At 41.8% G+C, this 72,089-nt stretch overlaps 1 protein-coding gene across 2 annotated transcripts; it reads right to left on the bottom strand.

Annotated features, from left to right (window-relative positions):
• Positions 1–16,866: 16,866 nt before the first annotated feature.
• LOC148012045 (aquaporin NIP1-1-like) lies at positions 16,867–20,765 on the bottom strand. 2 transcript variants are annotated; one of them, XM_087669323.1, is made up of 6 exons: positions 19,842–20,738; positions 19,299–19,520; positions 18,420–18,614; positions 18,259–18,320; positions 17,598–17,701; positions 16,867–17,153 (listed from the first exon to the last, which is right to left on the bottom strand). In XM_087669323.1, exons 1-6 carry the CDS (start codon positions 20,094–20,096, stop codon positions 17,017–17,019), a joined length of 975 nt encoding a protein of 324 aa, XP_087525449.1. In that variant the 5' UTR covers positions 20,097–20,738; the 3' UTR covers positions 16,867–17,016. The 2 variants fall into 2 exon arrangements, with proteins under 2 accessions (XP_087525449.1, XP_087525448.1); XM_087669322.1 differs by having other exon boundaries at positions 18,259–18,614; positions 19,842–20,765.
• Between the last annotated feature and the right edge of the window lie 51,324 nt (positions 20,766–72,089).

The raw sequence follows: 72,089 nt of genomic DNA, 5'->3' as shown, positions 1-72,089 counted from the left end.
AGAGCGGCAGTCCTCGTACTCCTCATCATCAGAGTCTTGCCCCTCTGACTGCTCATCATCCCCCAGGCTTTCCTCTCCAATCTCCTTTTCTTCAGTGACAAGCCCAATTGTATAATAGGTTAAGATCGTAAATTTTGGTCCATTTCCACTCAGGCTTAGCCAAAATATCACTTTGGGGTTTTAGATTGGTAGCCATGTTGCCCTTCAGTTTATCGGTCAGGTACTCTATGATCTCCTGAAGCTGAAGCTTGTTGGTGGGGATATGGAACGCGACCGGTTTCCCTAGGTTACGTGAGCTTCCTACCATCATGCAAAGTGGCATGATGGGCTCCCTTGCTGGCATGCTTGGGGATTTAGCAGCTTGCCTATATAGCTCTTCCTCATCTGAGAACGGTAGGTCAATGGTTGCCAAGACGTGCATCCAATCCCGCTCATCCTCAGGGCCAGGGATGTATTTGGTCAATGACCCATAGGGTTTGCTTGCCTGTGCATCACCTTTTAGCATGGTTGAGATAGCATCAAGGTCGGCTGGGGTAGTCTTCCAGGTATCCATCTCAACCCTTACCGCTTCTGTTTTATTCCCCAAGAAGATCAGATTGTTACCCCAATCTTCAATAACTTGAGCATTCCTCATCCAGGGTCGGCCTAGTAGTATGTCGTAGTCCACTCCCTTCATGACAATGAAGTTCATGGAAAACTGCACCCCTGTGACCTTCACTAGCCAGCTCTTTAGGACCGCGAATGGTCTGACCTTCATTCCGTTGGCCAATGTGGCATTGAACCTAGCCGTTTCCAAGGGTGGGTTTCCCCAGGCCTATAGAACTGTGTGGCTCAAGACACTGACACCGGCGCCTGTGTCTATGATTCCTTTTCGCGTTACATCCCCCAAGGCTAAGATAGGTAAGACTGCATGCATCTCAGTGTCTTCCCATAAAGCATTGACGTGCAGTAACCTTGGAACTGAGTGTAGTGTTAGGCTTGGAATCTACCTGACTGCGTCCTGCTCTTGCAAGTTAGCGGCAGTGTGCTCCTCTTTTCCCTCCACCCGGTTATTTAATTCTTGCCATAAGGAAGGGTGATGCCGAAGCAGATCTCCTAGGCTCAAGGTTACTGGCGTGGTTACTAAAGTGTAAGGAGGTTGCTAGGTGGTTTCCTTCCTCCTTGGTCAGCACTCTTTGGCAATATGTCTTGGTTAGCTTGCTGGCATGCTTCTTCCTAGTCTTGCCTCTGTGGCATCTCATGTGGTGCGGGTGCGTTCCTCGATTGAGGTCGCGATGGTGAAACGGGTGTACTCACACTAGAGAGGTCTTCAATTTGGTCTTCCAATACTTACACTAGAGAGGTCTTCAATTTGTCTTCCAGTATGGGCTCTATGTCCTTAAGGTGTTCCTGGGAGCCCTTGACCCACTCCTTGACTTTGGCTATAGCCTCGAGTTGCCATTTGGGGTGGGGGTATTCCCCTACCTTGGCACTCCCTAGTTCTACTGTCTTGGGAGCTGAGGTCTCTGCCTCTGCATCAGTGACCCTCTTTCTTGTCACTAGCATTGTAGCTTCCTCAGTATTAAGGGTAATCTTTGTGTTTGTTCTCTTTCTCCTTCTCCTCTGGCTTTTCTTTCCCAATGAGGCTGCATCCAGGTTACTTGGCCCAGGCAATAAGATGCCTGCCTATTTTGTATGTGCTAATGTCATGACATGTAGTGGGATGGGCGTATCCTCACTATCAAAGGTTTCCACACCGAACAGCCCCAAGGATACTGAGGGCACGTTGGCAGAACTAGTTGATGGCTTCCATCTAGGACAGTCAAGAAATAGGTGTGTGATTCCACACTCGGTGTATTGAAGGTCAGCTTTGTCCTTGTTTGCCTGTTCCCTTTCCAGGCAGCGTGATGAAATATGGCCTGGATGACCGCAAGTCCAGCATGAGATTGGATCTTGGCTTGGTCCTCCAAAGCCTCTACCTCTTCCTCTACCTAGTGCCATCACCGGTATTGGTCGGTAGTCCATCAGGACTGGATTGCCTTCCTCATCATAGGATATGTATGGGTTTACGTAGATCTTCTCTTCACTAGGTTCTTCCACATGGTGAACGGGAGCATCACTTAGTGGATGGGTTATATAGGGCCCTGGTGGTCTGGGTATGCCTATTGGGTTCATCTCTAGCCTAGGAATGGCCGGCGGTCTTGCATCATTTGGTGTTGGAAGCGCCAACTGGGCTCCCCTGCCAAAGAGGTTAGGTGGCCTATTGCCTAAGTATGGAGGGTTGTATTGCTGCGCATATGGGAATCTCCTTGGCAGTCTGCAATGTAATGCGTCATGACCGAACCTACCGCAGTTCGAGCACGGCCTAGATCTAGGATCTTGGCACTCGACTAGAAGGTGGTTACCGCCACAATGTATACACTGCACATGCGACCACACAGGTTTCCTCATTTGGTCTTGCAATCGTGCAAGCTCTATTCTCACCTCATCCAGCTCCTGGCCTTGGTTAACACTCTTTCCCTTATCCTAATGCTAGAGTTCTCTCTCTCTCCTGAAACTGTTGACCACTCTGGAGCTCTCTGACTTGTACTGTCCCGACTGGTGTTCCTCATGCTTCGCTCCCTAAGCTGATCGTCCACCCTTATTGCCTCTTCAAAGACTCTAGCTAACATGTCTCGGTCTAGAGTGGAGTTACTAGCCAAAGCCTTGTAGAGCTCCTTGCTTCGAATTCCATTTATAAATACGGTAGACACAGCCTTCTCGTTAGGTTGCTCATTTGCAGGGATCCTCTTGAAGAGACTATGCACATGAGTGACATAGTCCCTTACGTCTTCTTTTTCCCTCTGACTGACATTCATCAACCAAATGATGAGATTGTCAGAGTACCCTGCCTCAGAGAATCTCTTGATAAAGTGGTCCTTAAGATGGGCAAAGTTCATGCGCTCAGCTGCATCTAGACTAGTGTACCAAATTCTCCCCTTATCACCTAAGCACAGACCGAAAGCTTGAGAGCGTTGTGCAAGGTCCGTGAGACCGTTTGCTTTGCAAAATTGTTCAAATTTCTCCACAAAGCTATATGGGTCATTGCTAGGTTCATAATTGTCTAGCTGCTTTGCTACAATAGTGATTCTAGATTGCCCCTTTGCCCCTTTCGTGACCCCTAATCCCGAGAATAATGCGGTGGCTAAGGCTGTTGCGCTCTACTCAGCGGACGTATTGTCCATGATCCGCTTAGCTACGAGTTCACTCAACGATAAGTCGGCCTCTGCTGCTTGTTCTCTCCCTGCATTTGACCCTTCTTTGGCTGCACCAGCCAAGGCTAGCACACACCGGGCCTCGTACATGTCTACATCTTGTTGGAGTTTCCTAGCCTTCTGCTCGTGGTTATAGGCAATTATGCTCTCTAGAGCCTTTCTAATCACCTTTATTTCCTCTTCTAGGCTTGCTACCACTTCCTCTACTGGTCTACTCTGAACTATTGTCCTAGTCAACAAGTCATACTCATTGACTAACTCCTACACTAAGACTAGGAATTCTCCCAAGTCCAGTCGGTCCTCTCCTTGTCCGCCTCGTGATCCTGACATTGCTTCCACTTCCATCTCCATAAGGTCGTCGATCAATTTGAGTAGCTCCGACAGCGTTCGATCCTCTATGTTGTCGCCTTCTGGATCTTCGTGTCCTCTTAAGGTCCTACTGATGGGGCTCTCAGGCACCCAACTATGTTTTGGGATCTTCTCCTAATAGTGGGTTCCTTGATGTTATTATATCTCCTGATGAGTTCCTTGTTATTGAAAGCATTTGTCAATCTTATTCACAAGTTGTGCTTCGTGCTTTCTAGTGCTCAGTGCGAAAACAGGCTTTTTCTTTTCTTGTAGTGCACCTTTGGTGATAAAATCAAAAGTGAGATGCAGATGCAGGAAATGCTCAATGCAAACTCCACTCTTCCCCTCACATTCGTAGCCTGATATGGCTCTAAGCACAGGTTCTGGCTAATCTAAGGTCTTACTGAAAGTCCATGCTACGTTCTCTATTCTGCTTCAGGGTTGGTTGGTTGGTTGGTTATCGAAAGTCAAGTCAAGTTCTAAATTCGGTCCGCTCAGTGTCTAACTATTTGGGGTGAATTCTCGGTTATCCTGTCTGGTCTCTAGCTTCTAAGGGCTAAATTGGGTTTCCAGGGGGGGTCAGAGATGTGAACAGGGTGGCCAGGACTATCACGCATGTTCAAAAACCCTCTATTTTAAGTTCTAGTGAAGTGGTCCGATTCTGGGAATCGGACGGACTGGTCCGATTTTGAGACTCGGATAGGGTGGTCCGATTTTGGCACTCGGACAGGGTGGTCCATTGTGGGACTCGGATAGGGTGGTCTGATTTTGGCACTAGGTTCGACTGCTGGAATTGGATCAAACAGGGTGGTCCGATTCTCGCAGTCGGATGGTCTGACTCCAGAATTCGGATGGTTCGATTCTGGGAATCGGACCCAAATAACTTGGTCCAACTGCGCAGACAACAGCCCGCGAGTTGCGTGCAATGACTCAAGCTCAGCGCCTACTCCATGGAATCATCCAGTGCCTTCCAGATAGGTGCAAAACACTACAAGGAAATGCCAAACATACCTAGAATCAATGTGGTGCTCAAATCGAATGGCACTCCAGAATTTGTGTCCCTATTTCCCTGTTTCCAGCAGCAGCAGAACCCTTTCTGTTTTCCTTCTTTTTTCTATCATAATCTTAACCTAATGCAACAAAAATAAAAAACAGAGATGGAGATGGATGGTCCTACTCTAATATTCAACAACAAATCAAAATACTTGCTCCAAGGATTAAAACCTCCTAAATCTCCTAACTATCTCAAGCACCGGTTCAGGCTGCAAACCCTACTTCTATGCTCGATTCAATGTGCACGATGCTCGAGGCTCGATTCCGTCTGTCCCGGCAACAAAACCAAAATGAAGGGGAGCTACGGAGCTCTATCCCGAGACCTACGGACCGCTTATTGATCAAGCGTTTCAAGCCGAGCAGCCATGGCTACCTCTCACATAACCGATGCGCAATGCCTACCTTACGAGTGTAGTGAGCTTACCTTGATGCTCGATTGAGTTCCCTCCTCTCTCTTGCACTCCGGTAGCTCCACGATCCTTGCGGCAAGCTCAAGAAACCTCAAGCCCTCTCTGTCAAGCTCCATCCTCCATAGTCGCACGAGAAAAGAGAATAGAAGAGAAGAAGAGAAGATGAAGAGAGAAGATGGGGAGCTTCTTCTCAACGATCCCTCAATCTCACACACTCACTCCCTCACACTCCCTCAATCCCTCACTCAAGCACAAGCTAGAAGGAAAGAAACAAGAGAAGAAGAAGAAGAAGCTTTGGCCACACACAAGAATGATCTTCTCATTCACTTTTGAACTTTAGATACATGCCCTACTTTTTGGGTGGTCATCCCCACTTTTTACATGCCCGGCCATTAGCCTAGGCCCTCTTTTCCTATTTCCCACCGTTCTAACTTATCCCATTCCCAACTAGTGCATAAAATTCGCACACGAGTAATCCTGGCACTCTTTTACAAGGATTCAGAAGCGCTTTCACAATTAATGGTGCACTTTTACTCTTTTCTTTTCTCGAGGCGACATTGAGGCCTTCTGAAGAGGTCGTCATTCAAATTTTTCAGGGTCTGACTTCCATCTGGGGTGCCTTTTCCTTCCTTTTTCCTTTGCCCTTTTGGTTATCTCCTTTTTCCATTTTTCCACTCCTCTGCTCCATTTTCCCACTCCTCTATGCTGCGATAAATAGTAAGTCTAAAAACTGATTCAAATCTATGCCAAGATCAACCCAAAAAAGACTTCAAGCTAATGTCACATGACCTCCAAGACATCCAACATCCACTGGGATCCAATAGCTATTATATGAGTATGGCATGTGAGCATCAAACCCATAAAGATGTTTGCTGCCCTGTGTATACATCCAGTAAAATTGTATATTCCCTGCTCTTAACTGAATGTATTAGCCTCAATAGCAATGGCCAATTTCAATGCTCAAGGTCTATGTTAAGCATCCAAATATGTTAGAGTTGCCCAAATATGTCCACTAGAGTGCAAAGCCCTTGAGGATCTGCCTGTCAATGCCAGCCTGCAACAAGCGCAAATCAGCGTGAGCTATCCTAAAGACATGCTTGAGATGTTGAAGGTGAGGAGGCTCAAGGGGGGACACCAATGGTCCCCAAGGAAGGCCCAAACAATGTCCATAGAAGCCTAGATAGGCTATAGACAAAATAGGAAAGAGAAGCTCCATTGTGTTGTTGAGCTATGGCTGCCCACAACCTATGACATTTCTCATAGACTTGTTCTACCTATTCCCAAGCTTATGCTTCACAATGCCTAGCTCTAGCTCCCGAGTCCTACACTCTGATACCACTTTGTTGTATGCATAGATCAGTGGAGTGAAGTTGTTGATGCATGTTGAGAGAGATGAGAGATAGAGGCATAGTCTTTTGGTGGTATTGAATTGTACCTCAATAATGTTTTAGATAGGTATATAAGTCATGTACAAGTCAGCCCTTAAGGGCACGGGCACAGGCATTGCATTGGGCATTGCCCTTTATCCCAACAGGAGGGAGAGAAAGCGAGAGCTCAAAGTGCTTGAGAAGGTCTCCTTAAAGCTAGTTTATGATGGATCAGCCTTGGTCTTCTATGGTAACTTCTTAATCTCACTTACACTACATACATGTATGCCTCTTTTCAAATTTGTTCATCACCTTGTTAGAGGGAGAAAAACTAAGAGCTCAAAGTGCTTGAGGAGGTACCCTTAAAGCCATGTTCCTTCACTATTGGCATGCTTTGAAGTTTACACCTCTATTTTATTATATAGATTCCAGTGTCCATTGAGATCTTGTGTTGTTTGTCATCTATTGTTGCATTCTCACCTCTTATCCTTACTTCTTCTAATTTGCTCAGTGCACATTCTCGCATAGTATCAGACCTACAATTCTCACACGTGTCCTAATTCAATGTGTTCCAAGAAATTATCTGTGCTAATATTGCATTTTTAGAGATCATCCAGCTAGTTGTTTATCACTACCAATTATTCTCTTATAGTTAGCATGTGCATCAACTTATGCATCATTGTCCTTGACTTTGCATTCTTACTAGTGTGATGGCTACTAGCATGTTGCTGTGTCTTTGTCGAGATGACCCATGCATTGGGATTGATGAGATGCATATGGTTTCTTTGAAATGCTTGTTCATGTGGGTTTCTTTTCAATTGTTCCTGCAATGTAGTAGAAAGCCAACATGAAAGACCAAGGTGACTAGAAAGGGATGTAAACCCTTTTGTATCCTTCATAGAGCTACATGAGGAGGTAGTTGTCAGTGGATGCACATGTTGCTCTTCCAAGCCATTATTCTTGTTGGTATCATAACTTTATGTTGCTCTCCAAACCACTTTTGGATTGTCTTGGTTAGTGTCCCTAATAGCACCCTAACACCACGTGGGGATTGAGCATCTAAAGACTTAGACAATATGATTAAAGAATAAGGGTTGGTGTCCCTAGTAGCATCCTAACACCACCTCAGGGTTGAGCATCCAATGCCTTGGCCACTATGATCAAAGAAGAAGGGTTGTGTCCCTAATAGCACCCTAACACGACTTATGGGTTGAGCATCCAAACCCTTGGCTAATATGATCAAAGAAAGAGGGTTGTATAGTGGCTGCTAGGTGTCAAAAAGCATCCTCTATCACATGTAGCACATTCCACACCTAACTTCCATTAAAAGAATCCTCAAAAGAAATGGGGACAAATCTTGGGATTTGATACTTTAAAGTGCTCAAACACTTGAGGGTGGGTGGCCAATAAATGCAAATGATAGAGAGTGATAATGTGTCAAAAAGCACCCTCTACCACAATATAGCACATATTGGACATTTGTATAATTTTCTTAGCAAGCTCCTTGGGATTGATAGTCATAGAATGTAGGGAATTGTTTATGTAGAAAGACTAAAGCACCTAATGTGGGGGTTATTGCATAAGCCAATTATAGAGAACACTTATCTCCTTTAAAATTTACATAGAAATTGTAAGATACATTTTTTGAAAATTACTTGAAACCTTTTTGCTATTCCTAACATTTCTAGAGAGATTATTCAAAAGGTAGGCTATGGTTGTCAAAAGAGAAAAGAAGAGATATGCAAATACATGGAGCTATCAATTGAGAGCAATGTACTCTCTCATTTTTTCATTATTATCTCATAATGTGTGTTACTACACACTAGAAAGTCTAAGTCACACATAGCACAAGCAACTAGGTCACTAAACTGACCGTACTACCGAATTGTGGTTAAATCTAACAGACCATTATTTCCACACATGTGACTGACAACAATTAAGTACAGTTGTATGATAGAGTCGGTGTCACATGAGCTTGATTCTCAACACTCCCCTGTCAAGAATTGCATAGTGGGGGGACTTGCTTGAGCTGTTGTACCAAATATACACCATACACACAAGAGGAAGCTCACTCAAGAACATAAGAAGAGAGATGGAGGCCAAAATGTTTTATTACTAGTTTCTTCTTCTTCTTCCACACACAATACAATGTAAATGTACACAAAGTATAGACAAGATACAATATAAAGGAAAGTGGTCTATTTAGTCAACTAGTACATAACTGACTATACTAATTGACTGGCATTATAATTATGCCAGTTGTAGGTAGGTGCAACAAACTAAATATACTACGTGATAAGTTAGTGGCCATGTGTAGTCGTGCGGACCCATCTAGCCAGGCGTTCCATCATCAATGTCCGCACGTGTTGAGTTTGCCATCTCAACACTCTCCCTCAAGCTCAACTATATCTTTGCAACTCCGAGTAAGCTTCAAAACTTTTGAAGCTTCTCTACATCCAATGCCTTTGTCAAAATGTCAACTATCTGATCCTATGTACTAACATATATCAAGTCAATCTCTCCTATAAGTACCTTCTCTCTCACAAAGTGGTAGTACACCTCAATGTGTTTTGTCCTAACATGGAGCACTGGGATCCTAGCTAGGTATATGCTGCTCATGTTATCACAGTGAAGAATAACCAGACCATCTCCCTACACATACAAGTCACCCAATAACTTTTACAACCATACCACCTCACATACTGCCATAGCAGCGCCTCTACACTTAGCCTCTCTACCAATAAAGCAACTATAGGTTTCTTTTTTCTGCTCCATGTAACTGCTGCACTACCAAGGGAAAACATGAATTGCTAGTAGATCTTCTGTCTGACATGCTACCAACCTAATCTACATCTATGTATCCAAACACTTGTACATCCTTACATGCCTCATTAAAAAGGCCATAATGTAAAGTAGACTTCACATATCTCAATATGTGTCTAATTTCATCCAAATAAGGATTTCTAGGCACCTGCATAAACTGATTGAAAAGGCCAACAACTCCCTACTATCCTCTTGAACATAGTAGGTTCTTCTATCTCATCCCCAACATCAGCATTCAACTTTACATTTTCCTCCAATGGTACTAAAGAGGCTTACATGTTGTCACACCATACTTGGATAATACATCCCAGTCATACTGCCTTTGGGATAGCCATATGCCATCATCACATTTTATCACTTCAATACCAAGAAAGTATCTTAGCTCACCCAAATCCTTCATCTCAATCTTCTTCTTCAAAAATTCCTTAGCTTCAGAAATCTCACTGATATTGTCACTTGTAATAATCAGGTCATCCATATAGATGACAATGATGACCAAGCCTGCATCTCTCTTTCTCACATAAAGTGAGGAGTTAGCATTAGAAACATAAAAGCCAATGCTGACAAGATACTCTTTGATCTTGTCAGAGCATGCTCTAGGTGCTTGCTTTAGCCCATAGAGCGCTTTCTTTAACCTGCATACATATGTGGGATGCTCTAAATCCTCATAACCTGTTGGTTGCTCCATATATACCTCTTCTTGCAATTCATCGTGCAAGAAGGTATTCTTGACATTCATTTGCTACAAATTCCAACCTTTTTTTGCTGCCAAAGCAATCACGCATCTAAGAATTTCTATTCTAGCGACTAGGATGAATGTCTCTTCATAATCTATGCCATATGTTTGACCATAGCCTTTTGCAAACATCCTAGCCGTATACCTATTAACCAAACTATATACGTTATGCTTGATTTTGTAAACCCACTTATAACAAACAATAACTTTCTTGCCATTAGGCAAGAGTACCAAATCTGTGGCTTCTAATATATCCATCTCCTCATCCATTGTTGCATCCTAATGAGCATGACTAATAGCATTCTCAAAACAAGTAGGCTCAACATCCTCGACCACCTTTACCATATAAGCATAATGGTGAGCAATATAACCTTCAAAACTAAATATTTTAATAGTGTAGCTAACCTTGTTAGACTTGCGTACCACTGGATCAATTACTGGAGCCTTTACATTACCATGTGCTCTTTGTATACCTGTGTCTTAACTAAAGGAATACCAAGCTCATCATCCAAACTCTCTGGAAACCACTAGAATATCCATCAAATACTAAATGGATAGTTGATATATCATACACTTTCTTCTTTCCTTTGTCTTTACCTACAATACTTGTAGATCCACCTAAAGATATGGGGCTACTCCTTAGTCTCCTATACCAAGGGCTAACTTGTAGATATAGTACCAGATGATATTTCTAGTCCACTAAGGCTCCATGATTCTTGCTTTTCTTTTTGCACATAACTATCATGATCATCATCACCATCTAATGTATCGCCACTAGATGCATACCAACTACTCATCTCATCAAAATAACATCCCTGTTCACTCTCTAGACTCACCTGTGACAGTGTTCTAACAATGATACCCTTTTTTCTCTAAAGAGTATCCAATAAAAATACATTTTTTAGTCTTTGGATGAAGATTATTTCGTAGCTCATCTAGCACATAAACATACGTGATACAGGTAAACACTTTCAAGTCTGATACGTCGGGCTTCTTGCCTATAAAGCATTCTTTGGGGGTCATGTTATGAACTGTAGATGTGGGAGTTCTATTAATAATATAGATAGTAGTATCAACAACATCAAACCAAAATATTTCATTATATTCATTTCAGCCCATCAATGCCCGTGCAACTTCTGCAATATGCCTATTTTTACTTTCTACAATCTCATTTTTCTATGGGGTATACCTATAAGTAAACTATCTCTTTACTCCATGAGACCTCAAGAAGCCACTAAACTCATTAGAGAGGTACTCTCCCCCTCCATCTGATCTCAAGCACTTAACTTTCAAGCCTGTTTCTGTTTCAACAGTAGCCTTGAAAGTTTTGAAGTGCTTAAATACATCAGTATTTTCCTTCATGAAATATACCCACAACTTCCTTGAACAATCATCAATAAATACGACAAAGTATTTGCTGCCACCAAGAGGATAGGTGCAGATTGGTTGCAAAAGGAAGTAGAGTTGGCCGCATGTTTACTTTAGATACTAGAATTCCTACAATGAATGTTGTTATGTATGCTAAAGAAAAAAGAGTGGTGCAGATATTGAAATATCTCATAAACATATTGGACATGCAAATGTGCAAAGGCTAAAATTAATATAGTCCAAAGGCTTAATTACAGGGTTACTTGCTTTTAGAGTTGTGGAATTTCACAAAGTTTGTGAAGCATATCAGTTTGGTAAGCCGAATTTGGCAGTGTGTGAAGCATGTCAGTTTGGTAAGCAAACAAGACAACCTTTTTTGCATGACAGAGATGTGACCAGAAATATACTTGATATTATGCATATAGATATTTGGGGGCCTACACAAAACATATATTAAGGTCTTTTATGAAACAACCTTTTGCATTAAATTGAATGTGCAATCCTTGCTCTACCATTTGGCCAATAAACACTAAATTCTTTGTGATTGATAGCATATGTAATACATCTAACAGATTCTTTGTCTAGCCATTATGCAAGGACAAGGGAACCTTTCTAATATGTAAAATTGAGTGGCATGAATAGTTATCAGTATACATGTAACCTCTGGATTTTGTAAATTCTGCATCTCCCCAAACCATTCAACATGACTGGTTAGATGTACCTGAATCAACATATCATACATCATCATGTGTCTCCTTTCTTGTAACAACATTCATCATATGATGCATGTTGCAAACAAACACTCATTTTTGTCTTCATTCTATCATGAAGATGATGCATAGTTTCCTCGCTATAATTTACCACTGCACATATCATCCTTCTTAGCATAACAATGGGATGTAATATGATCTATTTTGCCACAATAATGACAAACAATAGCAGAATTTTCAAAAGCTCTGATTTGCCATCCATCTCTTCCTCTAAAGCTCCCCCTACCTCTAAAGTTTCCACAGCCTCCTAAAACCTGCATTTCATCGAATTGCTGATTTAACATGTTCTGTTGGTTATCACCAACATGTCCCATACCACGGTCTCTCAAAGAGGATCTACCACATCCCCAACTTGAACTTGAGTAAAATGCTTGGATCTATTCACGATTTCTTTCATATAAGTCACCTAGCATATTGATCTCTTTGGTAATCATGAGAGAGACCAACTCATCAAAATCTAAAAATGGCTTCTGTGCATATACAAAAGTGACAAATGTTTTCTAAGCCTTCTCATTATTAAGGCTACCAAAAGTAGATGAAACCAAATCATCATCATCTTGCATTGCATTAATCACTGCCAAAGCATCTCAAATGCTCCTCATCTTCAAAACATACTCATTGACATACAATTCCAAGCCTTCTCACTATTAAGGCCGCCCAAAGTAGATGAAACCAAATAATCATCATCTGGCATTGTAGTAATCACTGCCAAAGCATGTCCAATGCTCCTCACCTTCAAAACATACTCGTTTGACAAACATTTTTCATTTCTTCAAAGTATTCAACTCTTGATTGAGTTGAATCTTTCATGCCTTTGTATACTAAGAACATATTCTCAAAAATTGTCCAAGCTGCATGTTAAGTTTTTGCATTCCTAATATGTCCTAATATAGTATTATCAATGACTCCAGATAGCCAATACATCACATTTTTGTCCTTTACATTTCATTATCTTCACTCCTTTAACTCACATGCTGTCATAGGGTTACTCAGTTCTCACTTCTTTTTTTCACCTGAAACAAACTCGTAAAGGCATTTTCCAATAAGGAAGTTCGTCACATAGAACTTCCATGATGGATAGTTGTTCTTGTCTAGCTTCTCAATGATGGGATTTCTATTGTTCTCTGCCATTATCACACAAATGATACAAAAGAGCAAGTCAGTCCTTCTGCAACCTTTCATAACAAGTACATATCAATACACCAAGTAACATTTTTCACTGACTGCTCAACAATACATGTAATTTGCAGCGTGTTTGTAAATAAAACTTATATTTTCTTCTTGGTAAACACCTCAAAAATTACAGTTTCGAAATTTATAACATGTGCATCCACTTTCGGCCGACATAGCCGAAATTATAGTATGCCCTAAAACTATTGTTCACAACCTTGCATGTTCAATATGGGGTCCAAAATGGCCTCATATAGTTTTAAAAAAAACTCACAACAATCTGATATTTCCACTCTGCCCTGCTTTCGCTCACTCAAGAACACAAGAAGATAGATGGAGGCCAAAACGTTTTTTTGCTGGTTTCTTCTTCTTCTTCCATACACAATACAATGTACACAAAGTATAGATAACTTACAACATAAAGGAAGATGGCCTACTAAGTCAACTAGTGCATAATTGATTGTACTAATTGATTAGCACTATAACTATGTTAGCTGTAGGTAAGTGCAATAAACTAAATATAATAAGTGATAAGTTGGTGGCCATGTGAGGATCATAATGACCATGGATATGCTAAGTGTAGACATGCGGACCCATCTAGCTAAGCGGTCCATCATCAATGTGTACATGTGTTGAGCTTACTATCTCAACATCCCCCTCAAGCTCAAGTGAACTATTGTACTCCAAGCAGCTCTCTAAAGTGAGTAAACTTATCTCTACTAAGTGATTTGGAAAATATGTCAACTATCTGGTCTTCATTCTTCACATGAAGTAGATCTATCTATCTTGCAAGTACAATTTCCCTAATGAAATGATAATGAACTCTTATATGCTTTGATCTAGCAAGATAGATTGGGTTGCTAGCCAACAACACACTGCTCATGTTGTCACCATGCAATGTGACCATCCTGTCCAATTGTATCCCCAAGTCATGTAGTAGTTTCACAAGCCAAACTGCTTCACATGAAGCTAAGGTTGCACCTCTATAATTTACCTCTGTTGTTCTACAGAGAGTAACTGTCGGCTTCTTTTTACTACTCTAGCTGATCATACTGCCTCCAAGACTAAAAGCATAACCTAGTTGATCTTCTATCATGGGCACAACTAGCCCAATCAACATCTATATATCTTATTAAATTAAGCAGCTTTTTGAACTCATAAAACAACCCATAATCAGCATACTCTTCACATATTGCATAATCCTCGTAATTGCATCCAAATGTGGCTTGTGGGGCTTCTTCATAGACTGACAGATCAGCCCCACTGAGTAATCGAAGTTAGGACAACGGGTAATAATAACATAGATAAGATTGCCCATGATCTACCTATACATAGTGACATTCTTTATCTCACTTCCAACATGAACTGCAAGTTTGGCATTTTGATATCCAATGGTGTTTTCATGGGCTTACATTTCATCATCCCATATTTTAGTAGCATATCCTGTACATACTATTTTTGTAGTAGCAAGATTCCTTGAGGTGTAGACATAACCTCGTTTTTCCAAGAAAGTATTTCACCTCTCCCAAATCTTTCACCTTAAACTCAGCTTGTAACATGGATTTAATTTCAACAATACCATGGTCATTATCTCTAGTAATGATCAAGTCTTCTACATAAATCACCAAGAATACATAACTTGTCTCTATCTTCTTCATCGAGCCTTGAAATCCTTACAAAAGAGGAACATACTTTGATAGGGCATGTAGTCTTCACCCTAATAGCATTTAAAAAAAAGGTTAATAAGATTTTGAGGGCCTTTCAATCTTGAGAAGGTAAGGGTAGGAGAGGCAAAATACACTACATGAAATGGGCTTACAACAAAGGGGCATCATTGGAGGAAGGTAGAAACACTTGTGAGGGCATGCTAGATATTAGGAGTGTGTCCAAGGAGAAAATTACGAGTTTGAAACAATTTTGCATTATGGTCTTTGAGTGAGAAAATGAGTATAGAAGACCTTGTATGTGAGCAAATGAAGGTGCGTGAGGGCATGCTAGATATTAGGAGTGTGTCCAAGGAGAAAATTACGAGTTTGAAACAATTTTGCATTATGGTCTTTGAGTGAGAAAATGAGTATAGAAGACCTTGTATGTGAGCAAATGAAGGTGCCAACTAAAGAATAACCAACAAGGAAGTACCCAAATATAAACCTCTAAAACCAACCAATTTTTACAAACATACAAGACTAAGCAACAACAAATGAAGACCAAAAAGATAAAGTTCTATGTCATTGAATGGCATAACTAGCAGTACCAGTTCCAAAACAAATATGGTTATACAGATGATAAAGTCCTATGACATTGAATGCCATATCTCTTTCACCTCTCCCTTGTACATATGATCCTCAATAATGTCTACATTCATGTCTAATGAAATAGTACTACAATGATATGATGCCTTAGAAAGACCTTCATGATAAGGATACTTTCATTTGAGTATTATGCCCTCGTTGTCCCAACCTCGTATTCTTTATGTATGAGATTCTCCAACAAGATGCCAATTCCAAATGCAACAATTATTAGCCCAAATGAGGCCTAAATGCTTGTAGAATGTAGGATAAGCTAGAAGTCCTTCAAAAAGAATAAGACAACTATAAATCAAGATACTCAAGTTAATCTATACATCTCTTGAATTATAGCCCTATTTCAAATTTGTCTATATGTCTCTTAAATTTAGACGACTATGTTTCAAAATTTTCTACACCTTTGCTGAATTATTAGCTCCTTCGTTAGGCTAACATTGATGTCATGAAACTTGACATCTCATTATGCCATAAATTCTCGAGTTTGGACAAGTTCGAACAAGTGCCATGAGATTGCCACTTAAACCTTTGGGCACCCTTCCAAAGCTTGGACTTAATAGCATGTGAACAACTATATGAAGGCAATGTAAGAAACATGGTAACAGTTTAGTGTTCATTGCAAAAAGTTGTATATCTCTAATGTTCAGGAAAAACATGTTTGGTAGGAAATACAAAAACCTTTCACATGGCATTTCAAAGGGACTTTTATGGTGGGAGCAAATACAGAAACTTTCAAACTCAAAAGTGTGTCTTGCAAATTTTCTAGCTAAAGATGAAGTATAAACTTTCAAGGCTTAAAGCGTTCTTGAAATTGCGAAGGTCCTTTGAAAATTCTCGCAATCCATTTTACATTAAACCTCGGTTTTTAGTGAAATGCTGTGTATTATACGAGAGAGCTTAGAACATGTCATTAGTAATATGACATGAGAGAGAGGGAATGAGCTATGATAATTGCTGAGAGTGTTAAAAGTTCCATGAATGGTAACGTTGATATTAAAATATGAAGGAAATAATGGCCTTTAGTACATGATTGGCAGGTGGTCTTTCTCAGGGAGACATGGAAAAGCTGCCTCCCGAGTCTTTTTGGGCAGTTATTGACAGTTGGCGTCACTGCAGTCCTCTCACGAGTCACTTTCTCCATCCGTCCAATTCTGGCTGGGAAAATATTCTATATTCTAAAAATTTAAAACCCTTATTTTCCCTCAATTTCTCCGGAAAATTATTTTCCCCCTTTTGGTAACTACTGTCCCCCTTTTTTTTTTTTCCTCTCTCCTTTTCTTTTTTTTCTTTTAACCCGAGAATAAACTGGTTGTTTTTTTTATAAAATAAATAAATAAATAAATTGGGGAATTTGCATGGCGCTCATTATCAGGAACCAATCTTGTGAGTAAGTGTGAATAATTAATCCTGTGATTGATTAATGGTGAATCATTAATCAGAGCTTTCGGAAGCTCAATTTCCTGCTGGCTGCCTGTAGTCTGGCAGAGCTGCGTGTGATTTGGAGCTGCACACCCGGTTTCCTCACCCCCTCCGGCCTTAACAGCCTGTATGCAAGAGCTCCCAGCAGCCCACCTGAGAAGGGGAGAAAAAGGGAAAAAATCACAAAATACATTTACTGCTATAAAAAATAAAACACCCAAAATAACTAATTCTCATATATAGGACACTCCTCAGACCCAGAAAGGGTTTGGGGGGGGGGGAGACAAAAGAACCTACATAAATAAATAAATAAATAAACATTTACAATTAGCAACTACAACACAAACAAAAACAAATTCCTGGGTTTATTTTATTTTATTTTAAAAATAATAATCAAATCCCATTCATTGAGCATCATTGTTGCCTACATCACTCCCTTCCACATTACAAAGAGTTCATCATTCAGAAGTAAAGAATTCATAAACACACCCAACAGGAAGAAATACAAAATCTAATCCATTCATTCAGCATCATTGTTGCTTAGTAGAGCTCTCCCTTGACTCACACACAATTGCAGTTAAGATTCAGAAGCATTACCTATCACTGGACTCACTATGTAGATCCATACATATTGAAAGTTCCAGCTGACTATTGCAGGCCCCAATACCCTCGCCGGGTTGATCCCCCCGCCTGAGATAGGCCTGCAATTAACAAGCAATTTCTTATATTTGCAATTACACCGATAGTATCGTTTGCAAAACAACCACAAACATGCTAGCACCACTACATCATGTAGCATTTTGACATTTTCCCACATTGTGGGAAAAGGGGCTCTTTAGCCTTGTTTTTTCCTAGTACTGTGTTCAACATCATGAGCTCCTATTAGATACACAGTCCCTCCCCCGCAAAAGCTCATGATGCTGTCGTAATTCACAATGTGGGAATTACAGTGGGAAACTTTTTGTGGTATAACTAGCCTGCATGTTTACATTCATAACCAGTCCAACCAAACTTAACATCTGACATCAGTATGCTTATGTATCATTCATGAAGTGTTATCTACACCGTTGAACTGCAAAGTAGCTGTATCAATGTTTATCAATACACGCATAGTTGCAAGTTTCTTCTCCTTGTTCTATAGGTCTAACAACCAATAATCTACAACACAACAGAGTCCTAAGAAGAAGGCAATGGGCAGTGAAAGACATCAGCTACTACCAATGGAAGCCTAAAGATTGTGCAGAAAATTTTGACTTACCCTACAATCATTATGTCCATTGCTATGATAGCACCTACTGCCAAGCCTGCAAACTCTCCAATCTGCAAACATCGACAGATTACCCACACCAAACTTGCACAATTAACACCAGGGAGAAAAGAAGGTGCCTCTTTTGTCTCAACACTTTCATCCATACTCACAGCTCGTGTATCGGTGGACACCGATGAGGCCACAAAAAGCAGCAGGAAACCAGCAAGCATCTCGGCAAGCACTGACTGCAGGTCTGTGCTGTTGGGAATCACCAGGAGGACACCGCTTGCCGGACGGAACACCACCTCTATTACCAATGCAGCTATTGTTGCCCCTACTAGTTGAGCAGATATGTACAAAGGAGCCTGCATAACAAAACTGAATTCCATCAAACTTGTATCCCCTCGGGGCAGAAGAAAGCTGAAAACATAACTGCTACATTGATGTTTGATTTGTCTTACATGGGAAAAGCGTAACACCCATATTTAAGTTTGAAAAGCAGAGGCTTACTGCACAAATAAACTCTGGTTGAGCTCCTGTGGTTGCTTTGCTACTCATATGGTACTAGTCTTCTTTTAATTCAGGTTATTAAAGGTTACAGGGAAGGTCTTCAGACCTTTGGAAGAAACCTAGATCTTTTCCTTCTGTGAAAGATTTGAACCAGTCTAACCCATCCAATCCCAAACCTATAATCCGCGGCGGATAAAATATCATTTCTGAAGAGAAGACAACATGCTTACCAATAATGTCACACAATTCCTGTTCTTATGTACAATCGACAATTCCAGGTGATCAGACACCGATCTTAGTTGTTGGGATTAAGAATATTTAAGTCATGAACATTTTACCCATTTTGTATATACTAATTCTTAGAAAGCATTAAGTCCGAATACCCCAAAGATTGCTACATCAAGGAATTCAGAGAACACAGTGCACAGATCCTGATCATTTGAAGCAACTCAATATGCCAATATCAATAATTTGAGTACTTGATTAAGTGACGTGCTAAAACAAGCATAGTCCATAGAGAGAAGGGTTTGAACTCTTACAAGAGCTAATGGGAAGTGGCGTATGGCCGTGTAAGCTACTGTAACTGCAGGATTGATTTGGGACCCAGATACATGCCCAAGGGAGAAGATGGCCACCATGACTGCAAGGCCACCCATTAGAGAAGTAGCAAGGGTTGCGACCACACCGTCGCCATATGTGTTCACTCTCACTGCCAACAGGGTGACCACCACCAGAAAGCTGGCCATGGCCTCCCCACCAACCTGCCATTGCAAAATTTACTCATGGAACCCTCATCCACAAAACTAGAACATAAAGATGGAGCTGCAACATCATGTAAGGACATGCTTTGTGCCATGCCACCATAGTCATCATCATCTACCTTCTAATCAGACTTCACATAGTACTCTCTCTTTTGAATTAGTTAATGATATCCTAGTTTTGTAGATGAAGATTAAAAACCAACTAGCTAATTGCAAAAACAAAAGCCTCCCACCATTCATCTAGGCTATGGTTCTAACTGTTTGGATCAAAAAACAGCACTGATGATGAACACAAATTAGAGTGTCAGAACCAGTGCTTACCTTTCTAACAAGTGAAATAACCTCCTCCTTAAGATCTGGCTCATCATCCATTTCTGCTGTGCTATGATTGTCTTGTGCATCAACCACGATGCTGCTGTCGCTGTACTGCCCGCTATCGCTGGTATTGATGCTATAATCTGCAAGAAGGGATTCTTTAAGCTGGTTCCCATTCTCTTCGACATTGACATCAATTGCCACTCCCCTGTCCGTATGCCCTTGCAAATGGTCACCTTCTGCATCCGGATCACCTCTCATTGTATAGTACTATGATATGCTGCCTACAAAACTCTCTGTCTATGGTGAGAAAGTTAAAGATTATAATGGCTAGTTAACTGTTGGTACAACCTCTCTGTGAGATTGGAGGAGCCGCCGAAGGGGCACAGGGTTTGTATAATTACTGAACCACACCAGCTCTGATTGATCATTGATGTGGCATTGAATTGGAATTCGGCTGTTTCAGCTGATCTGATGAATTCAGCTATTTCAGCTCTGATGCTCCGTTCAAGTATAACTTTAGCTGTGATTGATCATAGATGCTCCATTCAAACACAACCGTACCAGAGAATCCATCACATTGGCAGAGATTGCCAGCCTGATTCAAGCAATTCTCTATATTCCGCCTGAAATGGGCTAGAATTATGCAAGCCACGGAAAATGGCACACTTGATTCAGTCCTTTTAGGGCGAGTTAATAGCTGTTGCAGGCGGAGTGATGAAGCAGAGGCGGAGGTTTAAGCATGAATAATCTTGGGAGAGACAGGGGGATGCCAGACAGGGTGGATGTTTTGTCTGATCAAATGTGGGCGTCTAAAGGGAATAAAATAAGCAAGTGAAAGAGCAAGTTGGTCTCTGGTTGTGTTTGTGTGTGTGTGTGTGTGTGTGTGTGTGTGTGTGTCTCTCTCTCTCTCTCTTTTAAAACAGAACCCAAGTGCCAACAAAACTCCTCTCTCTCTCTCTCTCTCTCTCTCTCTCTCTCTCTCTCTCTCTCGTGGGGACCCAACAAAGCAAATAGAAGAAAGTCTCTCTCAAGAGATGGGACAAAGCTCTCTTCAGCCATGACAACACACTCTGACCTGCAGAAATGGTAATGGTAGTTATATGAGATCTATTACTCAGTCCAAGAGGGGTAAGAGTTAATTAGTCCACTGTCCCGTAGAAGGGCACACATTGATATTGCCCACTTCTCTCTCTCTCTCTCTCTCTCTCTCTCTCTCATGCCCCCCCCCCCCCACATACACCTACATCGAAAACGTGCTCGGTGCATGCCTTTCATCATAAAGGGTCATGATGGGGCCTTGGCCAAAACCTGCAATCTTGTGTGCCTGCAGGCTGCCTCCATATCACTTATAAGGACCAAGGGCCTTATAAGTGTGTTTGACGTGTGTGTGCACTCCCTTTTCTCCACCTTTAGAGATTAATGGCTCCTCACCACCTCTCTCGCCCTTGCCATGAAATGTTCCTATCACCCCCTCCCCCCCCCAACCTTTTGAGATTAATGGCTCACCATCTCTCTCGCCCTTGCCATGGAATGTTCCTATCATGTTCCCACTCACTTTCCCACCTTGATATTATAAATTCCATGGCTTATGGAGCTCGATATGGACATTGTCCCACTCCTTACCTTTGTTTAGAGAAAATGCATTGATTCCACACCATACACATGGGTCCACCAAGTATTTCAAACAAATTTTCCTTTGAGGGAGCTCTTCCTTTGGGTGGAGGGGACCTTCTTTATTTATTTACTTCTAATGCACTAACAAGGCTCAATCTTAAGCGCACACGCATATTGCTATGGCAATTAGATATTTGCTAACAAATATATTGGAAAAGGATGAATAAATCATTAAAAAATCTATTTTGACTCTATCAAAATTTATCTTACGCCTAAGGCTAAGTGATTACTAGGGACAAGTAAAGATCATCAAACTACACATTTGCATATTACAACGAATCTAATTTGCAATTGCAAGGAAGATAATCAAACGTGGCCTACATGTTTGAATATTACAAGGAAGATAATTTGCAGTTGCAAGGTGTTGGGAAAGGAAAGATAATCAAGTATCTTGCATGGGTAAACGTTTCCATATTACAAGGAAACAACTGGGTAAGTAGATTTTCCAAAAATTTAGGCCAAAGTTAAAATTTGGACAAAGATCAACTTGTTACTTGCTGCAAACAAAGCTTATAGTGCTAAGCATGTTTTGCAATCTTGGATGGTTTTTGTTGTCTCAATCTTCCCCTTTCCAAATTTTATTGAGATTGAGTGGAAATGATGCAGAGGGATTTCCTTTGGTCTATGGAGTAAAAATTAATAAGACAATCGAGAATAGTTTACATAAGTGAATTATTTGGTAAAATCTCATCTACAATAATTAATTGCTCTTGAAGTTCTTTGATTTTTGTCAAAAACTTATCAGTAGAGTCACGTTCATCTATGTGTTCACTCTCTAATGTTCACTCTCTAATTGCTTATATAGGTAAGCAATCACATGCCTCATTTATTCTTTGATACAACGAAGAAGTGCATACCATGATCTTTAGCTATCTTGCATGAGCAAATTCATGGAATCAAGGTACATTTAACTGATAATGTAATCAAGGCATGAGTCTTTGCATTTTTACTATTTTAATGAATTTTCTCAATTGTAAGTGGTGGTGTAGAATCCTAAGAAACATTTGTTTTTGTTCATCTTTAGCTATCTTGCATGAGCAAATCCACGGAATCATGGTACATTTAACGAATAATATAATCAAGGCATGAGTCTTTGCATTTTTGCTATTTTTATGAATCTTCTCAACTGTAAGTGGTGGTGTAGAATCCTAAGAAATATTTATTTTTGTTGCACTTGCAGCTTCCATAGCCACAACAAGACATCCATCAATTCTTTCCAACAAAACAAAAACCAACTCCGCACACAGCAAAGCATGGAATTGCGGCTTCCATAGCCACAACAAGACATCCATCAATTCTTTCTAACAAAACAAAAATCAACTCTTCACATGGCAAAGCATGGAATTGCCTTTTATCGTTGAACAAAGAGTAGATCCAAAACTTTGATAAGAATTAGGAAGACTATTGAGAATACTCTATACAAGTGAAATGTTAGGAAAAATATAATTTGCAATATTTAATTACTCCTTAAGGCTTTTGATCATGCTCAAAAACTGTTCATAGAGTTACCTTTCTTTATGTGTTCATTCTCTAGTTTCTTACATAGTTAAGCAACACAAGCCTCATTTCTTCCTTGATACAAATGTTTTAAGTGTATCTCAGGCTTATCTAGTTTTCTTACATGAGAAAATATGTAGTAGTACAAAAAAAAAAGTTGCACTTGCGGCTTCCATAGCCATAGGAAGACGGCCATCAATTCTTTCCAACAAAACCGAAACCAACTCCTCACATGACAAAGCATAGAATTGTGGCTTCCATAGCCACAATAAGGCATCCATCAATTCTTTCCAACTCGGGGGGGTGGGGTTGGTCACTCTATACAAATCCTATATATCACATGCGTTCATGGCATGCTTTATATATCCCTATGTGACCTTTTTTGTGATATTTGTTTGACCCTTTATGTTTTTTACCATAATTTATAAATCCCTTTCTGTAAGTTTATTTTTTTAATACAAGAATTTAAGAGACCCTTATGTAATAAATACAAAATACTAGTTTTATTGTAGAATTGATCGCGAACTAGTTGCATCAACACCTATCTGCCACATCACCTAATCTGCTACATTTTACTTCTTTGCATCATTGCCAGGCTATCAACTCATCAGCCACTGATATGTTCACTGTTTTTAGCCTCAACTGCTCCATCAAACATTGATCTAACCTTCTTGAGCTATGTTTACTGCTGCATGACATCACTGGATATTTTTTGCTGCGTTTCGGGATCCGTCAAAGTATGACACATGCTTAACTCATACTCTTTGCCCTGGTCCTCAAGACACAGGAGTTCAATGTTTAATATTCACCCTACATAGTATGTTTGTTGCATTGAGAATGATATATATATTCATCCTACAAATTGTTGAATGGGTGTTTGATGACGTCAATAGCCATATGTCCTCCAACAAGCAGGTGACTAGTAGGGTAGCGTGTCTCGACAGCAAACACGTACAATAGCTCCAAGTTGATGCAGTAATTGCAAATGTTGAGAGTGCTAGAGGGAGTAGGTAGACCATGAATTAACTAGGCAACAATTAAATAGGCATGCAACAGCTCAAGATTATCCGAAACCAACCAAGCAACAACTGTATACTAGGAATAGCAGTAGGATAGCTGGTAACAAGGTCGGTAATCAAGTCTCCTGGCATTGTAATAGTTGTGGACAATAGGATAGTACTTCAACAAAACTCCACAAACTGGCAATGTCCTCCCAAGGAGTGAGGCCAGTAGTGGGCATCAGAGGGATGAATGATAGCTAGCTAAAATAAATAAATACTCTATAAATAGAATCCTATTTATAGAGTATCTGAGATGTAATCTACTACAAAAAACAAGACATTTAATAATAATGAAATAGCATGGATGTGCTTTTGGGGTTGGTTTAAGGAGTCTTAACCATGGATTACTAGAAACCCAAAAATTATTGGCCAAACAATTACTCCATGGCTACGACAGCTTTCCATGCCTCAGTAAGTTACCTAGATGTTGCCAAAAGGCCAACCATACAAGCAAAGTGATGTAGGTGTCATGGTGTGGTCTTTATGCATTAACTTGAAGTACTTCACCCAAGGGGACTAAGCTAGCATGGATGCATGCAACAAACACACAAGTATGTAATGGAATCTACCTTAACACTTTGTTGTGGCATGTGCTCAAAGCAATGTCTGAACATTTCATCCTCCTAGTTTTCACCATAGGTCTTAATCATTGTTGTCCATGCCACCACACCTTGGGAAGGCATCTTGTCAAACACTCCACAAGCTTTTCCTATCAAGCCATATTTTCGATACATGTCTATCAACATAGTATCCACAAAAAAATCATTGTCTAGAATTTCCCTAACCTCTACTGTCATGGCATGTTTCGACAGCTGCTAAGGTGCTACAAGATTCAAGCAAAGAACATATGTGGGAGGATCTATAGACATGCCTACAAATTACATAATCTAAAACAGTCCAGCACCTCCTTGGCACACCCCTATTCTGAGCACCTTGCAACTGACAAACTGTTAAACATATTTATTTTATTGACAAACCACTGAACATAAGTGAGCCACATTGGTAAAGTGGGATTGTGTAAAAGGATGTCTTAATAATGATAATAATGGTTGGAATCTCGAATGACGGGACCAAGTTTGTGGAGTTCTTCCATCTACACTATTTTAATAAAGGAAAAAAGAAATAAGGGTCCTCTATGCTATAGAAATCTTCAAGGATGTAGCATGAAACTGACATATTCAAGGAAAATTATGCTTATTCAAGGTAAATTTGAAGTATGTAACATGCAACATTGCATTAAAAAGAAACTTGGGTTACCTATCGTAGAAGGATGGACAAAACTATGTAGGTATCTTGTAAACATTTGGTTTCTATTGCAAGCAAGTTCACAAAACTTGCTCCTCCTCATCACCATCACCATCCTAATTTGTCTCATGATCACAATACCACATGCTGTTTCTTTGCTTTACTAGATCCCTTGCTTAGCTCTCTGCAAAAGCAAATCAGTAAAATTTGAGTTGGAACCTTGTGGGTGGCTAAATGCATGGAGACCAACAACAGCTACAGCAAGTACAATACATTTACTTGATTATATGATAACATCTTATACCACAGCAGCTATACTAAGTAGGTCTACAACAACTACAACAAGTAGAATATATGATTGGAGCTAACACGACTTGACTCTTCATCCAAACTGTTCCTTTTCATGGAGAGGAGATCTTGCCTTGGTCTACATCCAATCAATTTGAGAAACATGGACAATACCCTATTTGCATTGATGAAAGCCAGAGAGATGTACAAAGTAGCCATTATCCATGACCCTAGAAACCTTGCCACAGTACACAACAAAAAACTCTACTCTCTCCATTCTTCCAGCTTCTATCACCATCCCAATACTCATTATTTATGTCATGGTTCCTGTGATGATCTTTAGCAGTCCTATTGATACCATGAGGCATATTCCACGGTGGATTCCGTGCCACGGTGAATTCCATAAGATTTTATTACCGAGGCTCATACACAAAGTGGATTCTTTGTGCAAGAAGTTGATGGGGACGCCTATCCTTTTCGGGCGTTTTGTTAATTTTATGTGTACATGGGTGATTCCATAGCAGGTGATTTCGCAAAATAGATATTTAAATTAATAAACGTTTATGAGTTTAGAGTGCGCACTCGTGATAAATTAAGGTTAGGATTGATTTCTAACCGATTTATTTATGTACCTTAAGACTGCTAGGTATTCACTTTTGTCAGTTTAATTGTATTATTTTACTAACGATTGTGAATGCTTCAGTTGATGTGTAGAGATAACAGCGGTGGCAATGGAAAGCATTGCAGGATAGTGTGCATTCAAATTTATCATCAATATTTTGATGGGCGCATGTCTTAGGCATGGCGCCTATATTTTGTCACGCTTATTTATCAAAGCGCTTGATATTTATTTATTATTTTTGTATGCGCATGGGCGCACGATCTAGATATTTGTATTTGGACATTGTGTTTGGGTACGCCTGACTTCTTGGGTGCCCATTAGCTTTAATTCTTTATTGGCACAAAAGCAAACTCAAAAGCTAAAGCGTGCTATTTTGTAAATTGGGCTATTATTTGAGCTTAAAGATGATCAATATATGAAATACATGCTTTGTGGAGCGCTCACACAAGGCATGGGGGGAGATTGCACCCAATTGGTTTCTTGTTCATGTCATGCAAGATTTCTACATTGATTTGTGTGCAAAAAGTAGAGTTCTTTTGTTCTTGGGGACCTTCTGACGCTCACTATGCGTGCTTACGGCATCCGATCTGTATACCAGTGGTATTAGAGAGAAGCTGAAATCGAGAGCTTCCAATCGCTTACCATCTTGTGCGAAGGCGGAGCTCCTGGAACGATCGAGCTCTACAGTCAGTTTCATCGCGAACGGTTAATACAAGTGTGTTCTTGGCGGTCAAGAACCCCTATCTACTCTCTGATCGCGAAGGACTAGCCTGTGGAGGCGGAGGACCACTTGGACATCTTCTTCTTCAAGTCGTCTGTGAATAGATAAGAAAACTCCTCTTCCATAGCCAAAAAGCTTAGAAGCTTTATTTCAATGGTTAAAGAGCTTAATAGTAAGCTTAATAAGAAGCATTAAAAAGCTTAAATTCACGGAATCTGACGAACGATGGCAGCGGCATCTTGACGCCTGAATCGGCGGCGCAAAAAACGGCCCCCTCCTAAAATCGAAATCGTTGCTAGATCAGTTTTCTTTTTCCTAAAGCTTAAGTCAATTAAGCTTTAAAGAAGCTTAATCACCCAAGTCCACTAAGCCTCCTTACTCCTGCAAGTTACTTAAGTCACAGAGGTCACTACTGACTTATCCAACCACTCCCATAAAGGCTGTTCATATGCAGAAGCCTACAAACTAGTCTATTGCTCTCTAGTAGACTCTGTTCACACCTGCAGACTTGCTAAACTAGTTTCAACAAATGCAGAAGGTCATACGCAGTTCATACGCAGTTTCTACAAAGACAATGAATACCGTATACGCAAAGGAGAAAGACCATAAAAGCCAAAAAAAAATTTACAAGCCTTGTATACCCGCCTTTGAGCTATGCTCATCCCGTTAATCAGATTTCAAGAGTGTGAGGTCTTTTGGATTTTACAGGATGACCGATCCAAATATGGACGATTTTATGGCTGAAGGTGATTTACCTGAACCAACGATGGAACAAAAGTTGGATTTGATTATGATGCAGCTTGATGAAGAACGAAGAGCCCCACAAGCTTTGCAGGTTCAATTGGCCAATTTGCAACGACCTACCACCGACAAAGATGGACCGCAACCCGAAGATCTTATACGACATACCATCGATACGACACTTGAAGCCCAATCCATCCGCAAAGAAACAAAGATAAGTAAAAGAAACTTCAAATTTTGTACTTTCAATGGATCTCAAGATGGAAAGACTGTACTTGCATTTATCAGTCAATTTGATTATTACTTCCATGAAGAAACATATTCTGAGAAAGACAAAATTAAATGTGTCACTAACCATTTAGTTGATCGAGCATCTTTATGGTGGACTGTGGTCCGCAAGAGCATTGATTGTCCACTACCTGGGAGACTTTCCAAAAGAAGTTTTTGCAAAATTTCCTTCCTCCTCAATTCCATGAAAAAGCCATCAAGCAATGGGATCTTCTACAGCAAAGAGATCGCGAACCTATTTCCCAATACACTGAACGTTTTTGGAATGCCCTACTACAACTACGCATGCTCGAAGATGTACCTGAAGCGACTCACAAATGCAAGTTTATGTCTGGCCTACTTTGACATTATTATGCTGAAGTCAATATGTTCAAGCCAACAACCCTTGAAGATGAAATTTCCTTGGCTCATGACACTGAAGACAAGATTCGCGGAAGAGATAAGCGTCCACAACAATTTCAAACTAATGGTAACTATGGTTCCAAGCAATTCAATTCAAATTTTTGAAGATTCAATCAAAGTCGTTTTCTTCCATCTTCATTGCGTAAGTCTTGGACACGACCACCTGCTTTGCCATCAAACACCAATCCAAACCCTAAGCCATCTTCACAGCTAAATCCCAACATTCTTAAACTTCCTGCCATTACCAACAATGTATCTAAAGCCAAACCAATAGTTTGTTATAAATGTCATCAACCTGGACATCTAGCAGCCAATTGCCAAACCAAAAAGCCACCTGTCCATATCAATTATCTTGGAGCAATGGAAGATGAAGAACGTGAGGAAATGCCTGATTTTACGGAAGATGATGACGACATTGGTACTACTTCGGATACTTTGCCAGGTATGCCAACTCCACATTCTTTGTTAACAATGAAATGTTTTGTGCATGGTAAATAAAAGATTATTTTACATGATGATGGTAGTACACATGATTTTATTTCTGCAAAGTTAGTGAAAGAATTGAAATTACAAACTGTTTCTACACATTATCGCATTAAAGCTGCATTCCTAGGCACGAGATATAATTGAATACAAGAGATACATAATTTAGAAATTAAAATTGGTGAATATACTGAACGAAGAAATTTCCTAGTTGTACCTTTGCAGTCTAGTGACATTATCTTAGGAATGCCTTAGCGTCATCAGTATAATCCTGACATAGATTATTCTACGCATTCAATTAAAATTTATTTTCAAGGAAAACCAATCACATTGCATGGTATGCATGCTTCTAATAATTTTCCACTACTTACTCATACTCATGCTAAACGTGCATTACGTAAAAGTAGCAAATCTTATTTAATATGGGTAAATGAACTTCAAGCTAAAGAAAAACATATGCATCCTAGGCATACACAATTTCTTGCTCAATTTCAAGATTGTTTTGCTGATGATTTACCACCTAGACTACCACCTTCACGACCTGAAGATCACAAAATAGACTTAATTCCTAGAACACAACCACCATGTAAAGCACCATATAGGCATAACCAAATTGAACAGAAAGAAATTCAAAATCAAATAGAGGAATTGCTTAACAGAGGATTAATTAGACCTAGTAGTTCTCCATTTGGTGCACCTGTCTTATTAGTAAAGAAGAAGAATAATACTTATCGCATGTGCATTGATTATCGTGCCCTAAATAAAATTACTGTTAAGAATAGATATCCGATTCCTAGGGTAGATGATCTTATGGATAAACTACAAGGATCTGCCATATTCAGTAAGATAGATCTTAAATCTGGTTATCATCAAGTAAGATTGGATAAATCTGATCTTATGGATAAACTACAAGGATCTGCCATATTCAGTAAGATAGATCTTAAATCTGGTTATCATCAAGTAAGATTGGATAAATTTGATATATTCAAAACTGCATTTAGAACACAATTTGGACACTATGAATTTCTAGTGATGCCTTTCGGTCTAACTAATGCACCAGCTACATTTAGTCGCATGATGAATCACATATTTTTGAAATATCAGCATTGTGTCATAGTATTCTTTGATGATATATTGGTATTCAGTAAAAATGAGAAGGAGCATTATGAACATCTGTCTTTAGTTTTCAAGTTGTTAAAAGATAATCAATGTATGCTAATCCAGAAAAGAGTGAATTCTTTCAAACAGAAATTGAATATCTAGGACATATTGTTTCATTAGAAGGTATTAAAGTTGACCCTAAAAAGATAGAAGCAATTTTAAATTGGCCCATACCCAAAAATGTGCATGAGTTACGTTCTTTTCTAGGTCTTGCTAGTTTTTATAGAAAGTTTGTGCGAAATTTCTCATTACTTGCTTTACCTTTGACTAAACTTTTAAAGAAGGGTATTGTGTATAACTGGTCTGATAATCAACAAAAATCCTTTGATTTATTGAAACATGCATTAACCCGTGCTCCTGTATTATAACTACCTGACTTCAATAGACCATTCTTTTAGTAGTTACTAATGCTAGTGGATCTGGAATAGGAGCTGTCCTTATGTAAGATAATCATCCCATAGCATACTCTAGCTGTAAACTGAAACCATTCGAACTTAAATATTCTACCTATGATAAATAATTGTTAGATGTAGTACAAGCCTTATGTCAATGAAAACATTACTTAATGGGTTCTGAATTTATGATCAAAACTGACCAACAAAGCATTAGACATCTCCTTAGTCAACCCCAAATATCTGACCAACATATTAAACGGGCAGCTTTTATTCAAAGTTTTCATCCCCTTATACAATATCAACCAGGAAAAGAGAATGTTGTAGCTGACGCTTTGAGTAGAAGACTGACAATTCATAATATTTCTGTGATATCATTTGATTCCCTTATCCCTATGAAAGATACTTATCATCAGGATCTTACTTTTCAAACTGATTGGAATAAATTAGTTGCAAATAATTGGATTCCTATTGATTCACTATCTTACAATAATGGATTCATGTTTTATGAAAAGAGATTATGTGTGACAGTTCCATTTAGATCATTTGTTTTGAATGAGATTCATTGTCCTCCATATCAAGGTTATAAAGGTATTATATCTACTTTGCATACATTGACAGAAGATTTTTATTGGCCACATATGGACACTGATGTATCTAACTTTGTATCTGAATGTTTAGTTTGTCAACGAGTTAAAAGACACCATGGTAAACAATATGGTTTATTGATGCCATTATCTATTCCATCACGACCATGGGAACAAATTTCAATGGATTTTATCACTGGTTTACCTAACACTAAAGCTAACCACGATATGATTTAGACTGGGACAGGTTTAGCAAACAAGCATATTTCATTCCATGTAAGAAAACTTTAACTGCATCTCAAGCTGCTCAATTGTTTTTGAAAATTGTTTTCACTAATCATGGTTTACCAAAAGTTATTATTTCTGATCGTGATTCTAGATTTTGTAATAATTTTTGGATTACTTTATTTGCTAACTTAGGAACAAAGATTGATTTTTCATCTACATTTCATCCTAAAACAAACGGTCAAATAGAAGCTACTAACAGTACTATTTTAGATCTTTTACGTGCTTATACTATTTCAAAACCACACACATGGGATACATATCTACATTTACTTCAATTTGCATATAATAATACACCACACACAGCTACAAAGAAAGCACCATTTGAAGTTATTTATGGATATAGATTGCCTACACCTCTTGTATCATTACCGAACAAAATTTAGATTGCTGATGATATTGCTAACATGCATGCCACTATTTTTGATGAAGTTAAAGATATGATTGCCAAAGCCCAACAATCATATACAAAACAAGCAAATAAGAAAAGACGGGCCATGAATTTTAAAGTTGATGATTATGTTTGGTTACGCATAGAAAAACGTAGATTACAAAGTGTAGATAAACACCCAGTTGTGAAATTAGTACCTAGATTCTATGGACCATTCAAGATCATACACAAAATCAATGACAATGCATTTAAACTAGAACTACCACAACATTGGAAAATCCATAACACCTTTCATATTAGTTTATTACGACCCTTTAGAGGCCAATTACCTGTACACCCTGTCTATGAAAACCCACCTTTACTAGATGATGAGACTGAAATCCTTGAGCTTGAAACTATCATAGATATTGACTTTATGACCACTAGAACTGGCCGTAGATATTCTAGATATTTGGTCAAGTTTAAAAACCATCATGTTGAAGAGGCCCAATGGATGCACGCTAGAGACTTTAATGCTTTCCCCACTCTGTTAGCTCCACATTGAGCTAATAGCAATTGAGGACAATTGCTATCCCACCCCAGGGGTATGATGCCAGGAGGCATATTCCATGGTGGATTCCGTAAGATTTTATTACTGGGGCTCATACACAAAGTGGATTCTTTGTGCGAGAAGTCGATGGGGACGCATATCCTCTTCGGGCGTTTTGTTAATTTTATGTATACATGGGTGATTCCATAGCGGGTGATTCCGCAAAATACATATTTAAATTAATAAATATTTATGAGTTTAGAGTGCGCACTCGTGATAAATTAAGTTTAGGATTGATTTCTAACCAATTTATTTATGTAGCTTAAGACTACTAGGTATTCACTTTTGTTGGTTTAATTGTATTATTTTACTAACGATTATGAATGCTTCAGTTGATGTGTAGAGATAGCAGCAGTGGCAGTGGAAAGCATTGGAGGATAGCATGTATTTAAATTTATCATCAATATTTTAGTGGACGCATGTCTTAGGCATGGTGCCTATATTTTATCGCACTTATTTATCAAAGCGCTTGATATTTATTTATTATTTTTGTATGCGCATGGGTGCACGATTTAGATATTTGTATTTGGACATTGTGTTTGGGTACGCCTGACTTCTTGGGCGCCCATTAGCTTTAATTCTTTATTGGCACAAAAGCAAACTCAAAATCTAAAGCATGCTATTTTATAATTTGGGCTATTATTTGAGCTTGAAGATGATCAATATATGAAATAGATGCTTTGTGGAGCGCTCACACAAGGCATGGGGGGAGATTGCACCCAATTGGTCTCTTGTTCATGTCGTGCAAGATTTCTACATTGATTTGTGTGCAAAAAGTAGAGTTCTTTTGTTCTTGGGGACCTTCTGACGCTCACTATGCGCGCTGACGACATCCGATCTGTGCACCACCTATCATAAGTATCATGGTGGTCATGTTTTTGATCATTCCATTCCGTATTCTTGTCTCCATCTCTATCCCTATCCCTTCACCTGTCCCTCTCACTGTACCTCCCCCCTGTCCCTGTCCTTGTCTATGCCTCTGTGTCTATCCTCGTCCTTGTGTTTGTCTTTGTCCCTGTGCCTATCACTGTAAAACCTGAGCGACTGCATGCATTCAACATGCAAACAAAGCTACTTGGGTTTGGAGACACGCCCTTACATTGCATCTGTTCAAAACAGTCCAACACATCTACACTACAGGCATGAGGTTGCATACCCTACAATTAGAGAATTCCAAGAGACCACAAGACTTCAATCTCTCGTGCATCCTCTTACATCCCAGCTGTTACATAAATATTAGCCATATAGATGTAGGCTGAAGCAGTTGTTTTATCTGTCTGAAGGAGACAATCAAAAGCCAGTCTCCCAAGTCTCACATTCTTCCACTTCTAGCAAGCACCCAACAAAGCCATCCAGATTGGAAGATAATCACTAGATGGAATCATTTTAATAACTGCAAACCCTCGTTAAACTCCCCTGCATGACCAAAGAGATCAACCATACAATAGTAGTACTGTGCATCTAGTGTGACACCAAATTTGGCACTCATCTACATAAAATACATTTGGCCCTCATCCAGTGAGCATCCAATAGACCTGAGTGACTGCATGCATTGAGCATGCAAACAAAGCTACATGGGTTTGGAGACACGCCCTTCCATTGCATTTGTTCAAAACAGTCCAACACATCTGCACTACTGGCATGGCAGCATACCCTGCAATTAGTGCATTCCATGAGACCACATGACTTCAATCTCCCATGCATCCTCTTGCAGCCCAACTGTTGCATAAATATTAGCCATACAGATGTAGGTAGAAGTAGTTGTATTATTTGTCTAAAGGATACAATCAAAAGCCAATCTCCCAAGCCTCACATTCTTCCACTTCTATCAAGCACCCAAAAAATCCCATCCAAACTGGAAGATAATCACTAGATGGCATCATTTCAATAGTTGTTAAAGCCTTGTTAAACTCCAACCATACAACACTGGTGATGTGCATTTGGTGTAACTATACATACATGTCCATTATTGTAAGAAGTACATAGATTAAGAGGCACTAAGAGATTCTTTACATACCTGTCCATTACTGTAGGAAGTTGCTTTCACACGTCCTGAGCCCTAGGTCAAGAGCATGACTACACAAAGTTCTCAAAACACCATGGATTAGAAATTTTTTTAGCTTTGCATGCCTCGTATACAGCTAAAAGTGTTAAGTGATCACCCTCTGGTTGAAAGAACTTTGCTCTTTTTTTATCAACCTGTGTCTGCTTCTCACAAGGTCGATGAAATATGTTTTGTGCTTGGAGCATTGATATAATGGTCAATATCTTGTCATTGCAACCCAGGTCCACACAAGATAATAGCATTTTCGGCAAAGGGGGCTCCAAACCGAACTCTTTCATCTTCCTCCCTAACTTTGCAAGAAGCCCCTCCTCATCAAGTGCTCCTAAGCTATACAGCTGCTCCACAGTAGAGATCAAAACCTGAGAAAAAAGTGGGGGGGGGGGGGGTTGTCTCCATAAAGTCAAATGATAATAAATCATTAATGACCATAGCCTTCATCTTTGAAGTTATCATACCAAGATTGATTCTTTGAATCTCTGGCATAGCATCTCATTTCTGTATGCACTTTCTATGTAGATCCAACAGCACTTGCCCAGTCCAGTACAGCCAGCTCTCCATGTGTGTTGTTTTGTAGATGCTTGATAAATGGGTGTAATGACAAGGGAGTCTAAACCAAGCTTGGGATTGTAGACATTCTGTTCTGCAAATACTGATCAACTACATAATAAATGCCATCAATTTCAAAGAGGCTTCAGCAATGTTGGTGGTTACTACCGCTTTTCTTATTCCTAGAGGAGCTAGCTCAAAAATTTGTATGCATCTCACTGGGGAGGGCACTATAGACAGGGAGAATGATTAGCTCAGGAATGTTTGGGCTGAGCCCTTTCATCCTTTCATATAGAATTTGGTGCTCATTTTCATAAAATACATTTGGCCCTCATCTAGTAGACCTAAGTGACTGCATGCATTGAGCATGCAAACAAAGGTACCTGGGTTTGGAGACACACCCTTATAATGCATCTGTTCTAAATAGTCCAACGCATCTGTACTACAAGCATGACTTGCAAACCCTACAACTAATGCATTCTAGGAGACCACATCCCGCACAAGAAGTTCATCAAACACTTCCCATGCTTTTGTGAATGTGCCACACTTGGCATACATATCCACTAGAGCATTGGCAGTGCCCACATTTCAATGCTTCAGATTGTTCACTAGAAACTTGCTCACTACGAACCCATCATGTTGCCACAGCTCATTTCCACCAGCAAAAGGAATGCTGATGGACTCACCAACCCTAGAGAGAAGAGCCTTATGAACCTTGCACTGCTGAGTTCTTACAGGAACATTTTCCATATGACCATAATTCTTTGCTTCTCTATCTCAGATATGAGTGCTATAGCTCTATGGAAATCATTACAGACCTAGATATTCGTAGCAACAGTTATAGTTGACCATTCCCATGTGTTGATCAAGGCACAAGCAGTTGCAAACTTCTCACTGTGCCCACAGAGCACATCCTTCTTCATGTCATCAGATATGCTTTTTGAAACCAGACCCAAGCTTGGAGAATAACCCTCCCTTGACATCTTTTCTATTAGATCTTGTAGCATACATATTCACCAAAGCATTTCCGAGTGCATCATTTCCCTCCAACAACCCCAGCCTAACAATCTCTTCATGATTTTTTTTGCCCTTGTCAATGGCTCCTATCTCAGCACATGCTTTGAAGGTGCTCAAGAAGGTGATTGCATTAGGAACATGACCCTCCCATCACATCTTGTCAAAACATTTCAGTGCTTCCTTACCTTGCCCATGCTATACATATCCTGTAATCAATGAACTCCGAGAGACAACATCCCTAACAGAAAGCTCGTACAACACTCCCTCTGCTTTTGCAAATACACCACACTTGGCATACATATTCACCACAAAATTGCCAGGCACACTATGTCTCTCCAACCACCCCAGTCAATTTATCTCATCATGAATTTCTTCACCCTTTACAACTGTTCCTACATCTCTCTTGCATCTGCATATGCTTTCAACGCACAAGTAAACGAGACTACAGTGGGGTAGTGCAACTCATGTCACATCTTATCAAAACATTTCAATGCCTCCTTCCCTTACCCATGCTGTGCATACCTTGCAATTAATGCACTCCAAGACACTAGATCGCAAACAAGAAGCACATCCAAGAGCTCTTGCACTTTGCAAGTGCACCACATTTGGCATACAAATCCACCAAAGCATTGCCAAGCACAGCATTTCTCCCCAGTCACCCCAATCTAACAGTCTCATCATAGATTTGTTTGCCCTTGTCAAGTGCTTCTACGTTGGCACATGCTTTCAAGGCACAAATAGAGGTGATTGTAGTGAGGGAGTGCCCCTCATGTTGCATCTTATCAAAAAATTTAAATTCCTTGCTTTTGCTGTGCATACCCTGCAATTAATGCATTCCAAGTGACTGCAACTATCAACATTTGATGTGCTTCTACAAACAAACCGTAATTGCCATACATATCTTACAATGTGCAGCAAACACAGTGCTCACTTTCCAAACCCTTCATGATCAACTCGGCATGTATTCTGTGACTTGTTTCTAAAGATCTTGATGCATTGCAAGATTTCAAGGCACATACAAAAGTGAAAATTGCCTCCAGACACACTTTTTAGTTGCAATTTCAACATGTCCAAGTTCCACATAACCTACCATGAGTGTATTCCATGAGACTTCATCACGAAGTGGCAACATGTCAAGAGCATGATGTGCTTCTGAAAGGGAGTCACATTCGACATAAACATCTACTAATGCATTGCCCACATAAAGCTCTCTTTCATATCCCCTTTTGATGATTTCTGATGTAATTATTGACATGTTTCAAGGGCTCATATAGTGGCACAAGCTTTTAAGCTACAAAGGAAGGTGACAAAATCAAGACAGATACCCTCCAACTACGTTTGGTTAAAAAGGTCCCTGCCCGCTCACCAAGCTTCTATTCAGCATATCCTGCAATTAATGCATTCCATGATGTAACATCTCAAATTTGTAGTTCATGATAGACTTCTTGAGCTTCTTCAATCAAGCCACACATACATGTCTACCAACATTAAGCTCCCCTTCCAAATCCTCAAAAGTGTAGAGCCAACATTAAGCTCCCCTTCCAATCCTCTTTTAATTGTTTCAGCATGCATTCTTGATACTAGTCCAATGTGATGCACCTGTGCCACCATCATGTCCTGATATTAACACATGATCTGCAGGTCCTTTCAGAACTCTACTAGCTATAACTCCAGCTTCAGACACAAGCTTCCCACTAATATGCGTTCTTGGATTTGAATTCTGAAATGGCATAGGAGATATACTAGTAAGTTGTAATATTTCCACACAATAAAAATAAGTTGGTTAGTTCAAAAGTTAGTTAGTTAATTAATAAGTTAGTAAGATTACTAACTAAAGACTAACTAAGGTAAAAACTAACTAACATTAATTATTAATAATTTTTATTTAATTTAAAATATTTTATTTAGAAAAATCAAGAGTCGTAAATTCGATATTTTTTTGGAATTGGCAAGGACCGTGGCCATCCTTCACGTAAATTACAACGTGAACGAAACTTATGAGTTATATTAATCACTAGGATAATGTGTATAGTTTGGATGGTCTAAAAATATTAGACTTTTGGACAAGACTAGAATATTTTAGATATTTTAAAGATTATCTTAATTAAAAAAAAAAGAAAAAAGAGATATGGAGATTTCTAGAACTAGATGTCATTTAAAAGAAAAAAACAAGTGATGTGTTAGTTAGTTTGAAGATTTTATAAAAAGAATAATAAAGAAAAGTGACTGGCGAAATCACGCACGCCGCGATCGCAGTTTACAGGCAGTAGACAGCACTTCGAACAGAGAAAAGAAGAAGGAGTGAACTGAGAGCTTTCTAAGCAAGTGTCTTGGAGTTTTACCCCCCTTTCGGAGCCAATGGAACCATCAGATTTATGATCTGAGCATCAGATCACTGATCTTTCCAAGATCCCCCTCCACAAATAGCTCCACTTCTCAACCACAAGCCCTCTTCCCCAATTCACTATAAATATGAGGCATGGGAGAGGCATAAGGGACATAAGGAGACCCCGAGAGGCTGCGAGAGAGAAGAAGAGAGAAGGAAGAATACTCCTTCAAGAGACTGCGAGAAGCTAGAGAGAGAGAGAGAGAGAGAAAGAGAAAGAGGAAGAGAGTTAGCTCAAATCCCTTGTCTCGATCTTTAACTAAGCCATATTCTCTACCCTCTCTCATCTAAAATCTATCCCACCTTCCCTATCTCTCAAACTCCTCGTGGACGATGGCTCCAAAGCGACAAAGTGGAAAAACCATGGAAATCAACGCAACCGGTCAAGCAACGGGTATTGCCAATGATACGGGAGTGCCCGAGGTTGCGGGAATTGCCACCACAATTGGAACATCGGGTGTGGCTAATGCGAGCGCGAGTAAAGATGAAGTTCCTAATGTCGTCATGCCGCCAAATCAGGTTATTCATTACTAGATTATCAATTTTACAATATAAGATAAATTACATAGGATATTAGCTTTCATATTCTTCGCTTACACATAACTCATCTAGAAAGACATATTAATTCAAGCATAAAATGATTAATCACTATGATTTCTAGCTAGAATAGTTGGGATACTAAGGCATTGAATCATGATAGAATTAATTGCCAAAGGTTATTATACATATGTCTTTATGCGTATTCAATATAGTTATGATCAAATGCGACAAGGTTAAGAATTGATTAGTGAAGGTTATAAAAACTGGTTATCTATTTAGGAATCCTAAAGATCATCTCGTTGAGTTTATTGACACAATATATTTTCTTAAGGGATTTTGCTTATGTTAGATAAGTGAATCCAAACGGAAAACGCATGCCCTGCTTAACATGTTTTAAGAGGTGTACTCAACACTTCTTTATGGGGAGAAGAATCCTCATTAGAATGAAAGGTTACCTTAGGATAAGGTCTACCTTGGCTATGTGAAACTGTGATTTACATGTTGGGATGATTGTCATTGCACTATTTCATACATATTTGAAAGGACTGTTTGTGTTTGCTAGAATCTAGATTTTGACTGAAATTATTGCCAACAGAATAAAAGGAAGGATCGCGCTAGGCTACCCCCAAGCTAGCAGCGAGACCCTACTCCAAGGGGGTCATGATTATCGCTACGAGAGGCTTGGACCGGCTGCATAGGCGAAAGGTCTGTCAGTAGGGATAGACTCGGGCAGTAGGAATTGTAGGTGCCAGAGGGGGCTCTGGCTGTAAATCCTGCATTGTTCCAAGAATCTGACGAGCCCCTTCGTGACCCAGGATGGGATCATGGAACCCTAAATACTAGTTATGAGGGTGGAATCTTGGTGGACAGAATGTCCTTATGGAATTCTATGTATCTTCCGCTGGGACGGAATGATGGAAATTGTAATAAGACTTCCAATATAATAAAGAAGTTTGCTTTACTATTCGAATTGTATGCGTGTTAGTGAGATAAATTATGTGAAGGAACGTGTGACTAAACGGACTAATTAAGGAAGCTGGTTGTATATGTTCCAATAAATGTGTTGTAGGTAATTAAAAAACTAAAGATGACCCATCATCAGAGGAAAGCGGGTGGGCGTAACCCCCGACGGGTCCGTCCAATGGTAGGGTGGTCCCGGTTAGCTGGGAGCTTTTCTACATCGGATATAGAAATAGGAAGACGATAAATTGACCAAGTAGTCATTAGGTAGAACCGACTTGCATTGTTTTAGGGGACCGGAATGGGATTTTGCCTTATGGGCAGGAGGGTTGACGTACCGCACTCCCCTCCGTCTCCCATTCTCTTTGAACCAAGTGCAATGGCAAGTCCGCTTCAGATTGAGTAATCCTCTAAAAAGTGGAACTCGAAATTACTGACGCTAGCTGGCTGCTACGAGACCCATCCGATTTTAGGAACCCAAGTCTTCAGGTCGATCCTAGTGGGTTCGGCCAGAACTCTCCCGTTGCGAAGTAGACTCGGTAGGGCCTAAGTGACAATCCCGTGATGTTCCAAGGGAGCACCAGGTGGCATCATTTATGGAAAAACCTATTGATGGACTACTAAAAGGTGTGCCGTGGATTGGGACTAGCGGACACCTTACAGTTGGTATCAGAGCGCACGTTAGTATAGATTACGACGTAAGCTTAAGAAAAATATTATTTTTTTTCTAAGCATAGCCTAGGACATGTTTTCTTCCCTTTATTAACGTATGTTTTTTGAATTATGGCAGAGTAATGAATCTTGGAAGCGATTCTTGATCTTTCAAGTAATGTTTATGTCAGCTATGCATTCATCCAGTTTTTCCTGGAGAATTCAGATGATGCGAGTACTAGATCAGTTGTACAACCCGTCGCCTCTATATCGTGAAAGACGGTGGATGATTAGTGGAGGATATTGCTATATTGATGCAAGCCGTCTAGTTTATCTTCAAAATAATCTGAAAAGGGTAAAATGGATGGAAGATCTTAAAGTTGTTAAGATCTATCTATTTCATGAGGCCACTGTAAACTCAACCCTGTATACTAGAGGCAAGAAGATCAAACTAAACGAATATATCTATGGGGAAGTTACGAAGATCCTTCCGGCTGACAGAATAAAAGTCATAGGTCGCTCTAGCCGCCGCAACTACAAAAAAGAGGGATTTCCTAAACTCCCTCAAAAATATAGATTCCTAGATATTCACTCTCCGAATCCAAGTTACTTCATAAAGGATGTATCAGAGTGTCATACGTAGATTGTAGTAGGGAATCCTTTCTTGAGAGAAAATAAGATGAGCCTGCGAGCCACCTGAATAATGTATTTTCTTCCATCTGATTACCTTGTATATCCGTTGTAATAAAAGATTGATTGATACTTCATCAATCAAAGAAATAATGCAATCCTATTTTATTATTTTTGTCTTGAAACCTCTGAAATTGCAAGAAAGTTGATTTGAGAGTTGTTTCAGTAAACTAAGCGAGAGATATTTTGAGTACTGAACTCTATTATTGACGCTACATAGAGTTGTAAAATTTAACTTACGAATTTCTAAAAATTTCCCAGAATCTTGCACCCACAATAATTCCCAACGAAGCTCAAGAGAAAAGGAATTTATTGAAGCAAGTCAAACCTCCAGAGTTTAATGGGAAAGGCGAAAATGTGGAAGCTGATGCAGAAATTTGGATCGAATCGATGGAAGATTATTTTACTGTTGCTGGAACTATCCCAGCCAACCAAGCCATGATAGCTAAGCTAAAATTAATTGGTGAAGCTCGACTTTGGTGGAAGCAGTGGTGCCGAGATCAAGGTGTCCCTGAAAATACCATTACTTGGGACTTGCTGAAAGAAGCTGTAAGAGGGAGGTATTTACCTCCAGCTTATCGCACCCAAAAGATGAACGAGTTCTTCAATTTGAAGCAAATGGGGCTGACCTTGGAAGCATACTACTCCAAGTTTGTTTCTCTTCTTAAATATGCACCCCCCATGGATACTGTTCAACAAGTGTCCAAGTTTTGCAATGGGCTAAATTATCCTCTGAACACTCGTTTAGAATCAATGCGCCCCATAGACCTCCAGGATGCTTTGATTCGAGCTGCTCCTATTGTGCGGGAAGTACAATCAAAGCCTAATAACAATAAGTTCTGGAGCTACAATAACCAGAACAAAGGAGGATTCAAAGGTCAAGCAATAACCCTCGAGAGCTATGGCGGGATAGCAAGAGCAAGAAAGAGAGAGACAAGAAATGGGAACTCCAACAGTCGCAATGTGTGACTGGGCCTTTCTTTATTCAATCTGTCACTAAAAGAATAAAGAATAAAGTGACGGTGACGAGTGCCCACCACTTGCAATGTGTAGTGGCGCTGGACTGTCAGTGTAGTAATACACGGGCGGTTAGGCGGAGGCACCTTTACCCCCAACAACCTCCCACTTAAAGGCGAATCTGCCTTAGTGAGGAGTGAAAAGAAAAAAGGAAAAAGATAGTACAACATGTACACATGTACAACAGGATGAGGAAAGACGTCATCTCATCCCACGCCCATCAATCTCTTGAGGAAGGCATATTGCTCTGTAGAGAGGCTTTTCATGAGCAGGTCTACAGGATTCTGGTCAGTCGAGATCTTGACAAGGTCAACAGACTTGTCCTCAATGACCCCACGTATGAAGTGATACCTCACCTCAATGTGTTTCATCTTCGCATGGAAGACCGGATTCTTGGCTAACTGAATAGCACTCATAGAATCCGAATGCAGTGTAGGGATAGTATTAATACCAAGGTCAGCAACCAAGCGACCCAACCAAATGGCCTCCTTGCAAGCCTCAGTGCTGGCTACAACATATTCGGCCTCGGTAGTAGAAAGGGCCATGCATTTCTGCACCCTGGACATCCAAGAAATAGCACCTCCAACATAGGTGAAGACATAGCCGGAAGTGGACTTTCTACTATTTGCATGTCTTGCATAATCAGAGTCAGTGTACCCCACGACTCCTATTTCCTGGCTGCCATAGCATATGCACATATCTTCAGTGCCCTTTAGGTACCTCATGTTACCCTTCATGGCATCCCAATGCTTCTTGCTGGGTGTAGCCATATAGCGTGCCACAACACCAACTGCAAAGGCAATATCTGGACGAGTGGCTATCATGGCATACATAAGACTGCCCATTGCAGATGCATAGGGAATCTTGGCCATCTCGGCCTGCTGCTCATTTGTCTACGGACAATCAGCCTGTGATACCTTCACATAAGAAGGCAATGGACAACCAATAGGCTTTACGTCCTACATGCAGAAGCGCTCAAGGACTTTATGAATGTACTCCCTCTATGATAAGTAGAGGAGTCCCTGATGCCTGTCGCGTCTAATGTGCATACCAAGTATGTGAGCGGCCTGTCCCAAATATTTCATCTCAAAGCTCTTCTTGAGCTGAGCCTTAAGAGCATCGAGCTCATCATGAGCTTTCCTTGCTATCAGCATATCATCCACATAGAGTACCAAAATCAATAAAGAACCATCACAGGCTTTTCTTCAATTTTCACACTAGGTGCTCCCTGCTAGGTTCTGCAAAGCCCTTAGGCTGCTCCATATAAATCTCATCATGCAAGTCCCCATGTAAGAAAGCCATCTTGACATCCATCTAGCATAAATCCAAGTCAAGCTGAGCAACCAAAGCCAAGAATAAGTGCAGAGTGGTCATCTTAACCACAGGAGAAAAGACCTCATCAAAGTCCACACCATGCTCCTATCTTTGCTACCAGTCTAGCCTTGTATGCCGGCTTGGGGTGTCCAGGGGTACTTTTCAGCTTGTACACCTACTTGCATGGCAAAGCCTTCTTGCCCTCAGGCAAGGAAACCAAATCCCAAGTCTCATTCTTATGCAGGGAGTCTATCTCAGACTGCATAGCCCTCTCCCAGGAGTGACTGTCACCCCTGCGCATAGCCTCATCATAGGTGAAAGGCTCTCCTGCATCTGTAGCCAAGACATAATGCATCGAGGGCTGAAATCTATTAGGTGGACGTTTGTCTCTAGTAGACCGTCTCACGGCAGGCTCTACTGCCTGCCCAGCTACCTGTCCAACACCCTAACCATGAGCATCTGCTGCAGCTTTGTAGGCTGTCCAACTGGCTATGCGGGAGCTCTCGGCTCCTCCTAAAATATGACCCTGCGGATCTATACAACTCTCTCAGGCTACCGATGCATCTTGTCTTCATGGAAGACTACATCATGACTGCGGATGACTTTCCGTGCCTACAGATCCCAGAGACGGTAACCCATCTCACCTGCATCCCCATAACTAGGAAAAATGCATTTGATACTCTTAGGATCCAACTTACTTTTCTTGTCCCTGGGCACATGGCAAAATGCCTCACATTTAAAGACATGGAGATGCACATAAGAGGGAGGTTTTCTAGTCCATACCTCCTCTGCAACCTAAAAATCCAAACCACTAGAAGGTGATCTGTTTATGACATGTACAGCTGTACTAACTGTCTCAGCCCAAAAGCTCTATGGTAGGCCTGCATGGCTAAGCATACTGCATACACGCTCCTGGATGGTTCTATTCATCCGCTTAGCCAAACCATTCTTGGGGGGGTGTAGGGGGCGGTCAATTGACACTTAATACCCCTCTCATCACATAACTACTCAAAAGCACATGAGACATACTCACCCCCATTATCTGTTCTTAGGCATTTTAGCCTATACCTAGACTGGTTCTCAACCAATGCAAGCCATCTCTGAAACACAGCCAAGACATCGGATTTCAGCTTAATGGGATAAGCCCAAACTTTTCGTGAAAAATCATCTATGAAAGTAACAAAATACTTGGCACCACCCATAGACTGACAAGGCATGGGCCCGCAGACATCCGAATGTACCAATGCCAAGGGCTCACTCATGCGTGCCCTACCAGACTTCTTATGTGTAGACCTAGTCTTCCTGCCATAAAGACAATGCTCACATGAATTAAAACATGCATACTCAAGGGGCGGTAAGTACTGCAAACCAGAAAGCATTTTCATTGCCTTCAAAGTCATATGGCCCAAACGGGCATGCCAAAGAGATACATGTGGGATAGAACCCATAGACAAAACATGATCGAGGGAAGAAGCGGATACAATCAAGGGATAGAGGCTGCCAGCCTTGGCACCTCTCGCAATCACAAGTTTGCTACGAGTGATCTTCAATGCAGAGTCTCCAAAAGATACATGATAACCTGTGTCATCAAGATGTCCAACTGACATGAGACTGCGTGTCAAAGCATGTACATGACGTACATCCTGCATAACAAAACTGCTGCCAGAAGGAAACTGTAGCCTAACATCACCAATGCCGACAATATCAAGAGAGCTGTCATCACCCAAGCGCACAGAACCCAAAACAGTACAGTATGAATGAAAGCACTCTCGGCAAGGTGTCACATGAAAGGACGCACCTGAGTCCAAGAGCCAACACTGTGCATACATAGAGTGTATCTGTGTCATCTGCGAGGCACCAGAAGAAGCTGCAAGGATATAATCATCATCATCAACATCCTCAGGCTGCATAACATTGATCTCTTCAATTTTAACACTGGACTTTACATGCACTATGCTGTGATTAGAAGACTTATCTTGCACTTTGTCTTTCCTCTTATCTTTGAGCCTTTCATTGCGCAGTTCAGGGCATTGTGGCCTAATATGGCCCTTTTTCCCACAATGGTGACAAGTAACATCTGCATTCCTGCCACGAGATTTGCTATGTGACTTTCCACGAGACTTGGATTGAGATTTTTGAGAATCCCGTCCATGGCCACTGCCATTGACATGCTTTCCATATCCATCATTCCTGCCTCTAGCTGTCATAGCATGCGACACATGAGAGGCATCCAAATTCTTAGAGTTAACCTCTTCCTGCACAAGAGCACTCTCAACATCAGATAATTTCAAGGTAGCAACAGAGGCACATAATGCAGTACGAAATACATCCCATGACTCATTAAGAGTACCAAGCAAGAAAAGAGGAGTGACATCCTCTGCAAAAGTGATGTCCTGCGAAGTCATGTTCTTGAGTATAGCATGGAACTAGCTCAAGTGAGCAGACATGGTCACATTCTCCTTCATGCGCAGATCCATAAACTGCTTCAGCCAATACATATGACTCGCTGGACTTTTCTTGTCATGGGGATTCTTGATTTTATCCCACAACTGCCATGCACTTTGTTCTTCCTCAAATACATTGTAATGAATATGTTCTGTGAGAGATAATACAATAGTGGATTTGCATAACTCATCAAGCTCAAACCATTCCTCATCTGGCATAGTTACAGGCGGCTGCCCGCTGAACCTCAATGGTTTGATCTGCAATTTTTGCACCAATACCTACCAAATCTGGCTCTTCCAATAAGAGTAATTCGTACCATCAAGCTTAGTGATGTTGAAAATAGCATGATCAGTGGACAAACTCACCATAATGCAGGCTGGAAGACTGTAGACAGTTCAAAACTGCTTGGTGTTTACTGTAGAAAATGACAAAAAAATCACCAATATCGAGAGAAAATGGCAAGAAAAGTGTAACCAAAGCTACTGCCCACCAAGTACTAGTGAAAGTACATCATTTCAGAATGTTTCAGCATGAAAAATCCATGTCAGTCCGGAGTTATATGCTTGCTGTAGAGTAAATGACAGCAGGGTACTGTGAGAGTCGATTTCTGACCAAATCACTACACCAAGTCAAGAAATGACAACCAAGACATGACCAACCAAAAGTGGGCATAAATCAGTAGCAAACAGTCATCAAGACCCTAAGCAAATACCCAAACATGTCACCAAAGCATCCGTCAGTAGGCATACCCCCTGGACAATAGGGCAAAGTATACATAACACTAGCAAGACCTGACACTAGTAGGTATATTCTCACAAGAGTGCAAAGCCAAAGCTTAGGTCAAAAGCAACTCCAAGATATTAGTGCATGAACCATGCATCATTTAAGTGTAAGAGATCCCAAAGTCTCAAGTATCTGCAAAATGCTCAAAATAGCATAAACCTCTTGCTCAATGTCGGTCAAGCATATAAGATGCTCCCATTGGCACAAAAGATGGATAAACAAGCTCAACAGCTCAATCAAACCAAGTCAAAGTGCCAAAGGCATGTAACCAAGACAATGCCTCAATAGCATCCCAAGAGCATGACAGCTACAAGATAACTATAGGTAGCATCCATGAGCAAGACATACATCCCAATAAATATATCTGACAACCAAAACAACAGCTAATACAAAATTCTGGAATAGCAAATGAGAATCCAAGCCAAGTCTTCAGAGAGCACTAAAGCTCAACAAGTACATGGTACACTGTGCCAAGACAAACGCATCAAGCTGTAGGCGTCGGGTAAGCATGTACCCAAATAGCATATAACTATCAAAGCACTGACCCCTGTCAAGCATAGACCAATGTCAATAAGTGCGGGCTGAAATAAGCTCAAGCTTCCAAAAGCATCCGGATCCAATGACAAAAGTCATCCCTCGATGATCAATACATCATAGCATAACCCAAGACATACACCGGAACTAATAGGCATATGTCAAAGCATGAAAGATAGCTTCATCCCAAGAGTATTCAGCATGCATTTACTATTATAAACTGAGAGTTTCCAGCCCTACAATCAGGCCAAAATCATAGCATTACATGTAGCTTCAATCCCCCAATCAATCAGGATGCAATAGGCATCAAACCGGTTATGTAGTCATGCCCAAACAAGCATAGGCATAAACTGTGAATGTAGCACTAGCATCAAATGTATGTGGACTATTTATAATAGTCCGAAAACACTATTTTCACCACCAACCAATGCCTAATCTCAAAGGATCAGTGCCAAGTATGAATACATTTGCAAGAGGCCCGAAATGGAGCCCGAACAAGTGATCAATGCCAGGCTGGAGCTGGAGCTGAAGTGGCTGACTGTGTGGCTGCCCAAAAACAGGCGTAAATCTGCGTCAAGTTACTGCTGGTCCTTTTGATCCATGTGGTAACTCTGGGGTGGTTGGAGGGCTCAAGCATGAGCTAAGGGGGCCTGGGAACAAGCCTCTAGCAGCCCATAACCGAGGGCAAAGAGATATGAAGGTTGGAAGCTTCAATGGTGGCTGCCCTGTTTGCCTAGACCTATGGACTGAAGTAAAAACTCTGAAATAATGAAGCAATACCTCAATATCAATGCCTTGATGGTGCCTCAATAGGCTGGGAAGAAGCTCGGGAAGCCGGGGAGTGAGGGGAGCTCAAGAGAATGAGCTATGGCTGCTGGGAAGGAGACCCAATGCAAGTGGGGAGTCAATGGGAAGCTGAGAATGCCACAAGCTAAGCTCAAGAGTCGGGAAGCCATGCTCTGATACCAGTTGAAAGGTGAGAAGGATCGAAGCTTACATTCGAGAGCTATGGCAGGAGAGCAAGAGCAAGAAAGAGAGAGACAAGAAATGGGAACTCCAACAGTCACAATGTGTGACCAGGCCTTCCTTTATTCAAACTGTCACTAAAAGAATAAAGAATAAAGTGACGGTGATGGGCGCCCGCCACCTACAGTGTGCAGTGGCGGTGATTGTCAGTGTAGCAATACACGGGCCATTAGGCGGAGGCACCTTTACCCCCAACACAAACCCCACAAGCGTATCATCCTTTGGGTTCTACTTGCAAGCATCGATGAAAAAAGCACAAACTCTTTTACAATACTTTCTTAATTCAAACAAGGTATGAATCCATTTTTATTGGAAAAACCATGATATCGTTACCTGACCTGCTTATTTATGGCAGTTTCATCTTCCACTAAAATGAAAGGAACCTTCGACATGATGCCATGCTTCTCTTTCTCCTCTTGATAGATTTCAGCAATTGCATAAAAAATGTACCGGTGTATGCCTAGTACAAATTGAGTAGCATGTCTTTGCCCTCTCTTTGTTGTTGCTAAAGAGGGTCCATTAAGGGTGGAACTTAGGAAATCATGTAGCCTTGGGCCCCCCCACATCCTCGCAACTTCAAATATCACCTTTGTGATTTCACTATATCTTCATCCCGCACTTGACCTAATCATGTTTGTGGAAACGTCTTGTAGAAAGTCCCACAAGGCAGCTTCACCACCAAACTTGCCCAACCTATGGGCTTCAATTATGTTGTTGTAGAACCTTTTTACATCCTTATGATTAAGAGACTCTATGTTGGCTTCTCTTAAAGTTTGGACTCTCACAGAAAGAATGGCAACTTGAGATTTTTTCCACCATACTTGCATGCTAAGTTCCCTTACTTGTTTTTTAGCAGAAATAGATGCCATTCTAAGCTCATTCTTTGGGAGATAATCTAGTCTTCTTCCACATCCAACCCCCCTATATCCTTTTTGGTCTTAACCTTCTCATCTCTATATAATCTCATTCTAAAGTTAGATGACTTAACTATCCCTTTGCAGTGGTGGCATGTGAATCCTTCAAATGGATGCCCATCCTGTGAAATGCGTAGGTAGTTAATGTGATGAAAGCATCCATTCACATGAAAGTTTGTGCCTCCATCTTGTAAGGTTACCTTGGTGTGTGGCTCAGCAAACCAATTATTTCCATCACATTGATCATCTAAGAAGGGCTTTATCTAAATATACTTGTAGTTTACCTTAACTTCATGGCTCCAGAGACCTCAACAAAGCAAGTTCAAATTTACTAGCCAATTGCTAGTCTCGGTATCATGACTAGAAGAGGGGGTGAAAGCACTCATACTTGTATCTCCTATTTTCATTGAGACTAAGAAGTTTGTAAGAGATCTTTGCTTTGGATCATGCTCTGTATCTTTTCGAGGATGTCTTGCAAGCCTGTGAGTATTGCCTTTGAACCTTCCTTGCTCTTCATGAGTGACTTTATGTGATAATTTGACTTTGTGTGCTCATTGAGGATTGTGTAGAGATCTGACCTTGAGGGACATAATTGCAGCCATGCATCATCAATCTTGCATCTCACCTTCACACGATTTTTGTCTTTAAAATCGTGTAACGTAGCTTCAATCAACTCAAAATCCCAATCTACAAAAATGTTAACATGAAAGGGTTGAGTAAGAATCAATTCAAAAAAGATAATAAAACTTTTGAACATAAAAAGAAATAGGAGATGAAAGAAAGGTATAGTACTTTCATTTGATGCCATTTAAGAATGCAACTTCTCTATTGCTTCTTCTAATTGTGTCATGTCATCCTTTGCCGGTTGAGGTACTCCTTTGGGCATATTTTCTTTTTTCAATCCTCGAGCAACCATATACTTGAGCTCATGCTTCTTACTCTCCAAGACATGGAACCTCATGAAGTTAGAGAAGCTGTTATCTTTCCTTCTATTGAGCCTTTACCTTAAAGCTCATTACATTCATGACACCAAATTTGCACACGAGGAAACCCATCAAAGTCTTCGGAATGCAACTCAAACCTATCATCCCTCGATATTGCCATTTCTTTGAGCTTTGATCTAACTCTCTCAGATTCTTGTTGCCAAACTTCAAGAATATTTGGACTCAATGGTTTACTACTCAACTTTGTAGTCATATTTGGTTTAGCCTCACAATTTGCATCAACAAACCGATTGTGTGCAATGTCTCTTATTTGAAGGGGGAGGGAGAGATTCCTCTACATTGCATAAGCTTCGTTTGATGCGAACTAGGAGCTAATCATTGATTGTCCATCGTCCCTCTTGTCGCTTGGTCAATGCATACCCTTCTTCATCAAGAAACCCAAAAGGCTCCAAGAGAAGCTCATCCCCTTCAATCTGTTCTCGAACATGAGAGAATGTGGGTTGGCCTATGTCTCTTCTGACTCTAACAAGGACTATTTCCTCCTTGCTCTCACCATCGACCACTTGAATCCTAAAAAATGATGCCATGGTGCCAAGACTCCTATGAAAAAAAAACCACAAAATAAACTCGTACAATCTACTTGCATAGAAAAAAAATATCCATAAATATGAGAGAGAGAGAGAGAGAGAGAGAGAGAGAGAGAGAGAGAGAGAGAGAGAGAGAGAGAGAGAGAGAGAGAGAGAGAGAGAGAGAGAGACTTAGCAGATTCTTTTGTTAGTCGATTCTTGGACAAGCTACTATACTTATCAAGGCAAGGGTAGTGAAGGAGGGCAACTCTCATTGTGATGCTATTCAATGTTGACTACATATAACACAATAGTGTACATCACACAAATGTGTATATATAAATTCACACCTACCTACCTACAAATACATATGTGCATTACAACCATAACTTAGAGAACTAATGCAAAATTACAATAACATTCCATGATTGTATGAGATTGCCAACAAACTAACTGTTTAGTTTGAGAAGCGGTTTGTAGACATATTTAAGCCCAATGATAAATGAAGGTGGGTTACAATGTGATGTTATTACAATTTGATGACACCTTTGGACTTTTTAACAAGTGTTGTATTGATGCTTTCGTGCAAATTTTAGGCGTTAATGACCTCCATTAGCATGTCGCCCTAGTTTAGGGCTCTCTCTCTCTCTCTCTCTCTCTCTCTCTCTCTCTCTCTCTCTCTCTCTCTCTCTCTCTCTCTCTCTCTCTCTCTCTCTCTCTCTCTCTCTCTCTCTCTCTCTCTTTAAAACAGTCCGCTCTCTTTGCGTTTCCAATAGCCAATCTGTTTGTAAATGCTTTGCAATGATCTGTAGCCCAAAACGCACCATCAGTAGTAGTGACAACCACTTGGCTTGGAGTTCACAGCCGCATGTTGTATGCAAAAAAATAGCAGTGAACAAATAGGTCACGTCTTGTCGCATCATAGTAGCAACCAACATGCTTGGCACCACCCACCACCCAAAGTCTTCACAGATACTTGATTTATTACATGTACTTTAGGGTGATTGATTTGAGGCACTGAAAGTAGATAAAAAACTCATCCATATGCTAATAATATTTTTATTGAGCCTATTTGCTATCTGATTCTATACTTTGCTTACAAGTTTAATTGGTTGAACATACATAATTCAATGGATTACTCCTTTTTTTTTTCAAAAACATTTGCATGACAGTAGCATTGAGAGCCCTGTCCAAAATCAAGGTAATTGTGGCTCCTGCTAGACACTCAACTCAATTACCTTCATTTTGGGTTGTTCAATGTTAGCTTCCAAATACCATGCCTTAGGCATCATAGACAAGTATATATAGCAACATGCAAACACGAATCTAGCAATAAATGGACATTGATAATGCTCTTGAGCTAGGACATTGGTTGGACTCATCATTGATCCCTATTTTAGCAATACATCCTATAAATGAAGGTTTTGCATAATTTGGCGGAGTGAAATGCTAGATTCATAATAGAGAGAGACAGATGTGTGTGTGTGTGTGTGTATCTGCATTTCGAATTACAAATTTTTCTAAGAAGATATAGTTGACGACATGCTTACTAATGATGGTGCTCTTGCTGTTGCTCCACAGAGAGATGAGAGGGAAACTGATGATGGTGTTGCTCTACTGCTACTCAATACAAATTTCTCAATGGAAAAATTGTGTTGCTTACTATTGTTTGAACAAACCTAATCGTAAAGGAAACAATTTACCATACAGTTTTTTCCTTCTACAAGAATTTCTCGCAGCCATAAGCATACCCAATTTAAAAATTAAATTGACCTCTATTAGGATTAAACAATGTAGAGAAATTAGAAGAAAGCATACCTGTCAAAATAGCTCGACTCATAGGATGAAGCACGATGTTGAAAACTTTCTTCTTAAGGCTCACTACCTACTCCACAAAGTCGTCATTGTCTCTCACCTCCTCAATCTTGATGGCCTTGCACACAAGCATTTTCCTTTTGAGGCCTCAAATCTTTGAACCTGACCTCACACCTAACTGCTTGGTAGCAAATGGTGCCTACACACACACACACACTCTCTCTCTCTCACTCTCTCTCTCTCTCTCTCTCTCTCTCTCTCTCTCTCTCTCTCTCTCTCTCTCTCTCTCTCTATCTATCTATCTATCTATCTATCTATCTATCTATCTATCTATCTATCTATCTATCTATCTATCTATCTATCTATCTATCTATCTATCTATCTATCTATCTATCTATCTATCTATCTATCTATCTATCTATCTATCTATCTATCTATCTATCTATCTATCTATCTATCTATCTATCTATCTATCTATCTATCTATCTATCTATCTATCTATCTATCTATCTATCTATCTATCTATCTATCTATCTATCTATCTATCTATCTATCTATCTATCTATCTATCTATCTATCTATCTATCTATCTATCTATCTATCTATCTATCTATCTATCTATCTATCTATCTATCTATCTATCTATCTATCTATCTATCTATCTATCTATCTATCTATCTATCTATCTCTCTCTCTCTCTCTCTCTCTCTCTCTCTCTATCTCTATCTCTCTCTCTCTCTCTATCTCTCTCTCTCTCTCTCTCTCTCTCTCTCTCTCTCTCTCTCTCTCTCTCTCTCTCTCTCTCTCTCTCTCTCTCTCTCTCTCTGAGCGAACAGAAAGGTGTGAACTCAGAACAAACAAATGAGTAGAGTAAATACATGTGGAACTTGCATGTCTTATCTCGTCACTCACGTTACCGAGAAAGCTTAATGTTTCTCAAATCACTCAAAAGCTGAAGGTTCTAGAATACCGTCACGGTAGTAGGCATTCTTTGGATGCAAGCAGCAAACTATGTGATAGAGAAGCAAGGGAGGCTACACAAAAACGATCCTTCTTAATCGGTGCAAGGAAGACCTGAGCATGCAAGCAAAGGAGGCGATGAAGGGAAGGGGGCGGAAAGCTTGGTGAACGCGATGAAGAAGGCAGTGCACCAAGCCCCACCAGTGTAGGCACTCAGCAATGGAGATGGTGGTCGATGGTGGGAGCTAGGGAGGAAGACCATAAGAGTGTCAAACCCTATTCTTGGCATTGGAGACCCTTTACACGTGGTCAAGTCTAAACTTGGAAAGGGTTTTTGGGAAGGTCACCGGTGTGGGAGTGTTTCTGGGGGAACCCTCGATTTTGAAACCCCCCCCCCCCTCCCCACCCCCCCCCCAAAAAAAAAACACCTACATGAATAGCTCCATTGTGTTTGCACCTCCTTTTTCCATCATTGGAAATTTTTTAATGACCCTATTTTTGAAGGCCCCCACTGTCATTGTGGTGGGACACTTGAATAGTGGTGATAGTGGGGCCTCAAAACCCCCAATAAAATTGGGTGGGAAGAGGCTCTAAGAGCACCTTTTGAGATGTCCCCTTCTCATCAGAACATGATAATGAACATTGTGATTTTCAACTTCACTTTCTCATGCAATCAATTGACAGGGTGTTGAAGGTCATATCTGATTTTGTTGCAACCATTACACACTACTATGGCTCCGTTAACTGGCTATCGACTGTTAAAGTTTGAAACGATCAGTGATGTTTCGTAGCTTTTGCAAATATGCAAAAGTTACGAAACTCACACAAAGAGCCTGATGTTTGCCATAATTGCCTGGTATGAGTTATAGAGAAAGGGATCGTGGGAAGGTGCTATAAAAAAAGTAGCATATTTTCAACTACCAAATCCACAAATCTTAACTCAAAAAAATGGGACACTTAACTCCAATTAACCTTGGGTAATTTTTTTTTTGTGCTTGAACTACCTTGCCACCGCACCATTGTATAAGCATATACGCTAATGAGCAATGCTAATAAACTAAAACTCTCACATGCTTAAAAAATTATAGTTTGCCATATTTGGGAATTGAACCTTTAACAATATGCAAAAACTCCCTTGTTCCAAGTAAACCATGATACTCACATGCCCAAGTTGCAATAGGAACTTCTAAAAATTTATTAGTAAAAAAACCCCTTTTGTAGGTTAACTTTTAGGCCTTAATTTTCACCCTTTTGTATTTGTAAATATGTAGATTCTAGGGATATTAAATACCCTTATTTTGAACTCACGTGCTAGACGTACATATTGTTGACCGACCCCCCCCCCCCCCCCCCCCCCGCCCCCCCCCAAGCTTTCCAACAAAACAAAAACCAACTCCTCACACGACAAAGCATGGAATCGCCTTTTATCATTGAAAAAAGAGTAGATCCAAAACTTTGATAAGAATTAGGAAGACCATTGAGAATACTCTATATAAGTGAACTATTAGGCAAAATATAATTTGCAATATTTAATTACTCCTTAAGACTTTTGATCGTGGTCAAAAAAACTATTCATAGAGTTATCTTTCTTTATGTGTTCACTCTCTACTTTCTTACATAGGTAAGCAACACAAGCCTCATTTCTTCCTTGATACAAATGTTTAAAGTGTATCCTAGGCTTATATAGGTATCTTGTTAAAAAACACGGATCTAGAGCATGGCAGGAGCTATGGAGGATGAAAGATGAAGACAAGACCCATGTTGACAGAGACAAAGAGAGACCAATTTTTGCACAAGTGAATTAGGTTCCAAGATAGATGAGCTTGGACGACTCATAAAGACAATCTTGTGTAATAGATTGACACTGACAAGGCACTAAGTGAAAGTACAAAGCATCATGATATTATATTCATTCCATTGTCAAGTACAATGCTTTATAGAAGTTGGGTTGTTCCACTCTCCTCACTGTGCATATTGGATTCAGGACATCTCTTCCTGGAGCATACATCATGTCTTATTTCTCAACACCCCCCCTCAAATGATGAGTTGCTACACTTGCTGGCTTTTGCTCCCCTTTCATGATGGTGCCATGGCCTGGGAGACTAGCTCATAGGCACCCTAGTCAAGTTAAAGCTTGAAACTTTACATTTTTTGCAGGAGTTCTTATAAAACAAATCCACTAAGGGAAAAACATATGAAAGATACAATGAAAAATTCTTTTAGAACAGTCTGTCAGAGTTGTTGATGGTAGTAGAAGCATCTTCTTCTTCTTCTTCATTCATGAATTGGTTCTAATAGTGATCATTCTGCATCTGTTGTGCTCTTTTCTTGTGGAAACATTCACTCGCTATATAGCCAGTGTTGAGATGACAAGCTCAACACATGTGGATATTGATGATGGACCGCCTGGTTAGATGGGTCCACACGTCTACACTTAGCACGTCGGTGGTCATTATGACTCTCACATGGCCACTGACTCATTACTTATTATATTCAAGTTGTTACACCTATTTATAGCTAGCATAGTTATAGCGCCAATCGACTAGTGTAATTGGTTATGCATTGTTTGACTTAGTAGGCCACTTTCCTTTATGTTGTATCTTATCTATACTTTGTGTACATTGTAAAGAGTGTGGAAGAAGAAGAAAAAAACAGCAAGAAAACGTTTTGGCCTCCATCTCTCTTCTTGTCTCTTGAGTGAGCTTCTCCTTGTGCATTCTGTGTGTGTTCAGTGCAGCATCTTGAGCAAGTCCCCCCACCACGCGATTCTTGACAGCCAGTCTTACCACAATAACAACATGCTGTCCGATTTTTATTGTCGGTGTCGAATCCTCGACCTCTTCCTTTGGGTCTAGCAGCTCCTTTGGTGTATAAGAGATTTTCTCTAGATGATGGAGTACCATCTTTTGCATTCTTATTCTTCTGTTTGTTCTCTTCATCAAGAAGAGAGTGCTCAATATCTTTAAGTGAAAGACTTGGAACATTACTTTGGGTGGACACAAGATTCTCATATGGATCCTTATTTAAACTTGCAAGTAGTACGTCTATTGCTTCATCTTCATCAATATTCTTCTTCAGAGTTGAAAGCTGGGTTTTTAGGCTCTTGAACTTGTTAATGTGTATGGTCATGGAAGCATTGTCTTTTATATCCAATTTATACAACTGCATGAGTAATTTTACCTTTGAATTCTTTGCTTGGGTACCAAACATCGTGCCAAGTTCCTCCCAAGTGGTTCTAGCATCTCTAATGCCAGAGATATGATGTAGCACATAATCACTTAGTCCCCAGGCAACAATGCCTAGTGCCTTGTTATTTATATTCTTCCATTCTTCGGTTTTTGATGGAGTTATTGCAAGGATCCTACTTTCTGAATCTTCTTCCCTGTCATCTGCATCACCTTCATCATTTTCAAAGAGATCCCAAAGGTCTTTTCTCATGAGGTGGTACATGGTCTTTTCCTTCCAGGCATGTAAACCTTCTCCATTAAACTTTGATATTTGCTCAAGCTCTACCATGTTGATAAGCTTCAATTATTCAGCAAAAGAGTTGTGTTTCAATGTGTCAAGAGACACAAGTGCAAGGTAATGTGAAGACACACTCTGTAGTATCAAGAGATACTATGTTTGGTCTTTAAGCTTGAATCTTTTTCCTTCTTGATGGTGATTATTTGATGCTTTTATTTTCTTCAACTTGAGTCCCCTTCTTGTTGGTAAAATCATTGAGTAAACACTCAGATCAGAGTGACAGTACTTGCCTTGCCAAATGGAGGAAGAATGAGGCAAAGAAAGAAGCCTTGGTGTTGATGCTACTGCTTGAGGTCTTCAAGACTTCAAAAGAAAAAAAAAATCAAAATATCCCAAGTCTTGTTGGAACTTTCAAATTTAGTGCAATCAGAGTGGCATTTGAGTGGCAGGAGAGAGGATATGAAGAAAATGAAGTAATATGTAAGCTTTAAGAAAGCTAGCTATGGAGGTCTTGAGATTAGGGTTTCTGTCCCGTTTGATTTCGTGACTGCAACAAAGCATAGAGTGGATTATTTTGAACAAGATTTGGTGAGGATAAAGCTTAGGTGTTAAGCTTCATTTTTCCCATGAGCAGTGACGAATTCGTGCAGCGCAGGAGGAGAATGAACAATACGACCAAAGGAGGCACAATTCTGGACGGTGATGGCAAATTTCTGTAATGCTGGCTCTTGCAATGCGCAATTTTGATGTTTGACGTGATAACAAGGAGTGCTTGAAGCTAGGAAAAATCTCTTTAAAAGAGCAAGTTGAGATAGGCTCTAGTTGAGGAGATCCAAGAGCTCAACCAAACGTGGGTGGAGGTTGGCTATTGCAGACACAATGCCAAGCTAAAGGTGAAGTTGAAAATGGAGTCATGAGTTGGATGTGAACTGAATAGAAATGACTAGAGGTGAAGAGAGACTAGGAGAGCATTGTATGGAGCTATGCCATGCTCAGTTGAGCTCTGATACCATGTTAAAAAACATGGATCTAGAGCATGGCAAGAGTTATGGAGGATGAAAGATGAAGATAAGACTCATGTTGACATAGACAAAGAGAGACCAATTTTTGCACAAGTGAATTAGGTTCCAAGATAGATTAGCTTTGACTCATAAAGACAATCTTGTGTAATGGATTGACATCGACAAGGCACTAAGTGAAAGTACAAAGAATCATGATATTGTATTCATTCCATTGTCAAGTGCAATGCTTTATAGTGTTGAGATGGCAAGCTCAACACATGCGGACATTGATGATGGACCGCCTGGCTAGATGAGTCCACACGTCTACACTTAGCATGTTGGTGGTCATTATGACACTCACATGGCCATTGACCTATCACTTATTATATTTAGTCTGTTACACCTACCTACAGCTAGCAAAGATATAGCACCGGTCGATTAGTGTAGTCGGTTATGCACTGTTTGACTTAGAAGGCCACTTTCCTTCAGGTTGTATCTTATCTATACTTTGTATACATTGTGTAGTATGTGGAAGAAGAAGAAGAAACCAACAAAAAAACGTTTTTGCCTCCATCTCTCTTCTTGTGTTCTTGAGTGAGCTTCCTCTTGTGTATACAGTGTGTGTTTGGCGCAGCACCTCAAGCAAGTCCCCCCACCACACGATTCTTGACATGGTATCAAAGCCGCACCATTGAGAGAGGCTGATTTTGAAGGCTGAAGTGAAGGAGAAGAAGCAAGGTTCGAGCAAGCAAGCAACGGGTAAGAAGCTCTCCCATTCTTCCACTCTCTCTCTTGGATAGTGCCAATGGAGGCACTAGAAGTAGGGTCGAGCAGCTACGGTTGATTTCCTAAAGGGATAATTAAGGAAGGATGGCGCTAGCTACCCCGCGCGAACCGCCAAACCCTAACCAAGGGGGTTATGAATCCGCGTTGAGAATGTGGACCGAACCTGTGCGAGAGGTCTCTCCGTGGAAATTACTTGGCGTAGGAGGACGCTTGGGTGCCAGTGGGGGCTCTGGCCGTAAATCCCAATGCCTCGGGACCCTATATAAGTGTTCTACGTGACTCGAGATGGGATCTCGAGGCCTTTGATACTAGTTACAAGGCAGAATCTTGGTAGGATAAACCTTTGGGTTTTTATTTTCGGGGTACGGAAGGATTTTTCTACGGAGGCAAAAAGGAACACTTAATTCTCTTGTATGGGCAGGAGACAAACATTAATCTGAAGATAAGTTAAGTGTTTGATCTTGTTTTATCTTGTTTTCGTGTCAGTGCCCTAAATTACGTAAAGGAACCTGTGATTAACGAGTTAATTAAGGAAGTTGCTTTTATGTGTCAAACATAATGTGGTAGGTAATTAGATAACTAAAACAACCCCCGAGGGAAGCATGGTGGATGTGACCAATAGGTCTATCTTACGGAAGGGTGGTCTCGGTTAACCGAGAGATTTCCTGAAAGGAAATGTTAACGAGAAATGTTAGGAAAAGTCGGACGATATCCTTAGACAAAGTTGGGGTTAGAATCTTGATTCATACCGTTTTAGGGGACTGGAATGGGACTATGCCCTACGGGCAGAGAGGTTGAGCGATGCATCCCTCTCGTTTCCCATTCTCTTTGAACCAAGTGCTGTATGAGTTTGCTTGGGTCCAATTATATCTACGCAAAGTCGAGCGGATGTCGACCGACACTAGAAGGCTGTTAGGAAGACTCAACTGCTAGGAACCCGGACTTCAGGTCGATCCTAGTGGGAATGGTCGGATAAGTTTCGTTGCCAGGCAGACACGAGAGACCCTAGTTGGCAAACCCCGTGTCATTCCTTAGGAGTGCCAGGCGGCGTCTTCTAGATTGATCTCTTGATGGGATGCTAAGATCTGTCCCGCAATTTGAGGAGCGGGCACATTACAATTGGTATCAGAGCAAAACTGCTTAAGCTAAGGGCTGTGCTACATCATCAGAGTTGCACAACAGAAGCGTGATGGGTCCTAACCCACAGGTTCTAGAACCCAATGATAACTTGTCATCAATGAATCCTAAGCGTATTCGAGATGAGGACATCTCGATTCCTCTAAGGGGGAGAGGATGTAATGTCCCCCCCTCCCCCGCACCCCTCGCCCCCCTCTCTCCCCGTGCCCCCCCCATAGGAATTCCCCGGGGGAAAAAAAAAAGTTTACTGCAAAATTTTTTATCTCTCTCTCTCCCCCTACCGTGTGCATGGTGGGGAGTGAGACAGAGAGAGAGAGAGAGGGAGTGAAGTAAATGGGGGGCATGCAGTCTCCCAGGTGGAAGGGATGGGGGCCCCCCCAAGTAGGAGGGGTGGCGGCCATGCCACCCTCCTGCCCCCTCCTATAAAGGGGAGGCTCCCCCTCCCTGCGGACAGACAGTGTCCCCCCCCTCCAGCCCTGTCACCTACATCGGTGCCCTCGGTTCCAGCAGCCCCCCAGGTGGGAGGGGTGGCGGCCATGCCACCCTCCTCCCTGTTAACCCCAACACGAAGAAAGCAAAAGGAAATAAAAATATGTAGGGCAAAGGCGGAGAAAAGGTAGCTCGACTGAAGAAAGAAGAGGAGAAAATGCCAAAAGCGCAAGGGCAATGATGGGACCTAAAACGGGCCAGCACTGGCTCATGTACTAGCCGGACCTCTATCATGCGCTCAACAACCCCACGGCCTCGCGGCCAGGAGCGTGGATGACACATACATAATCTTCCTAAACATCTTGCATTTGTATCACGTCTCGTAGTCCAACTCTAACCCAATTAACACTCCTCAGAGGGAGTCCCAACACATTGCCAAATAGCACGAAGCACAAACATAGAAGGTCCTCCCACGGCTGACTGCCGCTACCTCACTGCGACTCTCCTACACCTTGGGGATTGGCCCCTCGATGCGTCGCTAAACATATATAACATTTCGTACATATTTCCACTCAAGGTACCAATTGATCGTATCCAGGAATGTACCATACCTCACTTTCTTTCCCCTTAGACCCAACGCCTAGCCTGCAGCTTGGACAATCTTACTCACTCAACGTTGGTCATGTTCCTCTAGAAAGCAATTGCCATGCATCCAGGAGGTATTGTCTGATACCTTTATCATTTTATGCTTCATGCAAATTGTGAATGTCCATGTGCTAAAACAAAGAAAAAAACAGCATTGTGCACATGTGGAAAACATTTCTTTCAATGATTTTGACTATCGCTGGTATGCGGCGTTGCATGAACCTAGCACCGAGAAACCCTCGTGCTACTAGGTTCTTAATTTTTAATTATCGACCAACCTAAATGGTGTGCATAAAAACCAGCAAGCTTTTCATCATTTCATTCAACATTTAAACACCTTTTATACACTCTACCCCCTCACCCATTTAGGTTGTGCATTATTGATCGGTTTAGGGTTCATTTTTCACATTTTTATTGTATAAAAAGAAATAAAAACTCACTAAAACATAAAGGTAGGGCTTAACTGAGGCTAAACCTCATACTTCAGACCCCCCATACATCCACGAATATGAATCTTATTTTTTCTTAATTTTCGGCACTCAAAATCCATTTTCCCCTTATTTTTTTCCATTTTTCCTATTTTTATTGTATTTTTTGCAATATTAAATGACTGAAAATTCAAAATGAGTTGGGGGCTATGGCCCTTAGGTTCATTTGCAGAAAAAACATAAATTTAATTGGTGTGTCTTATTATATTTTCCATTTATATATCAAAAACGCCCAATTTTCCCATATTTTGCGTGTTTTACGAGTTTTACACTATTAATTTCAAGTCACAACACTTATGATTTTCTGATTTTCTGAGCATAATCTGATCAAGCTCATAGCAAGCAACATCATAATGCATAATCATCCCATGGGAACAAATATTCATGAAGCAAATTGCATAAAACATCAATTTCCTTTGTAAAAATGAAATTACCGTTCTTTGCGGGTTGCGGGTTTTTATTTGCCATGTCTCGGGACTGATTTCTAGCAGCCATTAATGCTCATGACAGTCCACAATCAGCAATCTTCATTCCTCTTAAACCACGGAGCAATCCGGTCTTCATTGGAGAAGCATCCGTCATCCATTCTTCTTCTTCTTCTTCACCACATGAATCTGCCCTTAGAAGAGAGAGAGGGAGGAGAGAGAAAGAATGAAATCAGAGATCTTCATAGAGACCACCATTGGAGGAGCGAAGCACGGTGAAAGGATCAGCATCCAGGGGGGATTGAAGCCCCAATGTCAATTGGTATGGTTGTTTGTAGCCTGCATTCTTCATATGGGAGGATGGGGCGAAAAATGCGCCGCCCTGCTCACGCCATCCTCCTCTCTCTCTCTTCATGTTTTTTTTCCCCTTTCTTGCTAAGTGGCATAAAATGTTGGGCTCCCAAAAGGCATCACTCATTTGACCACTCTAATGTCCACCTCTTCGCATCTTGCCCGGTTTCTTGGCTCCTTCCCCGTCCGGACTCCGAATTGAGCTCTGAAAAATCCTGGGCGTCCGGCTCCGCACCCCGCATTGGCCGGTAACTCATGTCAACCCACACGACAATCTAAAAAATTATGAAAAATCAACAAGTGTTTCTTGGGCGCCTTTAAAGCACTTTGACGCTTAAAATCGTCCTAGATCCAGCCGCCGCCTTCGACATTGAATATTTTTCCCTTGATATTCGTAATTTTTAGCTATTTTTAAGCACTTCTCGGCATCAAAATTCCAGTCACAACACTTATGATTTCAGTCAAAACCCTTGTAAAAGAGCGCAAGCGTATCATGGTTTAATTCAAGGAGCGCCGGGCTCTCACCCGTGCAATTTGTAAACATAGATGGATGGTGGGAAGGAAGCTAGGAAGATAGGAGGACTATGAGAAAAAGGGCCTAAGCTACGGTCGGCCATGTAAAAAAGGGGAAAAGGGGATGACCACCCAAAAGGGATTTAGGGTTTTGTATATAAAGTTGAAAAGTGAATGAGAAGCTCATTCTTGTGTGTGGCAAAAAGTGGCTCTGCTCTTCTTCTTCTCCTTCTTGTTCTTGCTTGCTTGGGCTTGTGCTTGAGAGAGGGAGTGTGAGAGTGTGAGGGAGTGAGTGTGTGAGGGTGAGGGACCGTGGGGTGGAGAAGCTCTCCATCTTCTTCTCTATTCTTCTCTTCTTTTCTCTCCTCTTCTCTTGCTCGCAGTGATGGAGCTTAGAGCGTGGAGCTTGAGGATGGAGCTTGTTTGAAGCTTGTACTTGGATCGTGGAGCTACCGAAGTGTGCGGGAGAGGAGATAACTCGAACGGCATGGAGGTAAGCTCACTACACCCATAGATATGAAAGGCGCATCAGCTATGTGAGAGGTAGCCATTAGTGCTCGGTTTGGAATGCTTGAAACAATAAGCAGTCCGTGGGTCTTGGCGGTTGAGCGAAAGCTCCCACATTCTGGTTTCGTTGCCGGGACCAACGAATTCAAGCCTTGAGCGCTTGCGCGCTTCGAATCAAGCATCAAAGTAAGGGTTTTCCCCCGAACCGGTGCTTGAGATAGGTAGGAAGTGAGGGGGTTGAAGATGGTATTCAATCTCCTTGGGAAGTAGGTTTTTTGCTTTTTGAGATGTATGTTGCGAGATGGAGTAGTGTAGATATTTACTTTGTGATTTGGATGCATTAGAGTAGGAGAAAACAAAGAAAAACAAAGAAAATAAACATTAGGGTTACTATTGCAAAACAGCGCAAGAATCGTGCAAAAGTGGTAAAAAACTCGCTTGTGATGCCTAAGGTCGGCAAGTGAGTTATCGGGGGTGCCAATACCATACTTGGAAAGGGGTATAAGGGCCAAAAGTGGCAAGAAAGGCCACATTGTGCATTGCAGGGTTTTAGGAGAGAAGGAGAGAAGAGGAAAGCTTAGTGAGGGAATCCGCTTCAATCTTGGCATCAGAGAGATCTTTGGCCAACCCAGGTAATTCTACACCTTCCCCTACAGTAGTAGGACCAATCTAGAGCTGCTCGACAAGAGGGAAGGCCTCTAGTGCCTGGCACAACGAATTTCGTCAGAGTCGGCGAAAAGAAGCGTGGCACGTCTGAGTCACGATGACTCTGGTCCGAGGCCCAGACTCAGCCCTCGGACCACTCGACTCAACCCACTCGACCACTACCACTCGGATGCCCACACTCGGGCCGTCCGAATCGAGCACTCAACCACTTGGCTCAGCCTCGGCCCACTTAGCCACCTGGCCTAGCCTCGGCCCACTCGGCCACCTGACCTAGCCTTGGCCCACTTGGCCACCTGACCTAGCCTTGGCCCACTCGGCCACTTGACTCTACCTCGACCCACTCAGCCACTTGACTCTGCCTCGGCCTACTCGGCCACTTGACCTAGCCTTGGCCCACTCGGCCACCTGACCTAGCCTCGGCCCACTCAGCCACCTGACCTAGCCTTGGCCCACTCAGCCACTTGACTCTGCCTTGGCCTACTCGGCCCTCGGACACCCGAGTTCGGACCGGCCCAATTTTTCATTCGGATAGTCACACACAACCCTTACCACTCGGCCCTCGGACGTGCCGAATCGGGCACTTGGACCCTACAACTCAGACCAGTTGGGCCGAGTATGCAGTTTGACCAAATTTTCAGAAAACTTTACCTGACCCAGCTAACACTCAACAGCGCGAACTGTCGGAAGCCCTTAGGACACTTACAACTTGATTCTGGCACACGGAATAGGCAAAATCATAGGGCGCAGCCGCTTAGTAGCTAGAGGCAGGCAGTTGCGAGATCACAGACTTAGACGCAGACCGTCGAGTGGAAAAGCCTAATTAGACCCAAAAACGAACAAGGCAACGAATTAGAAAAAGAGCTCTGAACCTCAAATTGACTCCACAAGCTACATAGAGCGAAAGGCATATCGTAGATCCACCAGCGGGCCGAAACTCCGAGCAAGTGGTTCAAGATTTGGCGGAATGATTCTCCAAGCTGTGCATGGTGCTTGCCATAATGATCCTATGGGTCGGGGAGGGGACTGCCTCCCAGACCCCCGCAAAGGGGGCCCTGCCCCCTCCGTATCCGCCCCAAGTAGGTTGGAGAGAGAACGTGCGCTGTGATAGGCCCTCCAACTTAGACCCTCGAGTAGTAATGGCCCTACACAAGCATGGATGCTCACTTGGAAAGGAGCAACCAGAAGCCCACACCCGAATAGAGGCAAATAGAGACCCTAGAACCTTAACGGGCCAATCTAGCCATCAAGGGCAAAAAGGCCACACTACAAGGACACATGTACATTGTGTTCAATCTATGTCTGGTCAAAGCAAAATGCAACATCATCAAGCTACCAATGCAGAGATGACTAGACATGACAGTCCTGGCAATAGATGTACCCTGAGCAGCACTGCACAGATAACCCAAGATTTCCGTGGAGAATCCGCTTCTGACTGTGCAGCTAGGGACTCAAGGGCATGTATCAAAGGGCTTGATGCTGTAAACCAAGACCCGAACGATGAAGACATAGTACCACCTGCTTATCTTAGGGTCAAACTCACCGCAAAAAGAGAGCATAGTGTTGATGCTCTCATTGATGAAGGAGCAGATTTCAATATCTTGACTTACGAAGCATGGATGCTACTGGGTCAACCAGAGCTCAAACCGATTAATGCAACTCTTAATCCTTATGGGGAACACCCGCAAGCACTTCTAGGGAAGTGCAGAATCCTTGTAACTATTGAAACAAAAAGCTTGCCAGTCCTGTTTTATGTTCCTCCGAATAGTGAGAATTATGGAAAGGAAATCCTCCTAAGAAGGCCCTTCAAAAAGGCAACGAAGTGTGAAGCCGACTATATAGCACAGAGGATACACCTAGCACTACCAGGTGTGAGGATAATCGTGACCTTTAGCAAGGGGGACCTCACCAAACCTCGAGAGAAGGGAAAAAAGCATTCTGACATACCAAGCAAGCCTAGTAATGAGAGCAGGGAGCTGTTGAAAGAGTTGATACAAGCGCAGGTTGAACGGAGAGAACCACTAAGTGAGGCCATACTTGAAACAAAGAGGGTAGGAGATAAGCCCAAGGATAGGGCTTGGACTTACAAATATCATAGAAGATCATGAAAGAAGCCCAAGCCTTACAGACAAAGGCATCCATGGAGAGCACACACGACGCCACGATGGATATCCAAGGTGCTACGTCGTGCTCAAGGGTATTATGCAGGCACTCGATGGATTTGGGTACCGAAACCTCCTGCTAAACCACCTCGGTCAGGAGCCCAAATTAGGTAAAAAAGAACAAGACATGGGAGGATCCCTAAACGAGAATCCGAGTCTCGGGCCAAAAATGTTGGAGTGATTGCGCCCCTCATGATTGAAATCAGGAAACCGAACAGGACCCATCAAATACTAGATCCTCAGCCTAATGTGCCTAGCAAGAAAATATTAGAGGGATCCGTCAAATGTGCACGAGGTCCACTAGTGGCCAAGGAGCCTTTGACTTCCCAAGGGGACATGGAGCACCACAGGCCCAACGTCACTCATGATAGGGCTAATTGCTCAGCAAAGCTAACGACAGAATCCTCCAATAATCATAAGCAAATCATTCAGCCGGTGCCAAGGCTGCCTAAGAGTCCTAGGTCCCCTACGTCCTCTCTACTCAAACGAACCCCGGAGGCACAACAATAGCTGTCAATGGTAGGGGCTCACTCCCAACCTCTGTCTCCATTAAAGCTTCCAAATACCCAAGAGGGGAAACATGACACTGGCCGTAGCTCTCGGCCCAAGATACTCCCGTGCAACCCAATGTGACTAGATCAACTTAGGATCGATCCACACAGGTGGGTGTTCAGAGGACAACAAAAGACATGAACACGTCCGATCGCCCTAGGGACTCCACATTATGATCCACCAAGAGTGACCAACCCACTGGGCTAAACGCCACTGCTCTCGACCAGGGATCGCAGTAGTCGCAGCCCTCGGCTGTGACCACACCCCTTGCGGAACATGTCCCTAATGCTTCATCTAAGGAGGAGGTGCCACAACCAGTAGCCTTGACAACTCCCATCTGTCCCAAGCACCCGAAGCCTAGGCTCGAGGAGAAACCCCTCAAAGGTGTGGCCAAGGAAATGACACACCAACCCACTCAGCCTAGCAAGGCTATTCAGCGGGACACGGCTATGTTCCATGAGGACACACTAGGGAAAGGAAATGCTAAGGCCCAACCAGGCACAACAACAGTTGACCTAGTCCAAGGTCCTGAATCATTGAGAGACATGCCTTCACTGACCAAGAGAAAGAGGAGAAAATAACGCAAACAACAATAGCTACAAGTGGTCCTGGACCCCAAGAGTGTTAAAACCAAAAGCGCTGGAGAACTGGGGAATAAAGCATCAAGTCCAGCCACCACTGAACCCATTGATGCCCCTCCTAATAGTGGTGAAACCTCAGACACATCCGCATGCTCTGAAAAGTTAAACCAGCCATTGCCATCAACAGTTGCTTCCAACGCTCAATCCACCGACAATAGAACTCTCGTCGACCAATCAAGAGTGGAGATAACATTGCCACAACAGGGCGACAAATTCATACCAATCACGTCCAAAGAGAATCATGACGCAATGATGACACCTCAAGAGAACCATGGAAATCCCAAGCGCATGAGCACTCCTAGCATTGATCGATCTTGCTCTTCTAGGCCTGAGCCCCCAGCTACGCTAAAGCCCAGGCAAACTCCTAGAGCCTTACATGAGATGGCAACCGAGCAAGGCCTCGTGGAACATAGAGGTGTCTCAGAATGCCTAGCTGAGTTGGATGCCAAGCTCAAGGTGTTCGCTCGTGTCTATGTCCTGGCAGACATGCGCGCATTCCCTAAAGAGAAGTTTGGAGACTACTTGCCCTTCCCTTTATCTTGGGAAGAGCAGGAACACCTTGATGAACACTATAGTAGGCTCCTGCATGAACGCTTGCTACTCATCTCGGGCAAGGAAGCTGACGAACTGCGCTTAACTGTCACATTCAATGAGGCGCTCTGCCAACTGAATCTCGTAGACATAGAGCAATTAAAGCAATTGTCAGTAGGCCGAAGTCGATTTGAGCAGTGTTGGTGTGAAAGCCACATTGCAATGGCCGAACTAGGGGCTCAGATCATGACAATCTCTGAGGAGCGATTGGCCAAATGGCGATCCCAAAGAGACCCAACCTATGTGGCATCAACTTCCCTTCCAGCGTTGACTGCCATTCAAGGCAAGGATTTGGCTAAACCAAGCCAAGAAAACCCTCTACTTGATAAGGTTCTCACTGAGGAGGAGTTACATGTCGCCAGTAGACTCGGACAAGGTTCCATGCTACTCGATGTGGAGAAATATTTATCAGTGTTGAGTAAGCTACCATGTGTACTAGATGCGTGTGCCACGCTTCAGTACAATCCTGAGTTCTACAATTGGTTTCTATCCTAGTGAAGCGACAAGGATTCGAAAAAATGTATATATATATATATAAACAATGATTTTTGTGTCACCTTGTATAGACATTATCAATACACACAAGCAATAAAAAGTCAAGCGCAGACAAAAGAATCGGGGCCAACAGGCTATGCTGGGCCAGCTCCCTTCACCAGATCATGTTCGCCTCCGGGCAAAGGGCATACACCCCCCATTGCTACCATGGAAAGCCCTGACCAACATCCCTCATGATGTAAGCAGGGCACAATCCCTCTCTACACACTTTTCCCTTCCCATCCCATCCTTCCGAGGATGAGCCTTCCAAACGCAGGACCACCAACCAATGTAACTCGACGTGAGTCACGCTCTGCTCATAGTTAGAGGCTAGAGGGACACCATTACAATGAATACAGCATGTTTCGCACCTTCTCTTCTAGTCATATGCATTTGACAACCCACACTGAAATCCCTCCTATGCGAACAATCTTATTCCGTATCAAGGCCTAACTCTTGGATTGCATCTTGCAGGCTTCCAGAAGAAAAACATGGAGAACCACGGACAGCTGGCATGCAGAGATGCTCTTCGCAGATGACGGGAGCACGCGGCACGCGCCCCTCCACCGGTGCGCTATGTATCCACTCTCAAGAGATATGCAAAGAAGCACAGACCGAAATGGCACCGTCCCGAACGAAGACTTGAAAATCCTCGGACCAGGAAAGTCAAAGCTCAGCTAAGCGTGCAAGCTATGGCAACACCAGTTGCACAAATCCCCCACGAGCGCTCAAGCACCAGATGCCCAAGAGCAGGAAAGGCGGCTAGGGACAGGGAAGAGTTCGATGAATTAGTTAAAAGCATTTTGGAACTGGCGGTGGCCCGGGACTGTACTATCCATGTCCTGGCCGACATGTGCCCTACCCGACCTCACAACAATCCTACAACAGCACCAGCCCAGTCGCCCAACCAATTGGACTCACCCCGCCTAGTAGAAATCGACTAAGCCCTAGGATGTACGAGAACCTTAACAAGTTAATAGGACCTAACTTTTTGTCTTTTGATGGGTGAAAGGGAAACCCCCCACTTGTGCAACTTCTACTACCTATAGCTAATACATGCCGCATCTTTGACAAGCGATCGCATATGCAGTGCGATTAACATCATAGCATTTCGAAAAGTCATGTTTTAACATAACTACATCTGTTGAATTACTTAACGAAATCAAGCATGTGCTCTCATGACGTGACAAGTGGATGCAGGATAACACAGGTCTTCGTGCAAACATGTTCAATGTCTGGGTCACTACAAAACCATGACCGTGCACTAACCGCAACAAAGTCATGCTGTTGAATGCGAACCATCACCCTCGCGAGTGCACACATCACACGAACCCACTCGAAGTCATGGGCTTTCTTGAGTCACGCTCTGCACTCATGACAGGGGGCACTACAATCGTACCAATATCGCAACAATGGCTCCCCTAACAATGGGGCTAGGGCAAATTCGTCGCGGTCACATCCATTTCCCGCACCTCCGAGGCTTGACATGTCCCAACCCATTGAAAGGCTCATAGCCCCTGCATATTACAATGGTTGTACTGTGGACCAAAAAAAAAAAAGAGAAGAGAAGAGAAAAAAAAAACACACCCACGCGCACATCACCGCACCTAGGGGTCCTCAAAATTAGGTGCGTCCAGTGACCTTGGTTGGCTGGCTCCGTCGCTGGCCCCCTAGCCCCCTACCATCACCCACAATACTTCAGGGCATATCAAGGGCAGGATAGCCCTAGGAAGCTTGTCACGTCTATGGTTAAACCTATCACCTTGCACCTTCCCACAATGCCCTCTCACACTCTGCCTTAAAACCATGGCACCCAATTGGGGCATGCACTGCACGAAGGGCCATGAACAATACACTGTTCTCATCCACATGCCAATGTCACCCACCTCCGGATCGTACACTATTCCTATGCCCTATCCTGCTACGTCTACAATCATAATGCACACAATGGCGCACCCACCTTCACATGTACTTCTTTCCACCATGGACCACTCTGCTTCATCCACATGACGTTATGAGCCACCATGCCATAGTCTTCTACCTACATAATTTCTAAGTATACACGGAAACTCACATAATATCTGCACTACAGTCTATACACAGTTTGGGTCCTCAAGTGTAGGACAATACTCCAGGCTCGACCTGTCTCCCAAACTAATCAAAATATGTCTTGCGCACGATAAAAAGACTAGCACTACCCTCAGGGAGAGACCACATGGGAGGTTTTTCAATTGCAGGTATTGACGACTCCAACGAAGGTGTCGTTCACTCTTCATCAACACTCAACTCTGAATTCCTATCCTTATCACCCTGTAAGCCTGCCAAGAATCATCATACACTGAATCCCCAACAAACCGCCACTTGTACTCCATCCGGGCAACCCCCCCCCCAAATTACAGCCCTACCACCACCTCATATTGCCCTACCACCTACAACTTAACCCACCAACGTGCCCCCAATGACCTTCCTCCCCATCACTACCGACACTCCGCCATGGCAACCCCCGCCGTCCTTGCCACCCACGTCTTCAATGCATGCTAACGCCTGCTACCTATGACCATGAGTGCCATGGGATTGGCTAGGAGGGGGGTAATGTTAACCCCAACATGAAGAAAGCAAAAGGAAATAAAAAGATGTAGGGCAAAGGCAGAAAAAAGGTAGCTCGACTGAAGAAAGAAGAGGAGAAAAGGCCAAAAGCGCAAGGGCAACCTTAAAAGTCCAAGGCAGCTGCAAAAAAGGGAAATGTGCATTTTAAAATACAAAGGTGCACCCTGAAATCTTGTAAAAAAGTGCCAGGCGATGGAAAATCCAGAAAGCTAAAACTGAAGACAAAGACAAAGGCCAAAGCAAAGAGAAATGGAAGACAAAGGCGCACAAGGAAAAGAGCAAGTCAAAACCCTTGTAAAAGAGCGCAAGCGCATCATGGTTTAATTCAAGGAGCACCGGGGCTCTCACTCATGCAATTTGTAAACATAGACGGACGGTGGGAAGGAAGCTAGGAAGATAGGAGGACCATGAGAAAAAGGGCCTAGGCTGCGGCCGACCATGTAAAAAAGGGGATGACCGCCCAAAAGGGATTTAGGGTTTTGTATATAAAGTTGAAAAGTGAATGAGAAGCTCATTCTTGTGTGTGGCAAAAAGTGGCTCTCCTCTTCTTCTTCTCCTTCTTGTTCTTTCTTGCTTGAGCTTGTGCTTGAGAGAGGGAGTGTGAGAGTGTGAGGGTGAGGGACCGTGGGGTGGAGAAGCTCTCCATCTTCTCCTCTCTTCTTCTCTTCTTTTCTCTCATCTTCTCTTGCTCGCAGTGATGGATCTTGGAGTGTGGAGCTTGAGGATGGAGCTTGCTTGAAGCTTGCACTTGGATCGTGGAGCTATCGGAGTGTGCAGGAGAGGAGGTAACTCGAACGGCATGGAGGTAAGCTCACTACACCCGTAGATATGGAAGGCGTGTTGGCTATGTGAGAGGTAGCCATTAGTGCTCGGTTTGGAATGCTTGAAACAATAAGCGGTCCGTGGGTCTTGGCGGTTGAGCGAAAGCTCCCACACTCCCCCCTCCTATAAAGGGGAGGCTCCCCCCTCCCTGCGGACAGACAGTGTCCCCCCCCTCCAGCCTTGTCACCTACATCGGTGCCCTCGGTTCCAGCAACAACAATGCTCCCCTGGTAGACTACAGCACGGCCTTCCCCCCTGGCATCCTAATTAGCAGCCCCCCTCCCCCTCCCCCCTGCCCCAGTGTGCTCAGCGAGAAGAAGAGAAAGGTAGAA

Source organism: Lygodium microphyllum, chromosome 27 (assembly GCF_053477565.2).
Source record: "Lygodium microphyllum isolate KBCC chromosome 27, Lygodium_microphyllum_v1.1.10, whole genome shotgun sequence".
Taxonomy (NCBI): Eukaryota; Viridiplantae; Streptophyta; class Polypodiopsida; order Schizaeales; family Lygodiaceae; genus Lygodium; species Lygodium microphyllum.
The sequence above is the reverse complement of the archived record's forward strand: the minus strand, read 5'-3'. Positions and strand labels throughout refer to the sequence as shown.

Coding starts and splice junctions, on each gene's coding strand:
- LOC148012045 (XM_087669322.1), bottom strand. CDS start 20,096: ATGAGAGGTGATCCGGATGCAGAAGGTGACCATTTGCAAGGGCATACG. Junction 19,521..19,841: donor TTATTTCACTTGTTAGAAAG/GTAAGCACTGGT, acceptor TTGCAATGGCAG/GTTGGTGGGGAGGCCATGGC. Junction 17,154..17,597: donor CATAGTGAGTCCAGTGATAG/GTAATGCTTCTG, acceptor TCCCCTTCTCAG/GTGGGCTGCTGGGAGCTCTT.